This window comes from Oncorhynchus kisutch, linkage group LG12 (assembly GCF_002021735.2).
Source record: "Oncorhynchus kisutch isolate 150728-3 linkage group LG12, Okis_V2, whole genome shotgun sequence".
Lineage (NCBI taxonomy): Eukaryota > Metazoa > Chordata > Actinopteri > Salmoniformes > Salmonidae > Oncorhynchus > Oncorhynchus kisutch.
In genome coordinates, this window is record NC_034185.2 from 46,829,096 (window position 1) to 46,901,184 (window position 72,089).

General features: G+C 42.6%; 2 protein-coding genes across 2 annotated transcripts; one reads left to right on the forward strand and one right to left on the reverse strand.

Moving 5' to 3' along the window:
* Nucleotides 1-15,539: 15,539 nt before the first annotated feature.
* LOC109901067 (alpha-1D adrenergic receptor) lies at nt 15,540-46,124 on the forward strand. The gene is made up of 2 exons (XM_020497076.2): nt 15,540-16,998; nt 44,209-46,124. The coding sequence occupies exons 1-2, from the start codon at nt 16,047-16,049 to the stop codon at nt 44,817-44,819; spliced, it is 1,563 nt and encodes a 520-aa protein (XP_020352665.2). The 5' UTR covers nt 15,540-16,046; the 3' UTR covers nt 44,820-46,124.
* Nucleotides 46,125-62,774: 16,650 nt separating this feature from the next.
* Nucleotides 62,775-65,651, reverse strand: LOC109900415 (trace amine-associated receptor 3). The gene has a single exon (XM_031836669.1). It carries the CDS (start codon nt 64,744-64,746, stop codon nt 63,544-63,546), a length of 1,203 nt encoding a protein of 400 aa, XP_031692529.1. The 5' UTR covers nt 64,747-65,651; the 3' UTR covers nt 62,775-63,543.
* Nucleotides 65,652-72,089: the final 6,438 nt, after the last annotated feature.

The window sequence follows — 72,089 nt, forward strand, 5'->3', positions numbered from 1 at the left end:
TACTGTACCACTCTTCATATTTTCAAGCATGGTAATGGCTGCATCATGTTATGGGTATGCTTGTCATCGGCAAGGGAGGTTTTGGGGGATAAAAATAAATGGAATATAGCTAAGCACAGGCAAAATCCTAGAGAAAAACCTGCTTCAGTCTGCATTCCAACAGATACTAGGAGACAAATTCACCTTTCAGCAGGACAATAACCTAAAACACAAGGCCAAATGTACACTGTAGTTGCATACCAAGAAGACATCGAATGTTCTTGGTATTGTGTGTACATGCGTGAAAAAAATGTTTTAATCCATTTTGAATTCTGGCTGTAACACAACAAAATGTGGGAGGGAGGTAAGTCAAGGGGTATGATTTCTGAGTCATTTCTGAAGTTACTGTTACTGTCCAATATAGAAATGTGGAGGGAGTCTAATGTACATAATCTTTCCGGCTGATAATGTGTTTTCATATAGCTTTTAACCAATTTTGTCGGTTTTGTGCCCTCTGTGTGTTTATGTGTGATGAAACTTAATTAACAGGCGGGGGCTACACTTAGAGATAATATTCTCTGATGGGAGTTCTGCATATTCTGCATGTTAAGAATGTATTCAGTGGTTTATTCATCTCTCTAATGCACATGAGATGATTTGAATGAAGGTCGAGGTCACTCACTGCTGGTGTTTGGATGAATAAAAATCTTCTCTTTCCTTCCATTTCATCCTTAATTACAACGCAACCTCCAAGAGAAAGTATGGGACAGTTTCAGGTGAGATTTGAATAGAATATCTGAATAACAAAATGCTTGCTATTGTCTGGTTCAGCCACCTGGGTGTTTTAAGGGTTTGGTTAAACCAACAAAATCCTCAAACAAATAGACTCCCAGGCTTGACTTCCCAGGCCTGGGGGATCCAGAACATAGCGTTCACTCTGGATCCCCCAGGCTTCCCAAAACCATCTCTCGTAAGCAAACACAAGCTTTGTTCCCAATGTTGTGAGCCGATTAGCTCGTTGATATGGGTATCTGGTAGCGGTGGACTAATGAATTGTTGTTTTCGATGTTCACCATCTGCTGAGCGCTGCCCCCACACAGCTGCTTGGGACATAGCTGCAGTCTGTCAGACATATGAAGTGGGAGAATTAAGTGTGTGTAAATGTTGCGTCGAGGCCTTTATAGCCATCATGAGAGACGGAGACCAAGGAGGCCAAGGTAATTTACAGCTACTGGCGATGGCGAGTCATTTGCTGTAAAGTGGTCAGAAGGGGTAACATAATGCTCCTCGCTTTTATGCCCCCTCAGTGTTGCTGTTTGTTTGTGTGTGTGTGTGTGTGTGTGTGTGTGTATGTGTGTGTGTGTGTGTGTGTGTGTGTGTGTGTGTGTGTGTGTGTGTGTGTGTGTGTGTGTGTGTGTGTGTGTGTGTGTGTGTGTGTGTGTGTGTGTGTGTGTGTGCGTGGGATGTGTGTGTGTGTGTGTGCGTGCATGCACTAATAAAACCCCTCAGTGTTGCTGTAACCTTGGAGAAGAATTGCTTAATTTTTCCCTGGCCCTTCGTCATCACCTTGCAGGGGGTTTCCAAATACCCTGAGATGGGTTTTGCCGCCTATAGCGCGGCCCTGAAAAACAACTATTCTATTGGAAGTCAAACTCCACATTATAGTGCATTTTCTTCCGGCCTCTGACAGTGTAATTGAAGATCTTGAGTATGTCTAGTGAAGGAGGAGGGAGAGTCCGTGAGGGTGTTTTGGTGGGTGGATAATACTGCTTGAAGGATACACAAATAAAAGACCAAAGGACACCACATCTAGGAATATGAATCACTACATTCCAAGTCATTGTTGCTTTTGTTACACGTCTCTGTTTCCCTGCCGGTCATTAAGACGGTGGCGCTGAGGAGGGCGCGCGTCTTGCCGGTTCCTTACTGAGCCATTGACTTTCTGTTCGAGTTCTCATCTTTTATTATTTCCAATCGTTGTTGCATTGTTGAGAAGTAAGCATCTCGTTGGACGGTGTATACCATGTTTATCCTGTACATACCACCAATAAAACCTGAAACTGAAACTGAGACTTCAATATTTTCTAATCCACAGAACAACCTTAACAAATGTTGGTCCAAATGCATGTCTGCCAATTCTATGTTGTCAATAGCCTATGTTTGATGTTTGGTGTGCCTATGAATGCAAACTGTAGTTCGCTTGTGGTTTTTATTTAACCCCCCCACCCCCCATTCTGAGGACACATTTCTTGTTTGTTTTTAACAGTTTTTTGCTACATATACATTCATTTTACATAGGCATTTTACATATACATTTTGCCTAGACATTTTGCATACACATTCTACATACATGGTACTTTTATATAAAGCAGTCACATAACAATAACCACTCTCAACCCATCTCCCCTATCACCATAGACCACCCTCGTTTGGTTTCCATGTGCCGTATATTTTTCAATTGTGATGTGATGTTTTAAATCAATTGTTTTGCCTGTGTTTGCATGTAAGAGAAAGAGTGCAAAGCCCAACCTTAATCATTTCCTAATCCACCAACCTCAATCAACGTCGAGCCAAATGCCTCTGTGTGCCAATTCTCTTATTTAAACACTTAATTGTTGTTATAAGATGTGCTGCACTTTGTACACATTTCCTCCAACAAATGTCATCCCAAATGTCACTGTGTGCAAGGTCATATTTTGTAAACAACTTATTATTATTGTGCTGCAACCTTTCCTTTTTCCTCATCCATGTATGGCAGGTTAGCATTTGTTTTTGTCCATGTATGGCAGGTTAGCATTTTGTTTTTGTCCATGTATGGCAGGTTAGCATTTTGTTTTTGTCCATGTTTGGCAGGTTAGCATTTAGTTTTTGTCCATGTATGGCAGGTTAGCATTTAGTTTTTGCCACTGTATGGCAGGTTAGCATTTTGTTTTTGTCCATGTATGGCAGGTTAGCATTTCGTTTTTGTCCATGTATGGCAGGTTAGCATTTCGTTTTTGCCACTGTATGGCAGGTTAGCATTTTGTTTTTGTCCATGTATGGCAGGTTAGCATTTAGTTTTTGTCCATGTATGGCAGGTTAGCATTTCGTTTTTGCCACTGTATGGCAGGTTAGCATTTTGTTTTTGTCCATGTATGGCAGGTTAGCATTTTGTTTTTGTCCATGTATGGCAGGTTAGCATTTTGTTTTTGTCCATGTTTGGCAGGTTAGCATTTTGTTTTTGTCCATGTATGGCAGGTTAGCATTTCGTTTTTGCCACTGTATGGCAGGTTAGCATTTTGTTTTTGACCATGTAGGGCAGGTTAGCATTTCGTTTTTGTCCATGTATGGCAGGTTAGCATTTCGTTTTTGCCACTGTATGGCAGGTTAGCATTTTGTTTTTGTCCATGTATGGCAGGTTAGCATTTCGTTTTTGTTCATGTATGGCAGGTTAGCATTTAGTTTTTGCCACTGTATGGCAGGTTAGCATTTTGTTTTTGACCATGTAGGGCAGGTTAGCATTTTATTTTTGTCATGAGTCTTGTTCTGGAGGGAGCTCTGCGGTGTGGTCACTAGCTGGCACAGCCACAAAGTCATAGAATCTGATTTTAAACCTATCCTTAACCTTAATCACGCTGCCTAACTCTAACCGTAAATTTAGACCAAAAAGTCTAAATTTGACCGTAAATATCAACCTGCTTCCACCACACTCCCTCCTCAGAGTGTTGTTCTAGCAGGGGGAGTCTCTCTTTTTGTGGTAGTAGGAGGGCCCAGTAAATAGCCAGTGCTGCTGCCTGCTTAACTAACTAGCCCCTTTGGCATGTCTGCCTTTGCCACTGCCCAGACACAAGTCCCCTCTGTCTCTCTCCCTCCTTCTCTCCCACTCTCTCCCTCCTTCTCTCTGTCTTTGTCTCTCTCCCACTCTCTGTCTGTCTGTCTGTCTGTCTGTCTGTCTGTCTGTCTGTCTGTCTGTCTGTCTGTCTGTCTGTCTCTCTCTCTCTCTCTCTCTCTCTCTCTCTCTCTCTCTCTCGTTCTCTCTCTCTCTCGCTCCCTCCTCTCTGTCTTTGTCTCTCTCTCTCTCTCCCTCCTTCTCTCTGTCTTTGTCTCTCTCTCTCGCTCTCTCTCTCTCCCTCCTTCTCTCTGTCTGTCTGTCTCTGTCTCTCTCTCCCTCCTTCTCTCTGTCTTTGTCTCTCTCTCTCCCTCCTTCTCTCTGTCTTTGTCTCTCTCTCTCCCTCCTTCTCTCTGTCTTTGTCTCTCTCTCCCACTCTCTCCCTCCTTCTCTCTGTCTTTGTCTCTCTCTCCCACTCTCTTCCTTCTCTGTCTTTGTCTCTCTCTCTCTCTCTCTCTCTCTCTCTCCCTCCTTCTCTCTGTCTTTCTCTCCCTCCTTCTCTCTGTCTTTGTCTCTCTCTCTCTGTCTTTGTCTCTCTCTCTCTGTCTTTGTCTCTCTCTCTCTCTCTCTCCTCTCACTGTCTCTCTCGCTCTGTCTTTGTCTCTCTCTCTGTCTTTGTCTCTCTCTCTCTCTCTCTCTCCTCGCTCTGTCTCTCTCTCCCTCACTCCTGTCTCGGACTCTCTCTCTTTTTTGCTCTCTCTCAGTGGCTGCTGTGTGTGTGTCTGTGTGTGGGTATAGGCAGGCTCACAGCTGGCACTTCCTATCCACAACTGAAACTCTCATTCCAACTGAGGGCTATAGGAGTAGGGACTTATTTCATAAACGTTGTTGGTGGCCAGAGAAACAGTGAGTTTTCCGTAGCTGTCCACCTGCACCGTATCGCCCCTTAGGAATGTGGTGTATGTGTATTTTGGCAGGTCATTATCTGAGTGTAGTGTGTGTGAGAATGAGAGAGTCTCTGTGTGTGTGTGTGTGTGTGTGTGTGTGTGTGTGTGTGTGTGTGTGTGTGTGTGTGTGTGTGTGTGTGTGTGTGTGTGTGTGTGTGTGTGTGTGTGTGTGTGTGTGTGTGTGTGTGTGTGTGTGTGTGTGTGTGTGTGTGTGTGTGTGTGTGTGTGTGTGTGTGTGTGTGACAGTATGTGTGTGTGTGAGAGAGAGAGACAGTGTGTTCTAATAAATAGTGTGTTCTAATTACGATTTATAAACTGGGTGGTTCAAGCCCTGAATGCTGATGGACTGAAAGTCGTGGTATATTTCAGCAATAAAGCCCGAGGGGGTGTGGTATATGTCCAATATAACACGGCTAAGGGCTGTTCTTAAGGACGACGCATCGCGGAGCCGTGGTACATTGGCCATATACCTCAAACCCAGTAAAAATACATGTTTTGTCATACCCGTGGTATACGGTCTGATATACCATGGCTGTCAGCCAATCAGTTTATAACAGACTGTATACCAAGAGTATGACAAAACATTTATTTTTATTTCTCAAATTATGTTGGTAACCAATTCATAATAGAAATAAGGCACCTCGGGGTTTGTGATATATTGCCAATATACCACGGCTAAGGGCCGTGTCTTAGCACTCCGTGTTGTGTTGTGCATAAGAACAGCCCTTAGCCATAGTATATTGCCCATATACAACATCACCTCGGGCCTTATTGCTTAAGTATGTTCTAATAAACAGTGTGCTGTAATAAACCGTGTGCTGTAATAAAAACAGTGTGCTGTAATAAAAACAGTGTGCTGTAATAAACAGTGTGTTGTAATAAAAACAGTATGCTGTAATAAAATCAGTGTGCTGTATTAAACATTGTGCTGTAATAAAAACAGTGTGCTGTAATAAAATCAGTGTGATGTAATAAACAGTGTGTTGTAATAAAAACAGTGTGCTGTAATAAACAGTGTGCTGTAATAAACAGTGTGCTCCCAGTGTGCTCCCATAAACAGTGTGCTCCCATAAACAGTGTGCTCCCATAAACAGTGTGCTCCCATAAATAGTGTGCTTCCATAAACAGCGTGTTCTAATAAACCCTAACAAGCACACACTGATTCCCTGGCCACCTGTCTCCGTCAGAGATCCTCTACATCTCAATCCCTCAACAACAATCACCATCATCTCAGCCCTGTGTTGTCTCTGTGTGAAAAGGACATTTGCGCCAACATCCTCTTTCTCCTGTGTTCTCTCCTCTCTCTCCCCAAACCTTCTCTCTCCAAACTCCGCATCAACCTCCCAACACCTTATCTCTCAGCTCCCACCTGACTGTTACTGGTGGGCTCCTGGGGGGGAAAGGTACGTGTCTGTTCCTACCAGCCTCTGTAGCCATTTTGGCTCAAACATGACATGTGGCAGGGGCTGCCGTCTTATACATACCTCTTCTAATTCTCCACTGTGTGTTATCTATGCTGGTCACCCAGACAGACCTGGAATAAACTACTTCTGGCATGTCTCAAGCCAGCCCTAAACTCCTAAAGCTCCTTACACAAACACAATAATCTAGGAACGTGCCAATCCAGCTCAAACAACATCAACATGGTTTACATTCTTCAGGCGCCATTATGAGCAAATGCTTATTTTTTGGTTGCTGAGTTTCAAGCCTGCCATAACAAGGCACAAGATACCATAACAAAAAAACATCTGAACGCCATGCATAGAAGGTTTACAAGAAGGTTTACAACAATGGGCTACGTGATCATGCTAGTTACTCATGTCAGTTCATTATGCATGAAGATGTCCTATGCATTTATTAAATGTCGATATTCCAGGTTTGGACAAATACATTAGATGTACATTACAATGGGCCTGCATTATAATAGTTATGTACAAACAGTAATGATGTACTGTACACATACACACACCTTTGTTGTCCACTCCACCACTAGTTCACAGGCGTTAATGGCGCACCGGGGAAACGAGTGATATATGCATTCATTTACACATGTATAAAGCATGGCCAGGGCCGTTAATACAAACAGGTTTTCTCCCTTGATAAGACGGTACTTAGAGTGACGAGTGCTCTTAGAGGGAGAAGATGGCCGAGCCATAAATCAATGGGCGCGTCCCAAATGAAACCCTATTCCCTGTATATTGCACTACTTTTGGTTAAAGGTTGTCCACTATATAGGGAATTAGGTGCCATTTGTTTGTTTTTTTAAATGCTTTCACAGTGCTGATGATGCTGCCTCAAGCACCTTCTCTTAAGACTGATGTTCAAATAAACATTTGCGTTAAATAATCAACAAGCGTCATTTACTTTCCTCCATTTCTGCTTCCAAGCGAGCTAACCTTTCCTTAAAGGGGATGTGCTTTTCCTGCAGAAGAATCTGGAAAATATGCAAATCATATCAAGAATGGTACAGCATGTTTGAATAGGCATACAGTGGGGCAAAAATGTATTTAGTCAGCCACCAATTGTGCAAGTTCTCCCACTTAAAAAGATGAGAGAGGCCTATAATTGTCATCATAGGTACACTTCGACAGACAAAATGACAGACAAAATGACAGACAAAATGAGACAAAATGACAGACAAAACGACAGACAAAATGAGAAAAGAAAATCCAGAAAATCACATTGTAGGATTTTTAATGAATTTATTTGCAAATTATGGTGGAAAATAAGTATTTTGTCACCTACAAACAAGCAAGATTTCTGGCTCTCACAGACTCGTAATTTCTTCTTTAAGAGGCTCCTCTGTCCTCCACTCGTTACCTGTATTAATGGCACCTGTTTGTACTTGTTATCAATATTAAAGACACCTGTCCACAACCTCAAACAGTCACACTCCAAACTCCACTATGGCCATGACCAAAGAGCTGTCAAAGGACACCAGAAACAAAATTGTAGATCTGCACCAGGCTGGGAAGACTGAATCTGCAATAGGTAAGCAGCTTGGTTTGAAGAAATCAACTGTGGGAGCTATTATTAGGAAATGGAAGACATACAAGACTGATAATCTCCCTCGATCTGGGGCTCCACGCAAGATCTCACCCCGTGGGGTCAAAATGATCACAAGAACGGTGAGCAAAAATCCCAGAACCACACGGGGGGACCTAGTGAATGACCTGCAGAGAGCTGGGACCAAAGTAACAAAGCCTACCATCAGTAACACACTACGCCGCCAGGGACTCAAATCCTGCAGTGCCAGACGTGTCCCCCTGCTTAAGCCAGTACATGTCCAGGCCCGTCTGAAGTTTGCTAGAGAGCATTTGGATGATCCAGAAGAAGATTGGGAGAATGTCATATGGTCAGATGGACCAAAATGTAACTTTTTGGTAAACAAAAAAGTGTTTGGAGGACAAAGAATGCTGAGTTGCATCCAAAGAACACCATACCTACTGTGAAGCATGGGGGTGGAAACATCATACTTTGGGGCTGTTTTTCTGCAAAGGGACCAGGACGACTGATCCGTGTAAAGGAAAGAATGAATGGGGCCATGTATCGTGAGATTTTGAGTGAAAACCTCCTTTCCATCAGCAAGGTCATTGAAGATGAAACGTGGCTCAAAGTTCAAAGTCTTCAAAGCGTGTGCGTGTGTTTGTGCGTACAAGAGTGCACGTGTGCATGTGCATGCGTGCGTACTGTACATGCGTGTGTGCATGTCTGTATATTCGGATGCAGCTGAGAAAAGATTGTTTAAAATCCGTGTGAGTGTGTGTGTGTAACTGGTGTAAAATGGCTAGCTAGTTAGCGCTGCGCGCTAGTAGCGTTTGAACCAGTGACCCCAGTTGCTCTGAGGCCCCTGGTTGAGCGTGGCTTTTGTAGAGCGATAGGGAACGATGCTTCGAGGGTGACTGTTGTCGAAGTGTTCAGAGAGTCCCTGGTTTGAGCCCAGGTTGGGGCAGAGAGAGGGACGGAAGCAACAGTGGTATGTGTGTTTGTGTGTGATTTGAAGTGTGAAGCCCAACTCCGCCCCTAACTCGTGCACACAAACATGTTGCAGACCAGCGGATATGATAGGCCAGAGGCAGATCTGTGAAAAGCCTGACCCTGTGGACCACAACATTCTATGGAGAGCTTCCCCACCAACCCCCTGAGAGACAGGAGACAGCCAGCTGCACATCTGAAGAGAAGACGACAACCCTGCCGGGTGATGTCACCACAGCGCACACACACACACACACACACACGCACGCACGCACACACACACACATACACACACACACGCACACACGCAGGCACACACACACACACACACGTGATATGTGTCCAGCGGAAGCCCTAACCTGCACCCTGCAGAGAAGCTGATAAGACCAGAGATACTCAAACAGACCGGAGGCTGGAGCAGAGAAAGCCATGGTGAGAGACAGTCTGAGGGTGTGTGCAGTGATGTAAAGTACTAGTTTAGTCATTTTTGGGGTATCTGTACTTTACTTTACTATTTATATTTTTGACTACCTTTACTTCTACTTCACTACATTCCTAAAGAAAATGATGTACTTTTACTCCATACGTTTTCCCTGACATCCAAACGTACTTGTTACATTTCAAATGCTTAGCAGGACGGCAAAAGGGTCCAATTCACACACGTATCAAGAGAACATCCCTGGTCCCTCGTGTAATGCCTCTGATCTGGCAGAGTCACTAAACACACATGCTTCGTTTGTAAATGATGTCTGAGCATTGCCCTAAGTGTGCCCCCCCCCGGCCAGCCATACATTTTAAAAACACAAAAATCGTGCCATCTGGTTTACTAAATATACGGGATGTGAAACGATTTATACTTTCAATAGGCTACTTGCTTAGTCTTATTACGAATCACATGTGAGGTATTTATCATACATGATAAATATTATGCCCACTGCAACACTGTCGCTGTGAGATCACAACATACGACTGACTGTATGTAGAAGTGTCGTACTGTAGCAGGTGATGTCAAAGAGACTTGGCGGGTAAATCCACACGAGTGACAATATGTTTACTTGAAGAGTTATGTCTTTGTCTCATTTACAATCCCTCTCAGATGCCTCTGTTGCCATGACGTACACATGCCATTGTGCAGAAAGAAAGATTGTATTGTGTGTAAATGTTGTATTGCGCCACAGTCATTCGTATTGAGTGGCATGGGTTAAGTATAACCTAGTGATATGTGAGAATCAGACCTGGGTTCAAAAGGTATTTGGAATGTAAGCGTTAGATTGAGCCTGCCCGGAGTGCCAGATGTGGTGCTGGATTTGAAGATGTGGAACTATTCCCTTGGTTCCAAGGCGCCAGGCTCAATCAACCCCAGCTAAATGTGAACCCAGGTCTGATATGGAGTGTGGCGCTTTTTTAACCAGGCTATTGTTTCAGCTGAACAGTGGCACAGACAGGGCCGCTACAGATATCTTCATGGCAGGCAGACAAAATGTGTGTTTTCACACGAGGACAGGGTTGCGGTTAATGGACCACTTCGTCCCAAATGGCACCCTCTTCCCTATATAGTGCACTACTTTTGACAAGGGCCCAAAGGGGTGGAAATGGTTCCATTTGGGACGCAGCCCATGAGTGGGTCCTTTCCTCCCAACACCAGAGTTATGGTAACAGCATGGAAACCAGTTGCCAATTAAAGCATGCCGTTTCAATTGTCTTTGTAATAGCTGTGAGAAATAGGAAACATCAATCGTGGAGCGAGGTGCTTTGAAAAGGAAACAAAGAGCTTTCGATGTTCTTTATCTGCCTGCGCCAGTCCGCCCTGCAACACCTCTGTACCCCTGGTACAAAAAACAAAAAATAAAACAACCGCCATTTTTCAAATGACAATCAAAAGCATGACAACAAAAATATCTGTCAAGTGTTTCTGTTGTCTGACCGACATATATCAAACCACGAGGACACATTTTCTGTAATCGAATACAATGTCCAGAGCTCCACAGGGCAGGCAGGTAGAGGACTCTTCATACACAGAAATTAAATCCAAATTGCTGAGATTCTTATTTCCTTTGGTGTATGTCAAAGCAGGTTATCAAAGGAAATACCAGACATTTATTACAGAACACAAAGGGGACAGACCAGAGTACAATTTATGAAGAGCTGGTGAAACACAGCCAGCCAACACAGGAAATGACACGTGATGTTACACATTTTTTCTGTTATTTTACCAGGTAAGTTGACTGAGAACACATTCTCATTTGCAGCAACGACCTGGGGAATAGTTACAGGGGAGAGGAGGGGGATGAATGAGCCAATTGTAAACTGGGGATTATCAGGAGACAGTGATGGTTTGAGGGCCAGTTTGGGAACTTAGCCAGGACACTGTGGTTAACACCCCTACTCTTACGATAAGTGCCACGGGATCTTTAATGACCTCAGAGAATCAGGACACCCGTTTAACTTCCCTCCAGAAAGACAGCACCCTACACAGGACAGTGTCCTCGATCACTGCCCTGGGGAATTGGGATATTAGATCAGAGGAAAGAGTGCCTCCTACTAGCCCTCCAACACCACTTCCAGCAGCATCTGGTCTCTCATCCAGGAACTGACCAGGACCAACCCTGATTATCTTCTGAAGAAAGCCAGCAGTGGTATACAGGGTGGTATGCTGCTGGCCAATTTACATGTCAGTGAATAGCAAGGACACTTCATAACTTAATTCTACCCGCCATCCTATTTTCTGGTTATTATGATTCCGAAAATGACCAAACCAGATGCATCAAAGTCATTCCTATAGCAATTGTTCCCTGGTCTCTACAATACTATGTCTGGCAGTATGTTGTTATTGTAATGTAAACGTGACCCGAGAACCAGAGGTGGAAAAAGTATCGAATTGTCATACTTGACTAAAAGTATCGAATTGTCATACTTGACTAAAAGTGAAGATACCTTTAATAGAAAATGACTAATGTAAATGTGAAAGAAATCTCAGTAAAATACTACTTAAAAGTGTATAGGCATTTAGTTTTAAACGTACTTAAGTATCATAAGTAAATGTAATTGCTCAAATATACTTAAGTATCAAAAGTAAAAGTATAAATAATTTCACGTTCCTTAAAATAAGCAAACCAGACGGATAGCCAGAGGCACACTCCAACACTCAGACATCATTTACAAATGACGCATTTGTGTTTAGTGAATCGGCCAGATCAGAGGCAGTACTGTTGCAGACACCCTTGACCATACAAGGGACTTACAAAGTTCATATTTGACATATTATCCATTATTCAAGGAGGATAGAGACTAATGCTATTTAGGAGAACTCCTTGGCCCAAGGCCACAGTAGTACAGTCTATATCCAAATCCAATTATCGAGCCGACTCGCTTCGGTATATCTTAACACTGCAGTAAGTTTGAAACATGTAAAAGAGGAATGAAAAACAGATGAGGTACATTTCCCCTACATCTGTTTTCCTCCTGTCGCTAAATCAACTGTTATGACTTTTTAGATTTTAAATACACGCTGGATAGTGGATATCCCACCCTGTCCAAACTGGTAAGAGTGTCTGAAATTGAACCGTGAGTCCAGCACTTTCCAATGTAGCGTTGAGGACGCTCAGCCGTCACAGCCACTGCCTCGTTACAGTTCCCAGTCAGAAACCTGTATGTGCAACACGGGCTCCTTAAAACGTTCTGTCCCTTCCCATTCCTTCCCACTCAGACCTGGGTTGAAATAATATCACATGTCCAGGAACGTCAGTGGTAACAGCAGCTTCACGATATCGTTACCTAAACATGCACACGTCCATAGTGCTCTCGTTCACACAGCACACAAGTGCAACACTTTCTTAAGTAAAAAAATACTTTGAAGTACTGCTTAAGTCATTTTTGTTGGTATCTGTACTTACTTTACAATTCTTTTTTTTTTTACAACTTACATTCACTTACATTCCTAAAGAAAATAATGTACTTTTCACTCCATGCATTTTCCCCTACACCCAAAAGTACTCTTTGCATTTTGAATGCTTAACAGGACAGGGAAATTGTCCTATTCGCGCACTTATCAAGAGAACATCCCTGCTCATCCCTACTGCAAAAAGCAGAACAATGATGGAGGTTGGTTTCACCTAGACCTGTCAATTGCACTACACAGTCACAGTCACAGACCATGTTAATTCATATCCTTGTTTTAAAGCTGTTTGTCACCGAAGGAGACTAGACTTATTATTCCTTAAAGCACCTCACAGAAAAGGTACACATTTGTCCATATAAGTTCATACATTCATAAGGCAACAAGAAAATTACATGTCTGTTTGTGTCAGGTGTCCAAAAGTGGAATAATAAACTTGGGGGGGGGGGGGGGGGTGTATGTTTGGATTGGATAACAGTAGTGTTCTACTGACACAGTACACTAGTAAACACATTCCCTCATATGTTCTGTAGTGACTGACATTATGTCGTTAGTTACTGCATTATTCTGCATCAGCAGAAAATCATCCAGCATCCGGACCCCTGACAGGCATCATTGAGTCATCTGCTCACAAAAACAGGGGGCTGCACCCAATCAGAGGGTGCCCCAACTCTTGGTATATTTTGACTATTGATTGCTGGCGTATGGAAAAGGTTGATGAGGTGGCGTGGTTATGAGAGTTATTACTCAGTGAATAGTTACTAAACATGCAATTGTCATATGGGGGAGAAGGGGGGGTGGAATAACCATGCACATTGTAATTTGCACACACAAAATATCACACCCCCTTCTCACCCGTACGCCACAACGAATCAGAAAGGGAAATATTTTAGACTTGTTTTGAGGATTAACCCAGGATGTGCAGCCTATGGAGTGATTATTTTGAATCAGGTATTACTAAACCATGACAAGTGGTGATAAAAATGAGATGCAGGCCTGTGCTCATTCAGCTCCTCCTTAAACTGTCATACTTGTCATACGTCCCCATGTAATGTGCATAGAAATATATCATTCAATCCTCTTGTGAAGGCAATATCACGGCTAGCCTATACTCCTCTGCCAAGCATCCTGCTCTATGCTTTTGTGTGTTTTCTCCATTTAGGTATCTTTTGAAATGCAACCGCAAAAAAAAGAGGCAGTGCAGATTGAAGCGCAGCATGTGTGTTGCCCCTTGTGAGTCGGGCTACGACTCTGCATTCTGCCTCGCACCATTTTCCCAGAGCTTGTGTCCCACTCCGCTGCTCTCCCCCTGAGCTCCCTGGTGACTCGTAACGACAAATCGCCCCCTCCGCCCCTCCCTGGGGGACGGCAGCAGCTGCACAGAGTCACTGGGGACTTGGAACTTTACAGCTAGGACCCATGAGGCCATTTTCACTCAAACCAACAGCTCTGGGTTGGGGCCATGACTGACAGTGTTATTGTTGCAGTGGTCATTGCAACTCACTTGTGGTTTTGATTTTTGCTATGTTTCAAACATCTCTGACAACAACATTTAAATAATACAAACACATTTAGCATTATGTACCAGAGTCACAAAATGCACAATTAAGTATCGATTCCATTCTATTATATTGTGTATACTACAAGACCAAAAGAATGTGGACCCCCCTTCAAATTAGTGGATTCAAATATTTCAGCCACACCCGTTGCTGACAGGTGTATGAAAAAAGGGGACACAGCCATGCAATCTCCATAGACAAACATTGGCAGTAGAATGGCCCGTACTGAAGAGCTCAGTGACTTTCAGTGTGGCACCATCATAGGATGCTACCTTTCCAACAAGTCAGTTCGTCACATTTCTGCCCTGCTAGAGCTGCCCCGGTCTACTCGAAGTGCTGTTATTGTGAAGTGGAAACGTATAGTGTAGAAATTGTCTGTCCCCGGTTGCAACACTCACTCCTGAGTTCCAAACTGCCTCTGGAAGCAACGTCAGCCCAAGAACTGTTCGTCGGGAGCTTCATGAAATGGGTTTCCATGGCCGAGCAGCCTAAGATCATCATGCGCAATGCCAAGCGTTGGCTGGAGTGGTGTAAAGCCATTGGCCTCTGGAGCAGTGGAAACGTGTTCTCTGGAGTGATGAATCACGCTTCACCATCTGGCAGTCCAACGGATGAATCTGGGTTTGGCGGATGCCAGGAGAACGCTACCTGCCCCAATGTATAGTGCCAATTGTAAAGTTTGATGGAAGAGGAATGGTCTGGGGCTGTTTTTCAGGCTAGGCCTCTTAGTTCCAGTGAAGGGAACTCCTAACGCAACAGCATACAATGACATTCCAGACGATTATGTGCTTCTAACTTTGTGGCAACAGTTTGGGGAAGGCCCTTTCCTGTTTCAGCATGACAAAGACCCTGTGCACAAAGCAAGGTCCGTACAGAAATGGTTTGTTGAGATCATTGTGAAATAACTTGACTGGCCTGAACAGAGCCCTGTCTTCAACCCCATCGAACACCTTTGGGATGAATTGGAATGCCAACTGCGAGCCAGGCCTAATCTCCCAACATCAGTGCCCAACCTAGCTAATGCTCTTGTGCCTGAATGGAAGCAAGTCCCCGGAGAAGAGTGGAGGCTGTTATAGCAGCAAAGGGCAGACCAACTCCATATTAATGCCCATGTTTTTGAATGAGATGTAGTGTATTATATTCTACTGAAGGGTTTAGTTTGTATGTAGTCTGGCTTCGGGTTGTATATGTCAGTGATGTAATACTGAAGTAGTCTAAACATCAACTGAATATTAGGCTATGGGTCAAAACTATACACTATTGGCTACACTGGAATGCCTGTTGAGTGTGTAGATACGGGCGCGACTCCCTCTTGTGGCGTCGCAGTTATTATGCGACGCCTCACTTAATCCACTTGCTAGGGAGGAGCGCAGGGCTCAGATGCTGGGGTCCTAGTCAGGCTGCGACTCTGTGGTTTGGTTTGGACTTCTCACTAAAAGAATGTCGCCAGTGGAATAGAATCGGACCATCCGGTGCTATTGAGCTACAAAAATATATTTACTGATACTTCATTTGAGATTTTGTGACATTTTTGCTACCTCAAAGAACTCCAAAAATATCCTTGGCTGGAGCAGTCTTCAGTTTAAAAAAAGAAGGAATAGTTGATCCTGCATTTTCAGACAGAGGGAAGGTGATGTTATTGCGCATCAGTTTTATTTTGGTGTTGGGGAAAAAAATACGCATTTAATAGATGAAACAATCTAGATACCAATGGAGCTTTTCATAAATTGAAGACATTTCACATATGTGAGAAGAATGTTCCATTTCATCTCGTTTTCTTTTAATATCGGAAACAAACAACACTGAACAAAAAAAAACATTACGAATACCACTTTGTTTTGCCTTGGGATCCAACTATAAAGTTTTCTTTATGGAGTTTCAAAATGACATATTCTAATTTGATGAACGAAAGCAATGACGGAATATATTTTGAAAAAGCTCTCAACGAATCTTTCCTGGACCAAATCTTATTCACAGACAACAGCACCAACTCCACCAGCTGCAAGAACATCACACTGGACCCCCAGGTCATTGCGGTCGGGGTCTTTCTATCCGTGTTCATCTTGGTGGCTATCGTTGGGAACATTTTGGTTATCCTCTCGGTGCTATGCAATAGACACTTACAGACCGTTACGAACTTCTTTATAGTCAACCTGGCCATAGCAGACTTGCTATTGAGCATTATTGTGCTTCCTTTCTCCGCGTCTTTGGAAGTGCTAGGATGCTGGGTGTTCGGCCGGATCTTCTGCAACGTCTGGGCAGCGGTGGATGTTCTCTGCTGCACCGCGTCCATCCTCAGCCTCTGCATCATCTCCATAGACAGGTACATCGGGGTCAAACACTGCCTCAAATACCCCACCATCATGACGGAGAAGAAAGCCGCCGTCATTCTGGTGTTGGTCTGGGTCTCCTCCATGGTCATCTCCATAGGACCGCTGCTGGGATGGAAGGAACCGCCGCCGACCGACGAGAGCGTCTGCAGCATCACCGAAGAACCGGGCTATGCCCTCTTCTCGTCGCTCTTTTCCTTCTACCTCCCGCTTATGGTCATCCTAGTGATGTATTTCAGGGTCTACGTGGTGGCCCGGAGGACTACCAAGAGTTTAGAAGCGGGGGTCAAACGGGAAAGAAATAAGTCGATAGAAGTGGTGCTTAGGATACACTGTCGGAGCATGCTGGAGGATACTTCCAAGAGTAAAAACCACCCGTTCCGGAGTTCGCTGTCCGTGCGCTTGATGAAGTTCTCCCGGGAGAAGAAGGCTGCCAAAACCCTGGCGATTGTCGTCGGGATGTTCATCCTGTGTTGGCTACCGTTTTTCTTTGTTTTACCACTGGGTAAGTGTTGGATTGCTTATCAACATTTAAATTGCGATGTATTGAGGCTACAGTTGAATTGGTTCTGTGTTTTTTTTAACCGTATGTAAAATATGTGTCCCAGAATCTGCAAATATGTGTGCGCGCTCGCGTGTGTAATCAGTAGGATTCCCTGTAATGATTGACGAGTGTTCACTTCAATGCTGCCTGGATGGAGCCGATCCAACGTGTCCATATTACTCAAATACGATTAAATTACTTTGAAGTTATATCTTGTTCACTGTGCTTATGTTTACATATTGAAGTGCACTATTTAGAACATGAAACGTGAAACAAGGATGTTTAAAATTCCTCCAAGTGCATAATTATTATGAGAAGGTTGCGGGCAGCGTGCAAACTGCCAATACAATACAATCTTTTGATATCTGGAATTGTGACGTTTTGGGTTTTATTTTTTGCCCCTACTGTAAACGTACAGAGATGACCACTATTGTCTCTGGAATATCACAATTACTCACAATTACGCACGACATATGCTCTGTAATACTGTACTTAAACCAATCATGAATAGTTCTAATTGTGGCATCCGGCATCATCAAACATAACTTCAAGTCCGATATTGCATATACATGTGCAATTCATCGATTTATATTGTTCGCAGTCCATAGACATAAAATATCATTCAATGGCGTCATCAGTTGTGCTTAAAGCTGTCCTGACATAAAAGTACACTCAAGAAAAACTATGTTATTTATCATAGTGATTAAGGAGTCACATTCAAATATATAATATGCCCCACCAACATTAGACAACTATACAGAAAAACTAAAATGGCGTAAAGAAGTAAATGAAATCAATGATGAGAGAATAGTCAGATGAACTGACAGCTGACACAGACATGGTGGTGTAGCAGGAAGATGGGCATGTCATGAACCAAGCGGTTGTGAGGACATGTTGAATCATAATTACTATATAAATGAACATGCATCATTTAAATCAACTAAATTGAAAACATTTCATGTTATAAGCTGTGAGTAATCAGTTGCACACCCCTTTTTAGTTAAGATTCCCAAATAGTAGTTTCTAGTCGAATGAAGGTATGAGCTGAGCAAACGTCATTTTAAATTGACCGAATGTTTGACAAAGTTTTCCCAAGTTGAAGCTTGGTTTGGACCAACTAAATTATTTTTAGCGGAAAACTTGAGTAAACAGAAAAAAGCCTGTGCAACAAGTTACTTAATAATAATTCGTTGAAATAACTAGAGTTGTGTTGTTGTTTTTTTAACAGTGAATTTATCTACAACAACAGCTCAATAGAAAAAGGAGTCGAAAGGGAGTAGAAGGTGTAAAAACGCAACGCATAGATACACAACACTATATACTATACAGATAATCAAACAACAATACAAGCAATGTGTAAGAGTAAGTGCTAGAACCTTTGGCTGATGATGATTTGAGAAACAAACAGGTGACTTGTTCACAGAGCAGCAGACGGTCAATAAAATGCTAACGAATAGAAAGGTGCTTTAATGGTGAAATGGGGTCAGGTGTAGAGATGAGAGGCATAACAGGAGGAAATCAAATGACACTAATTATGTCAGGTAATAGGTTTTATTCGGAGCATCAATGGGAAAGACTGGGGAATAGCGGAGCCATTTAGGATAACATCCCACTGGGCAAAAAGTAGTAGAATCAACATTGTTTCCACGTCATTTCAACCCCACAAAATGATGTGATGACATTGAATCAACATGGAAAACTGATTGGATCAACTTAAAAGCATTTAATATTTTTTTCACCCAAATTTTTACCGAAATCCAATGACATGGTGACATTTTTTGTTGAATTCACGTTAGTTGAGAACTGAGTGGCGCAGTGGTATAAAGGCACTGCATCTCAATGCAAGGGGTGTCACTACAGTCCCTGGTTCAAATCCAGGCTGTATCACATCTGGCTGTTGTTGGGAGTCCCGTAGGGCTATACACAATTGGCCCAGCATCGACTGGGGTAGGCCGTCATTGTAAATACATATTTGTTCTTTAACTGACTTGCCTAATTAAATAAAGGTTAAATAAATGTTTAACTAGATGTTGATCTGGCGTCTCTGCCCAGTGTGATGTCAAGTAAGAAAGACACACATTGTACACACAAATGGCGGTCAGTGCCATTTAAGATGAGGGAGGACACACCTTTCTTTTCATGAGCATGGCCTTATTTCTCTTACAGCATATTGGATGGCTGTCATTCACATTCCGTTCACCCATTTCAATGTAACATTGATAGGTTTAGGTTTCTACATGATACTCACATTTTCCCTATACCCATCATGAGGTTGCTACAACCTAGCCTAGGAATGAAAGTTTACAACGTAGGTGCACACTGGTCGAGAGAACATTTTAAGGTGACAGAAAGTGACGCATTCAATACTGCCTTGCACACTAGCCTGCATCTAGCTCATCTAGCTCATCTAGGGTGTAATCATTAGTCCAACAGTTGCAAACAGAGTGTTTCTATTGGACAAATTCAGGAAAGTTTGTCCCCGTTTCGTTCTGTTTGCTTCTGTTTAAGAAAATTTTTTCAACTGAATTTTGCTAAATGAATACACCCCTGATCACATGTAAACACAGCTCCCTTTCATAGCAGCCATGTTGTATTCCTTCTCGCATCTATGTGCTCTCCTCTTCTTACCTTTTCACTTCGCTTGTGGACTCCAATCCACAACACACCGGCAAAATCTAAGACCTAAAATCTAAAATCTAATGCCTATTTACTCTGTTCCATCTGACTGCTTAATCCATTGTCTCATCAGCCCTGCCAGGGAATGTATGAATTTTATCTCCACTATAAAAAGCATGTAGACATTATCTCACATATCTTTTAGACTAACATTTAGTTTTCAATGTCGGAAATTTGTATGAACCTTGTTGTCTGTCTATGACATTTGCAACACTGCTTCAATATTCAAATTCGATCTCCAGCTGCCCCATAGTAATGAACGTGTCGGGAGTCGGGACGAGATAGACAGGCAGGCAGCATTTCTCAGCCAGTCAAAATCATGAATTAGCCAGCATAATTTTTATGGATATACAGTGCATTCGGAAAGTATTCAGACCACACTTTTTCCACATTTTGTAATGCTACAGCCTTATTTTAGAATGGATTTAATAGTTGTTCCCCCTCATCAATCTACACACAATACCCCATAATGACATAGCAAAAACAGGTTTTTAAACATTTTTGCAAATGTATCCCCACCAAAAAACATAAATATCACATTTACATAAGTATTCAGACCCTTTAGTCAGCACTTTGTGAAAGCACCTTTGGCAGCGATTACAGCCTCAAGTCTTCTTCGGTAGGACGCTACAAGCGTGGCACACCTGTATTTGGGGAGTTTCTCCCATTCTTCTCTGCAGATCCTCTCAAAATCTATCAGGTTGGATGGGGAACGTCACTGCCCAGCTATTTTCAAGTCTCTCCAGAGATGTTCGATCTGGTTTAAGTCCGGGTTCTGGCTGGGCCACTCAATGACATTTAGAGACTTTTCTCCAAAGTAAATTCCACGTTGTCTTGGCTGCGTGCTTAGGGTTGTTGTCCTGTTGGAAAGTAAACCACCCCAGTCTGAGGTCCTGAGCGCTCTGGAGCAGGTTTTCATCAAGTATCTCTTGATACTTTTCTCTATTCATCGTTCCCTCGATCCTGACTAGTTTCCCAGTCCCTGCCGCTGAAAAACCTCCTTGCAGCATGATGATGCCACCATCATGCTTCACCATAGGGGATGGTGCCAAGTTTCCTCCGAGTGCATAATTATTATGAGAAGGTTGCCGGTGTGCAAACTGCCAATACAAAACACTCTTTTTATATCTCGAATTTTGATTCTTTTTTTTTTTTTTTTGCCCCTACAGTAAACGTACGGAGATTACTACTATTGTCTCTGGAAGATAAACGTAGCAGACTGAGAAAATTCACAATTACTCACAATTACGCAAGACATATGCTAAACCTGTAGGTTGCTAGCAAGCAAGGGATAAGAACGTTGCCAGCCGGTATGGAAATGGAACATTTAGAACGAACGACTGGGTCTCGCCTCCATAGACACAGAACAAAAAGACTGAACGACTGGGTTGTGTCTCTGGCAACCGAACCGATAGAACGTACGACCAACCGGCTTGGGTAGCAATCTTAGATTTGTGTCGGGACTATATCTTGTGGAAGGATGAAATAGTATGAATAAATTCATCAAAATAAAAATTTTAAGAAAAATATGTCAATCATTAATTGAATATGTTGGTAACTTGTTGTATAAAAGTGATAATGCCCTTGAAGCCAGTTGTTGGACCTCGACTTTGTCTCTCTCGGGTCACCACACCGTGCCAATATATCCTCCAAACACTGGCTTCTCGGGCATTATCACTTAAATTAACTAAAGTAAAGTCATAGTAAACATAGTTATTAGAACTAACGCGTTTGTAAACCCGTTACAATCATGCAGTAACGTTACAGTGTATCGTCAGTCAGCAGTTCAGCACTTACACCTTCGGGCCCCGGAGGCATTATATTAGTAAAACCAAGCTTACTTTGACTTTGAAGAGTTCCAGTGTAACCAGATAGCTAATATAGCATCCCTCTGTTTGAGCAGGGTCTTTGAGTAGGTTAAACTAGCTAGCTGCATTAGCTTGCAAAGTAATTGAAATTGAAAATGAAAAATCAATTGAAAAGATTAAATCTCTCTCTGTCTCTTGCTTCTTCTTTATTTTGGAAGAAATGTAATGTATGTGTTCAAAACTGGTCAACTATTGTGTTTCTCTCTCTTTGAGTCAACTACTCACCACATGTTATGCACTGCAGTGCTAGCTAGCAGTACCTTATTCTTTCAGTACTAGATTCAAATCAAATCAAATCTTATTAGTCACATGCGCCGAATACAAAAGGTTCAGACCTTAAAGTGAAATGCTTACTTACAAGCCCCTAACCGTTAAAAAAATATGGATACGAATAAGAGGTAAAGGTAACAAGTAATTAAAGAGCAGCAGTAAAAAATAACTATAAATACAGGGGGGTGACGGTACAGAGTCGATGTGCGGGGGCACAGGTTAGTTGAGGTAGTATGTACATGTAGGTAGAGTTAAGTAAAGTGACTATGCATAGATGACAACAGAGCGGGGCAGTGTGAGGGGGGGGGGAGGCAATGCAAATAGTCTGGGTAGCCATTTGACTAGCGGTACAGAAGTCTTATGGCTTGGGGGTAGAAGCTGTTAGAAGCCTCTTGGACCTAGACCTGGCGCTACGTTACCGCTTGCCGTGTGGTAGCAGGGAGAACAGTCTATGACTAGGGTGGCTGGAGTCTTTGACAATGTTTTGGGCCTTCCTCTGACACGCCTGGTATAGAGGTCCTGGATGGCAGGAAGCTTGGCCCCAGTGATATACTGGGCTGTTCCCACTACCCTCTGTATTGCTTACGGTCGGAGGCCGAGCAGTTTTCCATACCAGGCAGTGATGCAACCAGTCAGAATGCTCTCGATGGTGCAGTTGTAGAAACGTTTTGAGGATCTGAGGACCCATGCCAAATCTTTTCCATCTCCTGAGGGGGAATAGGTTTTGTCGTGCCCGCTTCACGACCGTCAGGGTGTGCTTGGACCATGTTAATTTGTTGGTGATGTGGACACCAAGGATCTTGAAGCTCTCAACCTGCTCCCTTGCAGCCCCGTCGATGAGAATGGGGGCGTGCTCGGTCCTCTTTCTCCTGTAGTCCACAATCATCTCCTTTGTCTTGATCACGCTGAGAGAGAGGTTGTTGTCCTGGCTCCACACTGCCATGTCTCTGACCTCCTCCCTATAGGCTGTCTTGTTGTTGTCGGTGATCAGGCCTACCACTGTTGTGTAAACAGCAAACTTAATGACGGTGTTGGAGTTGTGCCTGTCCGTGCAGTCATGAGTGAACAGGGAGTACAGGAGGGGACTGAGCACGCACCCCTGAGGGGCCCACATGTTGAGGATCAGCATGGCGGATGTGTTGTTACCTACCCTTACCAACTGGGGGCGGCCCGTCAGGAAGTCCAGGATCCAGTTGCAGAGTGAGGTGTTTAGTCCCAGGGTCCTCGTCCTATTGATGAGCTTTGAGGGCACAATGGTGTTGAACGCTGAGCTGTAGTCAATGAATAGCATTCTCACATAGGTGTTCCTTTTGTCAGGGTGGGCAAGGGCAGTGTAGAGTGCAATACAATAGAGACTGCATCATCTGTGGATCTGTTGGGGCGGTATGCAGATTGTAGTGGGTCTAGGGTTTCTGGGATAATGGTGTTGATGTGAACCATGACCAGCCTTTCAAAGCACTTCATGGCTACAGACGTGAGTGCTGCGGGTCGGTAGTCATTTAGGCCGGTGGTCTGCTTAAAACATGTTGGTATTACAGACTCGGATAGAGGGAGCTTGCAAATATCAGTGAAGACACTTGCTAGTTGGTCAGCACATGCTCTGAGTTAACGTTCTGGTAATCCGTTTAGCTCGTCTGGTAGGCTCGTGTCACTCCGACGAGCGTCAGAGCCGGTGTAGTACGAGTCGATCTTAGTTCTGTATTGATGCTTTGCCTATTTGATGGTTCGTCGGAGGGCATAGCGGGATTTCTTTTAAGCTTCCGAGTCCCGCCCTTGATCCTTTGATTGGGTGGAAAACATGTCAGTTCATGCTGCAAGAGCTCTGATAGGTTGGAGGATATCCTTCGGAAGTTGTCATAATTACTGTGTAAGTCTATGGAAGGGGGTGAGAACCATGAGCCTCCTAGGTTTTGAATTTAAGTCAATATACCCAGAAGAGGAGTTGTGCAGTTGAGGCTACTGTAGACCTTCATTGCAAAGCAGTGTATTTTCATCAATTATTTGATGTGAATAACAGCTTCTATCTCAAGGCCATCAGACTGTTAAACAGCCACCACTAACATTGAGTGGCTGCTGCCAACACACTGACTCAACTCCAGCCACTTTAATAATGGGAATTGATGGGAAATGATGTAAAATATATCACTAGCCACTTTAAACAATGCTATCTAATATAATGTTTACATACCCTACATTATTCATCTCATATGTATATGTATATACTGTACTCTATATCATCTACTGCATCTTTATGTAATACATGTATCACTAGCCACTTTAACTATGCCACTTTGTTTACATACTCATCTCATATGTATATACTGCACTCAATACCATCTACTGTATCTTGCCTATGCCGCTCTGTACCATCACTCACTCATATATCTTTATGTACATATTCTTTATCCCCTTACACTTGTGTCTATAAGGTAGTAGTTTTGGAATTGTTAGCTAGATTACTTGTTGGTTATTACTGCATTGTTATTACTGCAATTAGAAGCACAAGCATTTCGCTACACTCGCATTAACATCTGCTAACCATGTGTATGTGACAAATAAAATTTGATTAGATTTTTTGATTTGAATATATTTCGTATAGTTTAACCTAAAAAGGAAAACTTAAAAAATGTTTTAACATATTCATTTTTATGAAATTCACTGAGGAGTATGGTCACACACACACACACACACACACACACACACACACACACACACACACACACACACACACACACACACACACACACACACACACACACACACACACACACTCTCTCTCTATATACATCATCCTTTCTCTTCCATTGTTTACAGTATGTATCAGGAAAATGATTCCAAGCACTTCATTAGAAAACCAGTTCCACCCAGCGCTCAACGTTTTGGCCTCAGTTCTAAACTATTAACAACAGAACAATAGAACAAATGGACTGTGCCCCCAAGACCAACAAAATATTTTAGAGATGGGCAATTCTAATAGCAATATTCTGGCAAGCATTGCTTTTGGAACAATGGGGGAGTTTAGTCAGGCACCATATAGTTTAGAGAGGGAGGCATCTTTTAGAGGACAGCTACTAACTTTGCAATAGGGCTTTCTTTTAATGGGAAATCCTTTTCGCACCACAGGTGTTAGGTTTAGCCAGAAAAGTGTGTTTAAAACCATTGGGGATTTCCGTGTCAATGGACCATTGTTTGTAACATTCTTCTCATATAGAGCAAGCCACCACAGCCTTGTTTTGTATAAGCCTACACATAACATGCTATGCCTACTAATCAACTTGAGTTCCTTAGATTTAATTTCCTACAATCCCCCGGAATGTTATTGTGCATACTTTGCTGTTGGTTGGCTGATAGCATCTGTTGGCTCAGATCCAACCAGCACACTCTGCTACTTGTGCCAGGCTAGCTGTGCCTCCCCCCAGCCCCCCAGCACCAGCCTTCCAACCTCCCAGCTTCTCAGTCCTCCAGCCCTCCAACATCCAGTCCCTCAGTCCCCAGCTCCCCAACCCTGATTCAATTACTTTTAAGTTACATATCTCTTTCACTGTGCTTATGTTTACGTATTCCAAGAGCACTATTTAGACAGTGAAATATTAAACAAGGATGTTTAAATTTCATCGGCACGAAAGAGAGTCTATTAAGAGAGATGGGTAACTCTAATTGTGGTATTCAGGCCGCTGACTCCAGGAACTTAACGGTCCACTGCCATTAGGACAGCTGTAATTGAACTTCATTAGAGTGGGGGGGTTTGCCCCCCCCCCTCTTCCTCACACGCCCAACAGCCAGGATGGGGGGAAGAAAAAGAATGGGGGGGAAGGGAGGAGGTAAAGATGGCACCATTCCACACGTACAATACCCCTCTCGTTTTGTTGTTCTCTCCCCCCTTCTCTCTCAAAACCTGCCTTTCCTCTCTGCCTTTCCTCTCCATGTCTCTGAGCTATCCTTTGCTTGCAATGGCTTGGTAGACTGAAGTGAGAAACATGGCTTGGTAACCTCTTGATAGTGCACAGAGTGAGGAAGGCAGCGACCAAGACAGGGCGCAACAATAAATCCACAATAAGCAACCACTGAAGGCATTGTCATTATCTTAGGCTAAAGAAATGTGACACTGATGATGCTCATAACTACGTTTCTGTGGCTCCAGTCCACATGACACATCTATTTGTGTTGGAACACAAGCTTCAGAATTTGTCCGAACACACAAACGCACACAAACACGCACACAAACACGCACACAAACACAAACACATATGGACACGCACACGCATATAGACACACACACACACACACACACACACACACACACACACACACACACACACACACACACACACACACACACACACACACACACACACACACACACACACACACACACACACAGCCTTAGTTACCAAAGTCTTTCAAATGTCATCACCTCACCACTCAAATGTTGAGTGACCCTCGAATTCTAGGAATAGAGAGCAGTTCAAAAGAGATCACGTTTTACACTTCATACACGAGCCTTATCGCTGTAGGAATGTCAGTGTTAATGTGGTGGAGACACTGCGACAGACTGACAGCAAGATAAAATAATGGAATACATTCAGCCCAACATTTGACTTCTTCCTATAAACCAAATGTCAGTGCTCTCCATAGGTCTAATCTAAAACTGAGAAAATATCAACTTCTGGGCCGTGTGCTGTTAAAGTCGAGGAACAAAACAAACAAGACATTTTGAGGCCAAATGTCTCTACCTTAAGGAGATAAACTAGTGATATACTGTATTCAGTATCCAATGTGTACAGTAATGTGACAGAAACCTTGATAAAGGATACACATTACAAACATTAGTATTACAACTCTAACCATATTCTGTAGATATCCAAACTCAATCATTTGACAAACTGAACAGACACGTTGTACGTAATCTGAAACTGTAGTTACGTATCGGTTCTGATTGTTACAAAGGCATCTGATGATGGCCTCAACACCACTATCAAAATGTTATCGAGGACACTGATGTTGTAAGGAAGGAGGCCTTTGACTCCAAGCAAAACGAGACTACTGTATAGATTTGTCCCAAATGACACCCCGTTTCCAACATAGTGCATTACTTTGTCCAGAGCCATATGGGTCAAACGTAGTACGCTATATAGGGTGCAATTTGGGACATACCCCATGACTAATATGTTGTTGTGCTTTTTTCCCATGATGCCACTGAGAATATCCCCATAACCGTGGTGGGGGAGAGGTGGGAGGGGGCAAGGGGAGCTCTGCTTTGCCAAAGGAAATAATTAGCTCAGGAAAAACAGGCCTGTCCGATATTATCTTTGAGGGGATTTTTTTAATTTCACATTCTTGATAGGTCTTGAGAAGACTTTGGCCAATAGCGAGAGGGGCTTTGCCATTTGTTTCTTTCATCATCTATTTGAAAGAACACAGATTGTGAGGGCTTGTCCAATTTAGCAGGTTGTGTCCACCAATAGACGACCTCTGTAAGCATAGTTTTACCCTTCCCCCTTGGCTATATATATAGTGATCAATGTTGGTCCAATTTTCAACCTGCTGTAGGCCTATCAGACGCAATAACAATGATTCTTACGTACATTTTTTTTGTACGGACACATTTTTTGTACGGTTACACTTAAGAGGATATCTGTCCGTTTGTACAGAGAAGGATGCTTCTTAGCACTTCTAAGCACTTTTGCAATCAACTCCTTTCTCCGTTGCACTGATCCATTCACTCCGATTCATAATGGGCCACTATTGCCAGAAACCATCAGAGTGAAAAGAGAATGTTGAATCAGAGTGTGTCCCACTATGTCCTCCTGTGCTTTTCTCAGCCACATCTCTATAGGACATCCAAAGTCATTAGTCTGGACCAATCATCTTATAACTCACCTTGAACACAACCTAAGGCAGACTTAAATGGATCCTTCATCCAAATTACGAAATGACACATTGGTTTCTGCGTCGGTGATTGATGTCACGCCCTGGTCGAAGTATTTTGTGTTTATCTTCATTTATTTGGTCAGGCCAGGGTGTGGCATGGGGTTTTTGTATTGTGGTGTGTTTTGTCTTGGGGTTTTGGTGTTGGTATTGGGATTGTAGCTTAGTGGGGTATCTAGCAAAGTCTATGGCTGTCTGGAGTGGTTCTCAATCAGAGGCAGGTGTTTATCGTTGTCTCTGATTGGGAACCATATTTAGGCAGCCATATTCTTTGAGTGTTTTGTGGGTGATTGTCCTTAGTGTCAGTTTGCACCAGTTTTAGGCTGTTTCGGTTTTCACATTACGTTTATTGTTTTGTAAGTTCGTGTTTCCTTATTATTAAATAAACATGGATTGCAATTGTCACGCTGCATTTTGGTCCGATCCTTGCTACACCTCCTTGTCCGAGGAGGAGATAGAAGAAAGCCGTTACAGTTGATCTATACCTGTAATGCTCTCTTGAAAACGCATACCCTATAAAGGCTTACAGAAGGTGTAAGTAAATACAGGAAGTTAGTGAGAAACACATGGCAGGAGGCTCAATCAAGGTAGTCGTCTTGACTTCTTTCTTATGTCATTCTCGTTGGCACAAAACGTTTTAAAAAAGTGTTGATAGGGGATAGAATGCGGTTGGACCATCAGATAATTGGCATATACATTACTCTTACTGAGTTTCCACGTGGGTGAGGATGTTGGAAATGTAACTAAAGCCTGTTGGATGCTAACTTTTAACTTTTAACTAGGACAGAGAAAGGTATACCTGAATTTTTTTGTGACTTGACATAGGTACAGCAAATCCGCTTTGACTTTGAAAAAGCTTTTGATAAAGTACGACTGAAGTTTAAATATACACTACCGTTCAAAAGTTTGGGGTCATTTTGACGTTTCCTTGTTTTTGAAAGAAAAGCAAATGTTTTGTCCAACAAAAATAATATAAAATTGAGCAGAAATACAGTGTAGACATTGTTAATGTTCTACATGACTATTGTAGCTGGAAATTTAAGATTTTTTATGGAATACCTACATAGGTGTACAAAGGCCCATTATCAGCAACCATCACTCCTGTGTTCCAATGGCACGTTGTGTTAGCTAATCCAAGTTTATAATTTAAAAATAGCACAGCTGAAAACTGTTGTCCTGATTAAAGAAGCAATAAAACTGGCCTTCTTTAGACTATTTGAGTATCTGGAGCATCAGCATTTGTGGGTTTGATTACAGGCTCAAAATGACCAGAAATAAATAACTTTCTTCTGAAACTCATCAGTCTATTATTTTTCTGAGAAATTAAAGGCTTTTCCATGAGAGAAATTTCCAAGAAACTGAAAATCTCGTACAACACTGTGTACTACTCCCTTCCCAGAACAGCGCAAACTGGCTCTAACCAGAATAGAAAGAGGAAAGGGAGGCCCCGGTGCACAACTGAGCAAGAAGACAAGTACATTAGTGTCTAGTTTGAGAAACAGATGCCTCACAAGTCCTCAACTGGCAGCTTCATTAAATAGTACCTGCAAAACACCAGTCACAACGTCAACAGTGAAGAGGCGACTTCGGGATGCTGGTCTTCTAGGCAGAGTTGCAAAGAAAAAGCCATATCTCAGACTGGCCAATAAAAAGAAAATGTTAAGATGGGCAAAAGAACACAGATACTGGACAGAGGAAGATAGGAAAAAAGTGTTATGGACAGACAAATCTAAGTTTGAGGTGTTCGGATCACACAGAAGAACATTCGTGAGACGCAGAAAAAAATAAGATGCTGAAGGAGTTTCTTGACACCATCTTTCAAGCATGGTGGAGGCAATGTGAAGTTCTGGGGATGCTTTGGTGGTGGTAGAGTGGGAGATTTGTACAGGGTAAAGGGGATCTTGAAGAAAGAAGGCTATCACTCCATTTTGCAACGCCATGCCATACCCTGTGGATGGTGCTTAATTGGAGCCAATTTCCACCTACAACAGGACAATGACCCAAAGCACAGCTCCAAACTATGCAATAACTATTTAGGGAAGATGCAGTCAGCTGGTATTCTGTCTATAATGGAGTGGCCAGCACAGTCACCGGATCTCAACCCTATTGAGCTGTTGTGGGAGCAGCTTGACCTTATGGTATGTAAGAAGTGCCCATCAAGCCAATCCAAATTGTGGGAGGTGCTTCAGGAAGCATGGGGTGAAATCACTTCAGAATCACTCAACAAATTTGAGCGGTTGAGCGGTTGAGCTAACGTAGGCTAATGTGATTAGCATGAGGTTGTAGATAACAAGAACATTTCCCAGGACATAGACCTATCTGATATGGGCAGAAAGCTTAAATTCTTGTTAATCTAACTGCACTGTCCAATTTACAGTAGCTATTACAGTGAAAGAAGATCATGCTATTGTTTGAGGAGAGTGCACAGTTATGAACTTGAAAATGTATTAAACAGGTCAACATTCACAAGGCCGCAGGGCCAGACGCATTAACAGGACGTGTACTCCCCGATCATGCGCTGACCAACTGGCAAGTGTCTTCACTGACATTTTCAACCTCTCCCTGTCTGAGTCTGTAATACCAACATGTTTCAAGCAGACCACCACAGTCCCTGTGCCAAAGAACACTAAGGTAACCTAGCTAAATGACTACCGACCCGTAGCACTCACATCTGTAGCCATGAAGTGCTTTGAAAGGCTGGCCATGGCCCACATCGACACCATTATCCCAGTAACCCTAGACCCACTCCAATTTGCATACCGCCCCAACAGATCCACAGATGAATCAATCTCTATTGCACTCCACACTGCCCTTTGCCACCTGGACAAAAGGAACACCTATGTGAGAATTCTCTGCATTGACTACATCTCAGCGTTCAGCACCATAGCTAAGGACCCTGGACTAAACATCTCCCTCTGGCACATGGTGTATGAACTGATATGCAAAACGACACCGGATTCAACTATTTAAACTCAATTTAAATTCTTGCAACCAATAGAATGTTATTTATATGGGGATACAACAGATTTTGCTGCGAAGAGGCAGAATCATTTGATCATTTGTTTTGGTACTGTCCATATGTAGCTTGTTTTTGGTCACAGGTCCAGGAATGGCTGAAGAATTGCAACATTTACCTGGAGCTAACTCTGCAGATAGCACTACTGGGCTTTCTGAAAAGTCATAGTCAATCGATCAATAATATAGGAATACTTTTAACAAAATAAAATATTTTCAATTTACATGAGAGTAGAAAGGTTCAGGACGTTTGCGAAACATCACAGCACAGTTGAAAAATATATGGCAAATAGAAATCCAATATGGATGGTGTTAAGAGATAGATGGGAGGGGTTGAATGAAGCTGAAGGTTGGGACAACGAATAACAACAAGATAACTAATATAAAACATACTGTGCTCGTAAAACGTATTTAGGTTCAGAACTTTTTTGAAAGAGCACAGTTTGAAAGATATGGCAAACAGAAATCAAACTGGATGGACATCAGAAATAGAATGGGAGAGGTTGAGGGTAGAGGAAGGAAAGGTGTGAAAAACAAACAAAGTAGAACTATTGTAAAATAGACTTTATCCATAAAATGTATATAGTATGTATAAGCTGGAAATGCATGTCTTAAGCATTGTTGTTCACTAGGGTTGGAGGGTAATAAAGGAAATATATATTTTTTAAAGATATGTAAATATATGTATGTACTGTATATGTATTTATATGTATGAATGTATGTGTAAAAGTATTTATTTATATATGTACGTATGTATGTATATGTATGTGTATGTATGTGTATGTATATTTGCAAAAAAATATATTGGGAATTGGAAGTGATGCAGACAATTATATTGATGGAAGCTACAGTCTATCTGCAATATTAAAGCTGATCAACCCCCTAAAAAAAAAAATGTTGTATTCAAAGTATCTAAGTATCATATGGCCCAGCCAGCTCCATCAGCCAGACCTGTATGTGACTCACCCCTAGTGAGTGGCGCCTGTCAAAGCTTGCACAACACTCACACAACACTGCACAGTCCTTTGTAGCCCTCTCCACTCAAGGTTTCAATTACAAAGCATGGATTCATAGAACAATGACCTTTACTTTGAGTGTCGTCTTCAATGAAGTAATCCTCTCCCCCAACACTACACCACAGTTGATTGACAGGCAGCTCATTTGCATATTAGAAATGGCTGACATGCAGAATAGTATCCGGTAACACTTAACTTAAAGCCTGCTGTTATAATGCTTTATAACTTTTTATACGCATGTACTGTATGAGCCATTATAAGTCTTACAATGCATGTATCATAACGCATTATATCTGCTGGCTCTAAGTGTTACAGAGATTCTCCTGGAAGTATGAATATTACCGCTAAGACGTCATCAGCTCCTCACAACCTGCATTTTTCAAAGCATTCAACTTGTCGCTTTAATTGATGTATACAGCGCCTTCAGAAAGTATTCACACCCTTGACTTTTTCTGCATTTTGCTGTTTTACTGCCTGAATTTAAAATGGATTCAACTGCGATTACTTTGGTCACTGTCCGACACATTTTACCCCATAATGTCCAGGTGGAATTATATTTTTAGAAATGTCTTGAGTCAGTAAGTATACAACCCCTTTGTTGTGGCAAGCTTAAATAAATTCAGTTGTAAACATTTGCTTAACAACTTAGATAAATTGCATGGACTCACTCTGTGTGCAATAACAGTGTTGAACATGATTTTTTGAATGACTACCTCATCTCTGTACCCCAACACATACAATTATCTGTAAGGTCCATCAGTTGAGCAGTGAATTTCATATACAGATTCAACCACAAAAACCAGGGAGGTTATCCAATGCCTAGCAAAGGAAGGCGCCTATTCGTAGATGGGTAAAAATAAATAAAAAGCAGACATTGAATACATCCCTTTGAACATAGTGAAGTTATTAAATACACTTTGGATGGTGTATCAATACACCCAGTCACTACAAAGATACAGGTATTCTTCCTATCTCTGTTGGAGGAAGGAAAACCGCTCAGGGATTTACAAAATTATTAGAAAACAGTTACAGTCTAATGGCTGTGATAAGAGAAAACGGAGGATAGATCAACAACATTGTCGTTACTCCACAATACTAACTGACAGATTGAAAAGAAGGAAGCCAGTACAGAATGAAAGTATTCCAAAACATGCATCCTGTTTGCAATAAGGCAATAAAGTACATTCAAATTCACCTTTCAGCAGGACAATAACCTAAAACACATGGCCAAATATACATTGGAGTTGCTTCCCAAGATGACTTTGAATGTTCCTGAGTGGCCTAGTTACAGTTTTGACTTAGACGGGCTTGAAAATCTATGTCAAAGCTTGAAAATGGCTGTCTAGCAATGATCAACAACCAACTTGACAGAGCTTGAAAAATCTTTGAAATAATTGACAAATGACGGAGTCATTTATGATTCACCAAACTATATTTTGAAAGAGGAAGCAACTTACTTTAAGCATATTTTTTATTTAAGTTCCTCCATCTCCACTAACTGAAGTTAATTGAAAGGATTTTTTTTTTTATGAATAGTGAAAAATTAACAGCTATACAGAAAGAATCACTGATGCCTCCTACAGAGGAGTAACTTCTAGATGCAATTAAAGCCTCCAAGTCCAGGGAAACTCCAGGGCTGGATGGCACACTGTACCAGTTGAGGTAAAATACCAGTCAAACGTTTGGACATACCTAGAGACCAGATTTTCTACAATCCAGGTGTGCAAAGCTCTGCCAAAGCGGATTCTAATATGTATTGACTCAGGGGTGTGAATACTTATGCAAATGAGATATTTCTGTATTTCATTTTCAATAAATGCGCTTTCACTTTGTCATTATGGAGTATTGTGTGTAGATGGGCAAAAAAATTATAATATTTAATAAATTTTGAATTCAGATTGAAAGACAAAATGTGCAATAAGTCAAGGAGTATGACTACTTTCTGAAGGCACTGTAGGGCTGGGACTCTGTGATTTCTTTTAAACGGTCACGATTGAACTTTTCAAAACCATATCCTCACAAAAGACTAAAACAAAACATCTTATCGACAGTGAAACTCCACATAAAAGAGACTCCACCATCTCCTAAAAGCAGCTAAAGTACTATAAAGTAGTTAATTATCTCCCGCTGCTGATGTGGTCATGGCAACAGCGGCGATGTGTCAAGGCAACAAGCCAATTCAACCCAGGCACTTCCTAAGCAGCATATGACTTGTGACTACAATCGGAAGTCATCGCTCACAGTTGTCATTTTGCCAATTAGAATCAATACACAACTACTTTTTCCATGATGCGTTGTGTCTGATAGTTCATTTTAATGCTGTGTTGTTGTGTTGAACTAGTTAGCAGTGAAGCCTTTGGGAAGAACAGGACCAAAAGGACATAAAGCTCTCCTTCTGGCAGATGTAAATTGGCGTGACTCATTCTTGAAACACGATTCCTAGCTCCACACCAGATGAAAGCCAATCTCAAACTGGGCAGTTGAGGGCAGACTAGGGGAAGGAGGGTATAGCGTTGTTTAGATGATACATACCCCCTGCGGCAAAGTTAATAGTGTGTGCATGCGAATGTGAATAATGCATCTGTGTGTACTGTATACACAACAGACCTGGGCCTGAAATCTTTTCAAATATGTTGAACGTTCTCTTGAATCTGCCTGGAGTGCCAGATGAGCACACTTTAGTTTTTTTTTTCATTGGTTCCATTGCACCAGGCAAGCTCAATAACAGCAAGTAATAGATTTGAAAGATTTGGAATAGTCTTCGAACTATTGTATATTTCCCCAAAACGGCAGAAAAGAGGATGTACTGTATACAACACACTGATAATTGTATCTTTGTTTCATCATCAGCCTTCTACATAAAGTACACAACACTAACAACGAGGAAAAACCCAGCACGCCTCAAACAATGAACCACCAGTTACTTTCACTATGTCTACATCACCCACCTAATGATACCGTGGCTTCCTGTGGGGCCCCTTGTAGGGCCCTCTCTAACAACAGTACAGTAGTAGCCTAATGGGCCTCATACATCCAACAACAGTACAGTAGTCTATAATGGTGTCATCAGTCAGATCCCACACAGGGGGTCACAGGGGGTCTTCTGGTTCTTTAAAGGAATATTTATGTTCAGTAATGCCCCAAACATCCTGCTTGGTGGTGGTGGATTCCTCAGAGCAACACTAGCTCACCAATTACCCATTACACACAAGCACATGCAAACACACCAATTACCCATTGCACACACACACACACACACACACACCCATCTTGTCCAAAGGAACGCGCTTTCATCTCAGAGGCCTGATTACCCACAAATTACCGCCATGCTGGCCAAGAGACGGTGCCTGTTGTGACCCTATGTCAGGTTGTTAAAGCTACTCCAGTGGAAGACGATGGGTGATAATAACCTCTCCTCTCCTCCCTCACTGTGCTACTTCCCTTCCTCTCCACTTGCAAGTGTCCCTCTCTTTCGTTATTTATAGCTTTGCTACTGATATTGTGCCTGTGAAGCCGGAGTAACTCTGACAATTTCTCACGTGTCTGAGGGTGTGTGTGTGTTTTCCTCATGAGGATAGTAAAACAAGTAACATTTGGACAACATTTCACCTGTCCCCACAAGTAATAAGGCTATTTTAGGCTTAGGGGTTAGATTTAGGGTTATATTTAGGGTTAGGGTCAGGGGTAAAAGTAAGGCGGTATGGTCCGGTACAGCATCCCAGCTAAATAAATAGTGTGGGTATGCTGTACCGGTAAAACACAATTTAACAACAGCGCCGTAGAGGAAGGCTGACGTCTTACATGTCCCCAACCGATTGTGTTTATTTGTTTGTTTATATGCGTTGTTTGTAACTTATTTTTTTACTTATTTTGTACATAATGTTGCTGCTACATATAACCGAAAAGAACGTCAGGACATCAGGATTGCGATAACTCACCATGGATTTGCAGAATCTTTTTTTGCCCTTTAACGAGTAGGAAGCAAATTATATACTGCTTTCTGGGGAACAGGCCCAGATCCCCATGATTTGCGTGAAGAGGAGGCAGAGAAAAAGGGGCCAGAGAGCGGGTGCCTTCTGAGAATTCGTAGGTGATCGAATAAACCCCCACTTCCTTCCATTCTGCTAGCAAATGCACAATCTTTGGAGAATAAAATCGATGACCTACACGGAATATTAAACTACCAACGGGACATTCAAAACTGTAATGTGTTATGCTTCACAGAGTCGTGGCTGAACGACGACAATATCAACATACAGTTTGCTGATTATATGCGGTACCGGCAAGATAGAACAGTGGCTTCTGATAAGACAAGGGGTGGCGGACTATGTATTTTTGTAAATAACAGCTGGTGCACGATATCTAAGGAAGTCTCGAGCTATTGCTTGCCTGAGGTAGAGTATCTCATGATAAGCTGTAGATCACACTATCTACCTAGAGAGTTTTCATCTGTATTTTTCGTAGCTTTTACATACCACCGCAGACTGAGGCTGGCATTTAAGACAGCATTGAATGAGCTGTATTCTGCCATAAGCAAATAGGAAAACGCCCACCCAGAGGCGGCACTCCTAGTAGCCAGGGACTTTAATGCAGGGAAATTGAAATCCATTTTACCAAATTTCTATCAACATGTTAAATGTGCAACCAGAGGGAAAAACACTCTGGACCACCTTTATTCCACACACAGAGATGCATACAAATCTTTCCCTCACCCTTCATTTGGCAAATCTGACTATAATTCTATCCTCCTGATTCCTGCTGTCGTGTCTTTGGCTATGCCGGATTAAGTGATATGACATGCTATTCTATAAAATAATTTATCCGTAATTAATATTACCTGATTGAGCTAATCATGTAAATGTAATTAACTAGAGAGTCGGGCACCACAAAATAATATTTATAGAGCTGTTATCTTCCGAATAAACTCTTAAAGACCTAGTAATATTTAACATCAATAGCAGTCAATATTAATCGTCATCTTAATTCAGTCTCATCTGAAAGTTGCAAATTCTTGGTTATCTGCACGAACCGTGGCTAACAATTTGAATCAGCAATACAAAATTGGGTTTAATCATTTATTTACTAAATACCTGACTAATCACACAGAATTACACATACGCATAATTTAATCATAACTTGATTACAAATAACATCATAAAGGAAAAAGTCTCTAGTGGGCGGAACAGATATGACAGCTGGTGACACAAAAGAAAAGGGTCTGGGTTTGAGTGAAAGAGCGGGAAGACTGAGGAATAAAAGGCGAAGCTGTGCTATCGTAAATACAGTTTCTTATGCATTATAAATTACCGCCCATTTGGAAAAGGAAAATGTAATAAATATTTACTCTGAGCTGCGCTTCGGTAGGTTGGTGGTAGATGGAAGGCCGTGTTGCCCAATCGAGTCCTTTGAAGAATGTCTCTGGTTGTCAATTGGATACGTTGTAACGTCGTTGTGTGGTAGACAGTATACTCTGTCTGTTCCTTCCTAAACTGCGTTTGCAGATGCTGTTGCTAACTCAACGGCTAGGAGGTATCACTTCTGTAGTGAATAAGAGTTCGAAGTTCATACCATTCGCAACCAAAGCTCACGCTGATGTTGGCTTCATTCTGTAGTTATTATCTCAGAACAGGAGGTTAAATTGTCATCAAGGCTTTATATAGGAAGGGAGAGGAGGGCGTGTTTGAACAGTTTTATAGCCCATGTCCCTTCACAGGGCCGGGCCACTGATTGAGCAGAGCCCTATCTTATGAAAACCCAAATCTCACATTTTAGAAGCTAAAATCACATTTCATCCCATCACGAATAATTTCATATTCAAACATTTAAATTGAACAACAATTCCATGTGAATCCGATAACTCTGATGTGTAGACTTTCCACTGTAGAGTTTGTCATCTTATCATTGATGAGAATGTCTCAGATAACAACCGAACTGACATCATATTCATTAAGTACCACCGCATATGTTCCGTTCGTCGGATTACCAGAATATAGTTCATTTCCCCCCACCTTCTAATGTTCACAGAATCTCTATGTTAACCAACGGTTTTGCAAATGTAACACCAGTAGGGTAGAGAGAGGAAAAATTGGGGAAGAGGTATTTATGACTGTCATAAACCTACCCCCAGGCCAACGTCATGACACTGCTTACAAGCAAAAATTTAAGCAGGAAGCACCAGTGACAAGATCAATTAAAAAAATGGTCAGATGAAGCAGATGCTAAGCTACAGACTGTTTTGATAGCACAGACTGGAATATGTTCCGGGATTCTTCCGATTGCATTGTGGAGTACACCACCTCAAGTCATTGGCTTCATCAATAAGTGCATTGATGACGTCGTCCCCACAGTGACCACACATACTGTACATATCCCAACCAGAAGCCATGGATTACAGGCAACATGTGCACTGAGCTAAAGGCTAGAGCTGTCACTTTAAAGGAGCGGGACTCTATCCCGGAAGCTTATAAGAAATCCCGCTATGCCCTCGGACAAAACATCAAACAGGCAAAGCTTCTATACAGGACTAAGATCGAAATGTACTACACCGGCTCTGACGCTCGTTGAATGTGGCAGGGCTTGCAAACCAGACCACAAAGGAATCACATCCGAGAGCTGTACAGTGACACAAGCCTACCAGACGAGCTAAACTACTTATATGCTCGCTTCGAGGCAAATAACACTGAAACATACATCAAAGCACCAGCTGTTGCGGAAGACTGTGTGATCACGCTCTTCGAAGCCAATATGAGTAAGACCTTTAAAACAGGTCAAAATTCACAAAGCCGCAGGACCAGATGGATTACCAGGATGTGTACTGCGAGCATGTGCTGATCAACTGGCAAGTGTCTCCACAGACATGTTCAGCCTCTCCCTGTCTGAGTCTGTAATACCAACATGTTTTCAAGCAGACTACCATAGTGCATGTGCCCAAGAACACTAAGGTAACCTGCGTAAATGACTACCGACCCGTAGCACTCACATCTGTAGCCATGAAGTGCTTTGAAAGGCTGGTCATGGCTCATATCAACACCATTATCCCAGAAACCCTAGACCCACTCCAATCTGCATACCGCCCCAACAGATCCACAGATGATGCAATCTCTATTCAACTCCAAACAACGAGACAGCCTATAGGGTGGAGGTCAGAGACATGGCCGTGTGGAGCCATGACAACAGCCTATTCCTCAGCATGATCAAGACAAAGGAGATGATTGTGGACTACAGGAAAAGGAGGACCGAACATGCCCCCATTCTCATTGACGGGGCTGCAGGGGAGCAGGTTGAGAGCTTCAAGTTCCTTGGTGTCCACATCACCAACAAACTAACATGGTCCAAGCACACCAAGACAGTCGTGAAGAGGGCACGACGAAACCTATTCCCCATCAGTAGACTGAAAAGATTTGGCATGGGTCTTCAGATGGTTGCATCACTGCCTGGTATGGCAACTGCTCGGCTTCCGACCCCAAGGCACTTACAGAGGGACGTGCGAACATCCCACTACATCACTGGGGCCAAGCTTCCTGCCATCCAGGTCCTATATACCAGGAGGTGTCAGAGGATGGCCCTAAAAATTGTCAAAGACTCAAGCCACCCTAGTCATAGACTGTTCTCTCTGCTACGGCACGGCAAGTGGTACCGGACCACCAAGTCTAGGTCCAAGAGGCTTCAAAACAGCATCTGCCCCCAAGCCATAAGTCTCCTGAACTTCTAATCAAATGGCCACCCAGACTACAAGAGGCTTCAAAACAGCATCTGCCCCCAAGCCATAAGACTCCTGAACTTCTAATCAAATGGCCACCCAGACTATTTGCATTGACTCCCCCCCTCTCTTTTACACCGCTGCTGCTCTCTGTTGTTATCATCTATGCAAAGTGACTTTAATAACTCTACCTACGTGTACATAGTACCTCAATTACCTCAACTGTTGACTAGGCCCACATAGATCCTTTTGAATTAATAGGGATTCTATATGAAATTATATGATTTGGTGTATAAAAAAGCATGCAAGAGTGTGCACATATAGACGGGCCCATTCCGCGAAAAAATTAATTCAACTTTCACCCCTGGTTAGGGTTAGAACTAGGGTTAGGGGTTAGGTTTAGAGTTTGGATTTAAGGTTAGGGGTTTGGTGTTAAGGTTTAAAGGACATTTTAACCCCCGCAACATCAACATATGTTAAAATGGGGCGTTTCTATGTTTTGTAGTAAAATAAGATCGAGGGAGACAAGTGTTTCGGTTTGTCTTATGTAATTTTAACCAATTATGAGTAGGCATTGCCTACTAATTAATTGCCTACTAATTGGTTGATGATGTCATTGTAAACACTTATCTTCCTCTATATTTGTTAGTACAAAACATAGAAAAGAGCCATTTTCACATATGTTGATGTTGGGGTGGTGCTGGAGATGACAAATATGAAATAAAATATTGTGAAATTTTCCGTTAAGGTTAAGCATTAGTGTTTGGTTCAGGGTTAGGGGTTAGGGAAAATTGGACTTTGAATGGGAATCAATTGTTTGTTCCCCACAAGGATAGTAAAAACAAACGTGTGTGTGTGTCCACGTGTGCCACGTCAGCTCCAATCTAAACTAAACTGCCCACAGGTCCCTAGGGAGAGGGCTCAAGCCAGGGCAAGGAGAGATGAGGGAAAGGAGGGCCGGTCAACACCGTGGCGGGGATGAGATGAGATTAGGGATGTGGGGGCTGTACAAAGCATTCCTCTCCACTGAAACATCACTTCCAAGAGAGTTTTCATTTATGTTCTTCGTAGCTGTCCATTTACCCCCACAAACCGATGCTGGCACCAAGACCGCAGTCAACAAGCTGTATAAGGCCAAAAGTAAACAAGAAAATGCGGTTCCAGAAGTGGCGTTCCTAGTAACCGGGGACTTTAATGAAGGAAAACTTAAATCTGTTTTACTTCATTTCTACCAGCATGTTACATGTGCAACCAGAGGAAAAAAATCTAGACCACCTTGACTCCACACACAGAGATGAGTACAAAGCTCCCCCACCCATTTGGCAAATCTGACCATAATTCTATCCTCCTGATTCATGCTTAGATTAGAAGGAAAAACTAAAGCAGGAAGTATCAGTGACTCGCCCAATACGGAAGTGGTCAGATGACACGGATCCTACAGGACTGTTTTGCTAGCACAGACTGGAATATGTTCCGGGATTTATCCCATGGTGGGATTTATCCGGCTTCATCAATAAGTGCATAGATAACGTCATCCCCACAGTGACAATATGCCAAGCAGAAGCCATGGATTACAGGCAACATCTGCACCGAGCTAAAGGCTAGAACTGCCACTTTCAAGGAGCAGGGCACTAATCCAGACGCCTATAAGAGATTTTGCTATGCTCTCTGACAAACCATCAAACAGGTAAAGCATCAATACAGGACTAAGATTGAATCCTACTAAACTGGCTTTGATGCATGTCGGATGTGGCAGGTCTTGCAAACTATTATGGATTACAAAGGGAAACCCGGAAGCTGCCCAGTGACACAGGCCGACCAGACGACCTTCTATGCTAGCTTCGAGGCAAGCAACATTGAAGCATGCATGACAGCACCAGCTGTTCCAGACAACTGTGTGGTCACGCTCTCTGTAGCCATTGTTAGTAAGACCTTTAAAGAGGTGATGGGGCGTGTATTCAGAGCATACCCGGACCAACTGGCAAGTGTCTTCACAGACATTTTCAACCTCTCCCTGACCTAGTCTGTAATACCTTCATGTTTCAAGCAGACCACCATAGTCCCTGTGCCCATGAACACTAAGGTAATCTGCCTAAATGACTACCGACCCGTAGCACTCACGTCTGTAGTCATGAACTGCATTGAGAGGCTGGTCATGCATCATATCAGCACCGTCATCCCAGAAACCCTAGACCCACTCCAATTTGCATACCGCCCCAACAGATCCACAGATGATCTCTATTCAACTCCACACTGCCCTTTCCAACCTGGACAAAAGAAACACCTATGTGAGAATGCTATTCATTGACTACAGCACGTACGGCCCAGTACATCACTGGGCCAAGCTTCCTGCCATCCAGGACCTCTTTACCAGGCGGTGTCAGAGGAAGGCCCCTCAAGTTTGTCAAAGACTCCAGCCACCCAAGTCATTAACTTTTTTCTCTACTACTTCATGGCAAGTGGTACTAGAACGCCAAGTCTAGGTCCAAAAGTCTCCTTAACAGCTTCTACTCCCAAGCCATAAGACTGCTGAACAATTAATCAAATGGCTACCCGGACTATTTGCATTGACCCCCTTTTTTCACTCTGCTGCTACTCGCTGTTTATTATCTATACCTAGCCACTGTACATATTACCTCAATTACATTGACTAACCTGTACCCCCACACATTGACTCGTTACTGGTACCCCCTGTAAATACTGTAACCTCGTTATTGTTATTTTATTGTGTTACTTTATTTTACTTGAGCTTATTTCGTAATTACTTTCTTAAAACTGCATTGTTGGTTAAGGGCTTGTAAGTAGGCATTTCACTGTACGGTCTAAACCTGTTGTTTCCGGGCTCATGTGACAAATACGATTTTATTTGATTATTCTTGACTGTGTTGGTGTGTGTGGAAACATGATAATTCCTTAGTGATGTGGACACCGAGGAACTTGAAGCTCATGATCCACTCCGCTACAGCCCTGTCGATGTGAATGGGGGCGTCCTCGGCCCGCCGTTTCCTGTGATTTTGAGGAAGACGTTTTTGTCACTGACCACCTCCATATAGACTGTCTCATCACTGCCGGTGATCATGCCAACCACCATTGTGTCGTCAGCAAACTCAATGATGGCGTTGGAGTCGTTCGCGGCCACGCATTTGTGGGTAAATAGGGAGTAAAGGGGGACTCTTTAGGCACTCCGGAGGGGCCCCCGTTTTTAGGGTCAGCGTGGTGGATGTGTTGTTGCTCACCTTCACCACCTGGGAGCGGCCCGTCGGGAAGTCTAGGATCAAGTTGCAGAGGGAGGTGTTCATTCCCAGTTTCCTGAGCTTAGCGATGAGCTTGGAGGGCAATACGCTGAGCTATAGTCAATGAACAGCTTTCTCATGTAGGTGTTCCTCTTGTCCAGGTTGGAAAGGGCAGTGAGGAGTGCAATAAAGATGGAGTCATCTTTGGATCTGTTGGGGCTGTATGCAAATTGGAGTAGGTCCATGGTGTCTGGGATGATGGTGGTGATGTGGGCCATGGCCAGGCTTTCAAAGCATTTCATGGCCACAGATGTGAGTGCTACAGGCCTTTAGTAATTTAGACAGGTTTCCTTGGCGTTCTTGGGCACAGGACTATGTTGGTCTGCTTGAAACATGTAGGCATTACAGACTGGGTCAGGGAGAGGTTGAAAATGTCAGTGATCAGCACATGCTCTGAGTATACTCCCGGTAATCTGTAGATAGTTTGCAACCCCTGCCACATCTGTCAAGCATCAGAACCGGATTCGATCTTAGTTCTGTATTGACATTGTGTCTCTTTGACAACTACAACCTCTGTCATTTTGTCAGAGGTTGTAGTGGGATTCCTTATAAGCATACGGATTAGCGTCCTGCTCCTTGAAAGTGGCAGCTCTAGCCTTTAGCTCAGTGTGGATTTTGCCTGTAAGCCATGGCTTCTGGTTGGGATATGTACGTACGTACGGTCACTATGGGGGACGACGTTGTCGATGCACTTATTAATGAAGTCAGTGATTTATGTGGTAAACTGTTTAATCCCGGAACATATTCCACTCTGTGCTAGCTAAACAGTCTTCCAGCTTAGCATCCACTTCATTGTAAGCAGAAATCAGGAGGATAGAGTTATGGTCAGATTTGCCAAATGGAGGACGATGGAGAGCTTTGTATGCATTTCTGTGTGTGGAATAAAGGTAATCTAGAGCATTTCCCCTCTAGTAGCACAGTTGACATGGCGGGGAAAATTAAGTTAAACAGTTTTTCAGATTCCCTGCATTAAAATCACTGGCCCTATACAGCTGTTTATGGCCCTATACAGCTTGTTGAGTGCAGTCCTAGTGCCAGTATCGGTTTGAGGTAGTAAATAGACAGCTACGAAAAATATAGATGAAAACTCAAAAGGTAAATCGTTTGGTCTGCAGCTTATTATGAGGTATTCTAACTCAAGTGAGCAAAACCTAGAGACTTTCTTAACATTAGAGATTGCGCACCAGCAGTTGTTAACAGAGAAACACACACCTCCCACTTAACCTTACCCGAAGAAGCTGCCGTTCGGTCTTGGCGATGCATAGAAAAACCAGCTAGATGTCTCATGTCAGGCCAATTCTTGTCTTACACACAAAAAGTCCAAGTTTATAAATGAAGAGAGATGAAAATGTTTATCTAAAACATTATCACAGATCCTAACGCCTTTCTCCCCTGTCCCCTCCCAGGCTCCTTCTTCCCGGCACTGAAGCCATCTGACATGGTCTTTAAGGTCATCTTCTGGCTGGGCTACTTCAACAGCTGCATTAACCCTGTCATCTACCCGTGCTCCAGCAAAGAGTTCCAGCGCGCCTTCACCCGCCTCCTCCGCTGCCAGTGCCACCGCCGCCGCCGGGTCCTGCGGCGCTTCTACAACCAGCGCTGGCGCACGGCCGTCAAGGGACCCCACCACCAGGGCATAGGTGGCAGGGAAATGGATATTATGGGTATCAGCAATGCCAGGGTGACAGACTGCCAACCGGAGTACACCCTCAACCACGAGTCGTGTGGGAGCTCGCACTACTACAAGGGATCTAAAGGACCTTCACTGAGTTTTAAAGGGTGGAGCCTGTTCCCGCCGCTACAAAAGTCATCGTTCCAGCTCAAAGAGAAGATGAACAATCTGTCAAATAAGATTAAGGGAGGTCCGGGCGGGAAGGGAGGCGTCGCGGCCCCCGCCCTGGCGAGGACTGAGATAGACACGGTTTCCATGGGGATTTACAACGATGTCGCCGAGCAGAGCTGCTATCAGATCTATGACCTCACAGAGTGCTACGGCCTGAAGGAGACAGACATCTAGATTCTTGAGGGACAGACAAAGGGAGTGGCTAATGTGGATGGCTACTGTCATTAAATTGCTTAACCTTCTTCAATGACATTTGCAGTGTCTCTGCAAGTGAAAGCGGTTGATGGTTGCCTTTGGGGTATCAACATGGGGAATAACCAATATAATTCCGCCTTAAATCACCTAGATGGGGTTTGCCGTTGCAAGCCAGAAAGAGGTAAAAGGAAAAGGAACGTGCTCTTTTCCACTTGCACCATGGAATGGAATGTGGAAATTCCACAAAACGTAAGATCGGAACATGGGGTTATCATGGGAACATTTGACCAGCAAACAAACAGGCCTAAAAAGAACATTTGTCTGCAGAGAGTTGTTTGGACATCGATCAAAGGGCCGAGTTCATTTTGTCTGGAAATGGCCCACTTTGATCCAAGCACAAATTGCTCCAAAATATGATATCAAACCTTTAATGATTGTGTCGTGTTTGTTTCATTTTATTGGATGGTAATTGAAGTGAAGTGGAATGGAACGTTATTTCTTGGAGCTGCGTTAAAAAGACAAAATGCAGAACAATGAGTGGATATGGAAAAGTCACTTTCTGGACAGGTGGCAAGATGTCAAACTGACTGCTCAATGATAGGCTGGGCTCTTCAGCAGCTGGTCACTGTGCCCTTTGAGCATTCTCACTCTCAACTCCAAGCAGCTCAACCCCTACAACCAGCAGCAACATGGAGACACTATGAACCTCAGTTTGACCATAACCTACAGACAAACACCCCTTTTCTAGGGTATCAGACCATCCAGCTCATCACAATGCAGCCGGGCACAGGTGTGTGTTGTCTTAACAGAGCAAACGCATATAACAAAGTGACAGCCACTGACTTGAATGACGAAACCATTGCACAGGACAATTTCGGGATGATATGGGTAAACATAGGGTAACGTATGGGTAATTATAATTGCATCTGATGATTTTGCTAAGTGAATGAGTGAAGTGAGCTGTGATGAACTGACATGAGCAGACCTCTGTGAAATTGCATTATAAAAGTGATAGGTCACGTTCAGACTGAAAACAATGTTTGGACCAGTTGAATAAGTATCGTGGTGTATTTACCTTAACTGCATTCAGAGCCAGAGAGAAGATAGGTCATTTATCTTTTGAATGGACAAGGGTTGACAGAATCAAAGCCTTGAACCCATTGATTACCGTAGTTGTCTGTTCTTTGCATTGCCAAAAAGACGCTTTCGTTTTGTTTGTATCTGCTGATGGTTCAATGACGTCTGTCAATGTCAAGCAAAATAAAATGGAAAAAAATACCACTTTAAAAAAAATGTTATGTCATTTCTGGAGGGTGGCCATGGTCGGTGCAGGCTTTTGTTCTAGCCTAACGATTCAACTGAGGAACTAGCGAAACCTTAACTGACTGTATCAGGTACTTTGTACAGTAGCTAGGTTTGGACAAACTACACAAGACCAGTAGTGGCGAATCTTGGTGGGGCAAAAAAAACAATGTGGGATGCATGCCAGCCAAGCCGCTAACAACAGATCACAACACTAAACAATACATGAATTGCCCTATAACAGTGACAAAGGGTGCCCACAAATTGTTATGGCCTACATAAAGCTGTCCCAAAAGCATTCCCAACACCTTACCACCCCTACACCTGGCTTTCAGCGGCGCCTTGTCTGGCAGTGAAACAGTTCATTCAGCCTCATTTACTGCCTTTTAAAAAGACATAGCTGATATGGCTGACTTGCTTAAACAAATGTGGTTTCCACTGACAATTGAGATGTGTAAACTATGGCATAAGGGGACGACAAGCAGATAAGAGGCAGTCCGTGATTTCCATTAAGACATTAATGAGCGAGCGACGACGGACGCAGTCAATATAACTATTTGTTCAGCACCTTTGAAATGTACAGCAACAGAATTCAGAAATATGGGCCGTTCTTACAGTGTACTCCCTGTACACCAGGTAAGAACCGTAGTATAAATCGATGGGAAATATAAACAGACAATGAAAGCTCTTACAATATTCAATGATACCTTTTCTCTAAAACAGGTTATAGGCTACATGTGTACCACCAAGTTAGAACAGTAGGTGACATTAAGAGGTGAAAATAGACCAAATTATTGGGGTGAGGCGCATTGAACACCGTTTGGGTCTTTGCGTGTCACAAAAGATACATGTCATAACACTATTTGACACATTAAATAAGCTTTCATTTGACACGTCAAACAACACAATTCTATTATAGAATGTTGTATGTGCTGAATTTGCACGTGCAAGCCAAGCGCCACCACTACTATCAGTAGCAGTGTCAAAGCTGTATAAAAAAAGTTGTCAAACAAGCAAAGACCGGACCAGGAACGATGTGTTTACAAATACAGCGTTGGTGACAATAGACCAAATTATTAGGATGAGGCACATGGGCTACTAACAGCTTACTACACATCATGCACTTCATATTACTTTCTTAGCTACAGTATATATATCTCCCTGGCATATTACATCATTCATGCAGCAGCATACAAGACATTTTTGGACTCACCTTGTGAAGGTCCTTTGTGGGCAAATTTTGTCATCAAAGTCTGGCATTCTCTGGATTAATGGTGGGAACCTGGGGAAAAAACCCACACAACTACTCCATTGAATAGCAGGCTAACGTTAGTGGTTGCTTTGCAATGCTTGCAGTTAGCCTCTGATTCCTTCCAAACGACCCATTGTTGAATTTGCGATTTCCAACTTGTAGGGTAATCTTTATGAACACCTTTTATCTATAATTTCTCTTCATTATTTCTCTTCATATGACAAGGATTAAAAAAGGATTTACCAGTAGATTGTGGTCTTGATTCATGATGATGACTGCTCACTAAGACATTAAAAGTAAGATGTTGACATGATCAGTACTATCAGAGCTATTGTACATATAACGTGAGTTGACATCATTGTATCTGTGGCCAATGACCTTGAGCCTTCTTGGAAGGACACTTGTAATGTAACTCTATGGCCGGACCCAAAGGGCTGATATGTCGGATGTCTACACTTACTAAGGACTTAAACTTGCCGATGACGTACTGTCCCTGTGAGTGACAGAACACTGCGACAATCACGGCGCAAAGCTCCTATTTTCTGCTGACATCCACCACCACCACCACCGACATCACCGAGCTAGACTGAAGCCCCTGCATTTTGGAGCTGCCTTACTCTAGAAAACAAAAAGGAGACCATGTGTGTATGCAGCTCTATTAGCTGAATGATATATATTTTAAATGATTTGCAAACTGATATGTGACACGTATGAATGCTAAAATAACATGCCTTAACAGGCAAGCCCCCAATTTTTTTGTTAATATATTAAATTTATTTTTGCTAAAAATGTGGGGCTCAAAACATGTGGGGCTCTACCCCACCTGTCCTGAATGACGGGTCGCCACTGCACACCAAATATGCATTTGAACTATTATTGTACTGTACCTGTCATTCCCAGCAGGTGTCACTATTGGCAGCTGCTATTTACCATTTACTGCAATGCCCTACCAGCTGCAATCCCTCACAATCACAATTCACTTCAAATTTCCACGATCACATCAAAGATGGCTTCTCTGACATCAATAGAGTAATAGTAGCACTACCGGAGTAGTATAACTACCACCGATGAGGGCAGAAAAGATGGTTCCTTGTCTCTGTGTGTTATACACTAATACTATACTAAGACACTATACACTATACACTAAGAACACCTTCCTAATATAGAGTTGGTTGTCTAGGTCTTAAAACCTGCAGACACTACGACCTCCATGGAATGAGTTTGACAGCCTTGATCTACACTGATCGAAGTAGATTTGATAAGTGACATCAATAAGGGATCATGTCTTTCACCTGTATTCACCTGGTCAGTCTCTGTCATGGATAGAGCAGGTGTTCATAATGTTTTGCACCCACCCCCCCCCCCCCCCATAAATATTAAGACAAAGGAAAGCACTAGACATAAATTATAGATTTGTGTCCCAAACGGCACCCTATTCCTTATATAGTGCACAACTTTTGACCAGAGCCCTACGGGGCTTATTGGGGACTAGGGTGCCTTAAGTACTGTATGAGTCAGCCGCTGAGTGAGGGGACCAGCCAAAATCTCTGCCGAGCTGACAATAACAAAATGGCCATACAAGCAATTACTCCAGACAATGACTTCAGCAAAGAGGATGTAGAGAGGGAGAAAGGGAGAGAGAGAGAGAAGAGAGCGAGAGAGAGTTTCAAGGTTCATTGTCATGTGCACTAGAATAGTGAAATGCCTTTCTTGCTTTCAAAACAATGAAGTAATCGATATCAGTAGTACTATATAAAAAAGTAAAGCAGGACAAAAACGAAGAACATGAGAAAGTAAAGTGAGCTATATAAAGGGTCAGTTCTAGGGTCAGTGCCAGGACCATATATACAATGTGCAGGAATACTGGAGTGGTAGGGCCAGATAAGTAGTGGTAGGGCCAGATGTGACTAGTCATCAGGATATAGTATATGATAAACAGAGTAGCAGCAGCATACAGTATATGATGATTGTATGTGTGTGTGTGTGTGTGTGTGTGTGTGTGTGTGTGTGTGTGTGTGTGTGTGTGTGTGTGTGTGTGTGTGTGTGTGTGTGTGTGTGTGTGTGTGTGTGTGTGTGTGTGTGTGTGTTGAAGTGTGAGTGAGTGAGTGAGTGAGTGAGTGAGTGAGTGAGTGAGTGAGTGAGTGAGTGAGTGAGTGAGTGAGTGAGTGAGTGAGTGAATGAGTGAATGAGTGAGTGAGTGAGTGAGTGAGTGAGTGAGTGAGTGAGTGAGTGAGTGAGTGAGTGAATGAGTGTGCATGGAGTAAGTGCAAAAATAAAATAGAAGGGTCAATGCAGATAGTCTGTGTAGCCATTTTGTCAGCCATTTAGTAGTTTTAAAACTTAGGGATAGAAGGAGCATTTGGTGTCAGACTTGTTACTCCGGTATCGCTCCGGTATCGCAATTCACTTTTTAATTTTTTTATTTGGGGGGGAGGGAACTCAATCGAGGTCTCGGCTTACTGTTGCGAGTTAGAAGAATAGAACAAGGTGCAATTTAGAAATGTGGTTGTGCAGTTTTTTTCTTGTTATGTCAGGCACCGATAGTCAGTCAATTAGCCCACGGCTATGGATGTGGGTACCCAGACCAGCAAGCAACTGCAGCCCCTCATGATGAGTTCCAATTTTTTGTGGCCCCCATCCCCATCAAAGTTCCCATCCCTGGTCTATGGCTTTGGTGGCTGGAGTCTTTAACAATTTCCCGGGTCTTCCTTTCACACCGCCTGGGATGGCAACCTGGTCTTAGATCATTTCGTATTATTATTTTTGTAAATCCGAGACACTGGTATTTATTAATTTTCAGATGTCCATCATCCATTTCATATGATATGTCACGATTTACAATTTGTGTGATATGTTACGAATTTGCAAAATGTACAATGTGTTACAAATGTGTTAAATTAATGATATGTTACAACTTCCAATTTGTTGTGGCTAACATTAGCTAGCTGGCTAATGTTAGCTAGGCTCGGGGTTAGGGGTTAAGATTAGGAGTAAGGTTAAAGGGTTAATTAAGTAACTTTCTGTCCATACCAAATGTAACATATCATAATCATTTGAGTGTCCCAGATTAACGTTAACTACGTTACGTCTAGTCTATGAGACCAGGTTGGATATTGAGGTCCTGGATTGCAGGAAATTCGGCCCCAGTGATGTACTGGGCCGCCCAAGGGTGGTGCAGTTGCCATACCAACCAGTGATGCAGCCATTCAAGATTCTCTCAATGTTGCAGAGAGAGAGGGGGGCAGAGAGCGAGTGTGTTTGTGCGTGTGTGCGTGTGTGCGTACAGCCTACTTGCTGTGAGGAGGGGGGGGGGGAGTCAGTCGGCATCTCAACTTACTGTTGTTATAGCATACTGTGGGTATCATAAGTATTCACCCCCCTTGGATTGTTTTACATTGTTGCATGACCAAGGTTGAAACAGATTTATCGTGATTTTCTTCATTGACACACACACAATACTCCTTAATGTGAAAGTGAAAAGATAATTCTACGATGTTAATAAATGAATACAAATTAAATAACTAAAATAGAGTTCTTGCAGAAATATTCTCCCCTTTTGTTTAGGCAAGCCTAAATTAGATCAGGAGTCAAATTTGGCTTAACAAATCACACAATAAGTCACATTGACTCGCTCTGTGTGAAATAATAGAGGTTGACATGAGTTTTGCATGATGACTACCCCTTCCTCTGTCCCCCATACATACATCATCTGTAAGGTCCCTCAGTCAGTATTGAATTTCAAGCACAGATTCAACTACAAAGACCAGGGACCTTTTCGAAAGCCTCAATAAGGGCAGTGATTGGTAGGTATATGGGTAACAATAACAAATCAGACATTGAATATCTCTTAAAGAATAGTCAAGTTAATAACTATGCTGTGGATGATGCATTAAACCACCCAGACACAATAAACAGCCATCCTTCTGAACCGAGTTGCAGGACAGGAGGGAAACTGCTCAGGGATGTCACCGTGAGGCCAATGGTGATGTTGAAACAGCTCCAGAGTTCAACGGCTGCGAAGGGAGAAAACTGAGGATGGATCAACAACATTGTAGTTAATACCACAAGAATGATCTAAGTGACAGAGTGAAAAGAACAATAAAAATACACGGAATATCAACATCCTATATGCAACAAGGCACTAAAGTAATACGGCAACAACAACAAAAACATGTCAAAGAAATAAACTGTTCAACCTAAATGTAAAGCCTTATGTTTGGGGCAGATTCATCACAACACATCACTGAGTAACTGCCTACAAGCATGGTGGTAGATGCATCACGGTACGGGTATTGTTGTGATATGGGGGGAAGGTTAGTGTGAGGACATAGACAAACACACTTCCACACTCCATTCCCCCAGGGGGCAGCAGCAATCTTGTCTAAATGCTGAGCCTGCTTGATAAGCACATCAGGTGTTTCCAATTAAAGTGATCTGTCAGAGTGTTTTTGTGTTTTGGCATACCTTTATTTATTTTTTGTACGTATTTATGTTTTGTCATCCTCTGAAAAAATAATCATAAGCCTGAACTGTCCGACAAAGACAGTGAATGTTTTTAGCGCGTAAATTGAACGTTATTCCCCTTTTTTTGCACTTTTCTCTATGTGTATCCTGACCTTGAACATACTGTAAGCATGAGAATAGCATGATATTCACCTGCTATTTGTTCTGGGTGGAGATGTAAGAAATGAAGGTGTGGTGGAGGTATGTCTACAGATATTCTGACCTTGACTTAATTCCATCATAATTCCACTACCTTTACGCGAGAGGAAACCATGAATAAGGTCTCATGAATCTACCGGTACCAAGTGGAAAAATCATCTACTTCAGTTTTTTTTATGATAGAAATAGCAGCATTCTCCATGCACTGTAATTTACAACTTGATGATAGCTATTGAGAAGAGCTAGTTAAATTAGTTATCCATTTGGATAAGGGAATTGCAAATATAAATGACACTTGTTTTAGATCTATTTTACCTAAATGATCTCTGGAGACAAATGTGAAACAAGTCACATGGCAGCAAAACGTTTCAACGTTTATGAAATGCTGTGCCATTAGGTAGAATTGAAATTGTACAGCCTTTTTCCCATTCCTGCATGTTAAGTCCCGAAAGTGTTAATTATAGGCTACCCCGACATTCTCTGTTTCCTATATCTATCATGTTAAATATATGCCACTATCAGTACTGACCGTCAGTAGGCCTAGTAATCACACGTATTCAACAGCCACTTTCCTGTTGATTCCCTTCAGTTGGTATAGCCTAGTTGGTATTATCATTCCATTTAATCTCATTGTTTCATTTACCTTCATTTTTTTCCCTCTGTATACACTGTCGCGGACATGTGGTTGTTGCTGAGGATCCTTAGGGACAGTTCTCAAAATAAAATAAAAAGAAATGTAGGCTAATTAAAATGTTATGGAGATGAGCACAGACTAAGCTGCAACAGTTTGAACCTGACACATGGCCCAATACTTGGCTGTGTCATCACACTGTTCCATGGTTAGTGCAGGCAATAGAGGAGAGTATAGCCTACTATTGTTCGCTATTCTCCATATTATAATTCTATGTACACTAATCGTCCTACATTACCATGGGTAATATATTTTCTGCGTAAAAAGCTTTCCATACATACTTCTCTAACCCCAAAATGTGCCTAAACTATCTACATCAGATTATTTTTAAAATCTACCTGTTGGTGTTGAAACGGAGATGAATATGCATATATTTAGATTCTTTCTTTCAATGAGCCCTATCGTCTGAGCCCGTTGTCTTGATGTATTCTAGTCTATCAACCACATTCAAATTAAAGGTACACTGTTTTTAAAGGGATGGCTTAAGATAAATGTACTGAAAACCCTGCTGAATGAGAAAATGAGTTGGCCAGCAAATGGGAGGGTTTTCAGTGGTTGAATTATATTTATTCAGAGCGAGCAATGGAACCACACCTGCAAAGCCCATTACGCACCTTCATAAGTTAAGTCTGAATACAAGGTTCTTCTATATGGAATTATTTTAAGGTCATACCAAGGATCATTTTGCTCTTTGATTTTGAAATGGAAGACCCCTTGAGGTATAAAATAAAATATCAACAAATTATTGGATGAAAAAGTATTTTTGTCCCTACTGCTATTAGCCCATACAAACGCATTGAATAACATATTCACTACATGGGACAACAGATAGTTCCAAAAAATTATCAAAAGGAAGTGTGTTCTGAAGTGCCTCTGTTTTTACTATTTTCTACATTGTGGAATAATTGTGAAGACATCAAAACAATGAAATAACCCATACGGAATCATGTAGTAACCAAAAAAGTGTTTAACAAATCAAAATATATTTTAGATTTGAGATTCTTCAAAGCAGCCACCCTTTGTCTTGATGACAGTTTTCCACTCTCTTGGCAGTCTCTCAACCATATTCATGATGGAATGCATTTCAATTTTAACAGGTGTGCCTTGCTAAAAGTTCATTTCTGGAATTTCTTTCCTTCTTAATGCCTTTAAGCCAATCAGTTGTGTTGTGTCAAGGTAGGGGTGGCATACAGAAGATAGCCCTATTTGGTAAAGGACCAAGTCTATATTATGGCAAGAACAGCTCAAATAAGCAAAGAGAAACGACAGTCCATCATTACTTTAAGACATGAAGATCAGTCAATCCAGAAAAAAATTACTTTGAAAGTGTCTTCAAGTACGGTCGCAAAAACCAAGGCGCTATGAGGCGCTATGATGAAAGTGGCTCTTATGAGGACTGCCACGGGAAAGGAAGACCCAGAGTTACCTCTGTTGCAGAGGATAAGTTCATTAGAGTTAACTGCACCTCAGATTTCAGGCCATGAGTCCAAATTGGTGATTTTTGGTTCCAACCGCCATGTCTTTGCAAGACGTAGAGGAGGTGAACGTATAATGTCTGCATGTGTGGTTCCCATCGTGAAGCATGGAGGAGGAGGTGTGATGTGTGGGGGTGCTTTTCTGGTGACAAAGTCAGTGATTTATTTAGAATTCAAGGCACACTTAACCAGCATGGCTAACACAGCAATCTGCAGCAATACACCGTCCCATCTGGTTTGGGCTTAGTGGGACTATCATTTGTTTTTCAACAGGACAATGACCCAACACACCTCCAGGCTGTGTAAGGGCTATTTGACCAAGAAGGAGAGTGATGGAGTATTGCATCAGATGACCTGGCCTCCACTATCACCCAACCTCAACCCAATTGAGATGGTTTGGTATGAGTTGGACAGAAAAGTGAAGGAAAAGCAGCCAACAAGTGCTAAGCATATGTGGGAACTTCTTCAAGACAGTTGGAAAAGCATTCTAGATGAAGCTGGTTGAGAGAATGCCAAGAGTGTGCAAAGCTGTCATCAAGGCAAAGGTGGCTACTTTGAAGACTCAAATCTAAAATGTATTTTGATTTGTTTAACGCCTTTTTGGTTACTACATGATTCCGTATGTGTTATTTCATAGTTTTGATGTATGAACAATTATTCTAACATGTAGAAATTTTTTAAAAATAAAGAAAGACCCTTGAATGAGCAGGTGTGTCCAATTTTATGACTGGTACCGTACATGTTCCTGACAGTCATACCTTTGCACAGAGGTGTCATATTAGTGTGTAGCCCAAGCGGTTTAGACACTACAAACAGAAGTTGGCGAGTCTTCTGACATTGTGGAAGTCGTAGAGCAAAACCATTGTGTTTGTGAGAGTCTTGTCTCTCCATAGAGGGGTTATAATAGTTTGTAAGCCAAACCGTTCAGAGACTACAGACGATTTTGTGAGAAGACCCATTTTCGGGATGTCTCATGGTCTGACAAACACAGCTTTAGCTCTGCCACCGCTTTGCTCTGTCAGCTCTATCACCGCATCCCTTAATTGCAGTCAGAGTGCAGTATAACTGCAGTACACTGCACTCTAACTGTAGTTGGAGTGCAGTATAACTGCAGTATGCTGCAATTACTGTGTCCAAAATACCACAGTCGACTGCAGTATTACTGCAGATTCAAAACTACAATCTTTTTTTTGTAAGGTGCCATGACATACTTCATATGTAGGTGAATATCTCTGCAGGAATGACGACAGGATTGCCAGTGTTACTTTGTATCCAAATCAGTGGCCTGTGACAGTGCAAGGGTTTTGCCACTGTCTGGTGGTCAAGCATAGGCAGGGGCTCCCAGGAAAGTAAGGGGATAAGCCACAGGAAAAAGGAGCGCGGTGCAAACAAGAAGACTTTTGAATAGAATTTGAACCCCCAGCTAAAACTTGGCCTTTCAAGGCAGTCTGCAGTTCTTTGGACCACTGCTTTGGAAAAAGTTGGACATCCACCTGAGTTAGCAAACGTTTTGAACAAAGCAAAACAAAACCTAGCTCTGTCGGAGCTCTACAGAGTTCCACTTTTAAACATCAAAACAAGAAGCGTATTAGTAGCAAGTAACATTAACAAAGCACAACAGTGAGAATCACGGACTTCCGCTCACCATAGACTGACCTGCCTAGCTAGTAGAGTGAGATCTGCACACCTGAAAGGTATTGACCGGCTAACAAGCTAACTGCCAGACCCTGATCCGTCTCAGCTGTGGCTTGTTTGTCTAGTGGGAGGTGTGGTACTGAAGCTGAGGGTGCAGCCTTTTGTTGCAGCCTTTCATATGCACACAGGCATGCACACAATAATGCACACACGCACACACACATTTTAGTTTGTCCCACACTGAATCACACACACACAGCCTTGAAAGAATGACATAATTCTGTTTTCAAACCATCTGTTCTCCAATTTTTTCCCTGACTGGTTATGAATGTCAGCTAGCTAGCTGAACTAGCTAACTAGATAGCTTGCTAGCTGCCTGGTAACCATGGTAATAGGAGTCTTCTTCTGATTACTGATTGGCTACGTTATTACAACGGCATACTATTTTTAGTAAACAATTGCCTACACTACTAACACTAACTACAACTAACACTAATAATACATTACTACTGTAGTTACGACATTGTGCATTGTGCATTCGGAAAGTATTCAGACCCCTTCCCTTTTCCCACATTTTGTTACATTACAGCCTTATTCTAAAATGGATTTAAAAAATAATAATCGTCATCAATCTACACACAATGCCCCATATTGGAAAAGCGAAAAAGGGGTGTTAGACATTTGTGCAAATTTATTACAAATAAAAACAGAAGTACCGTATTTACATAAGTATTCCATACCCTTTGCTATTGTTAGGTTCTAATTATCAGAGTAAGAACTCGATGGACACTGTGAAAGCTTAAACCAAGGTAATTCATCCCAGAGGATCTAACAGCTGTACCGACAAAGACATGGTTCCACCAGTGGTGGTATAAATACCCCACTTTGTGTGGAGTCTCCTCCTTCTCATTAAACGTTTCATCTTTTTTTGCTAGGCAGGAAACGAAGTGATACGGGCAATAAACTGTTCCTTCTCCCTTAATGTGACATGACCGGACCTCGACCCCTTCACCACTAATCCATGGATCTCTCCCGTTATCAATGACTGGCACCTTTGATCGTTTTCCCTACACTCGGTACATTCCAAGCTTCATTTCACCCACCATATACCTTCCTCCAACAGGTAACCACTAACTTCTGGTGGACACCCAACACTATGGCACCCCTCATGTCTCTAGCATAACTAATGATGAATAATATTCAAAGTTTAGAAATCCGAACCCATCACTATGAGACTCGAAATTGAGCTCAGGTGCATCCTGTTTACATTGATCATCCTTGAGATGTTTCTACAACTTGATTGGAGTCCACCTGTGGTAAATTCAATTGATTGGACATAATTTGGAAAGGCACACACCTGTCTATATAAGGTCACACAGTTGACATTGCATGTCAGAGCAAAAACCAAGCCATGAGGTCGAAGGAATTTTCCTCAGAGCGCAGAGACAGGATTATGTCGAGGCACAGATCTGGGGAAGGGTACCAAAACATTTCTGCACCATTTAAGGTCCCCAAGAACACAGCGCCCTCCATCATTCTTAAATGGATGAAGTTTGGATCCATCAAGTATCTTCCTTGAATTGGTCGCCCGGCCAAACTGAGCAATCGGGGGAGAAGGGCTTTGGTCAGGGAGGTGACCAAGAACCTGTTGGTCACTCTGATAGAGTTCCAGAGTTTCTGTGGAAATGGGAGAACCTTCCAGAAAGACAACCATCTCTGCAGCACTCCACCAATCAGGCCTTTATGGAGAGTGGCCAGACGGAAGCCACTCCTCAGTAAAAGGCACATGGAGTTTGCCAAAATGCACCTAAAGGACTCTCAGACCATGAGAAACACTAATCATTGGTCTGATGCAACCAAGATTGAACTCTTTGGACTGAACAGCGTCTGGAGGAAACCGGGCACCATCCCTACGGTGAAGCATGGTGGTGGCAGCATCATGCTGTGGGGATGTTTTTCAGTGGCAGGGTCTGGGAGACTAGTTAGAATTGAGGGAAAGATACACTGAATAAAGTACAGAGAAATCCTTGATGAAAACCTGCTCCGGAGCGCTCAAGACCTGAGCGTGGGGGTGATGGTTCACCTTCCAACAGGTCAATGACCCTAAGTGCACAGCCAAGACAACGCATGAGTGGCTTTGGACAAGTCTCTGAATGTCCTTGAGTGGCCCAGCTTGAGTGGCCCAGAGCTCAGACTTCAACCTGATCGAACATCGCTGGAGAGACCTGAAAATAGCTGTGCAGCAACACTCCCCATCCAACCTGACAGAGCTTGAGAGGATCTGCAGAGAAGAATGGGAGAAACTCCCCAAATACAGGTGTGCCAAGCTTTTAGCGTCATACCCAAGAAGACCCAAGACTGTAATCGCTGCCAAAGGTGATTCAACAAAGTACTGAGTAAGTAAAGGGTCTGAATACTTATGTAAATGTGATATATCCAGGCTGAATCACATCCAGCCGTGATTTGGAGTCGGCTAGGGATAGGCTGTCATTGTAAATGAGAATTTGTTCTTAACTGACTTGCCTAGTGAAATCAAATTAAATTTCAAATATATATGTATATATTTCTGTTTTTATTTGTTGTAAATTAGCAAACATTTCTAAAAAGCCGTTTTTGCGTTTTCGTTATGGGGCATTGTGTGTAGTCCAGGAGAACACGTGTTTTAACGCCTCTCAAAGGCTTCCCGCTGTGATGAAATAGGGTCGGGTCCTTTTTAGGGCAAGTTATAGGAAGAAACATTAGAATAATGGAACGGTTTGATCATTTTCTAGTGAGAAGGTAAACCATATGGAGTTACACGTCAGGTTCTGTATTGGTTAACATGGGAAATGTGTATTCCTATTCTTCTCGTCTCCCTCACACAAGCCAGATCTCAAGACTCTTTGCCACAGATGAAGGATTGAGAAGCAAATCTGAAATATGTGTGTGTGATGTGCCTGTGTGCATGTGTGTGTGTGCATGTGTGTGCATGGGTTCTTCCTGTTGCACCTCCAGATGACTAATCCACCTGAGGTGTGTGTGAGATGTGAATCTCTCTGGGCGTAAACAGAAAGCACTCAGCATGACAAAGCTATGCTTCAAGTCGCAATCTGTCTCTCCACTCCCCCTGGTTCTGCCATAAATATATATCTTGTAAAATTCAACTAAATGTTCCCAAAATTATATCACTCAGTATTCTGCTTGAAGGATATATTTTTTCTTGGCTGTTTCCAATGTTGGCCAGGATCTGATTTAGTTGTGGTTCATCTGGTCTCTAAAAGAAAGTGGAGACTCACTTTGTTAGAATAGAGAGAACGTTTGGGAGATGTGTTTTTGGACAAAGTGCATAGAAGTACACAGGTGGAATTTCCTTTCTCATCTCGTCCTATTCCCTCTTTTCATTCTTCACATTGTTATTCACTTACACCCTCTCCTTCTCTTACTTGTTCTCTCCTTTTCCCCTGTCCCCTCTCTCTCTCCTCTTCTCCCACTCTCCTTCTCTCTCCTTGGCATGGACCTGAAGTCCATCCTCTCCCTTATTATTCTTATTTGGCACGGCCAGACTGGCTGGTGCCAGTGCTTGACCCTGTCTATCCAGTCACAGGGAGTAATCATTTCATAAGCACCATTTAATCAAAACATAACCATATTTCAGATTCTATTTTCGCCCCGGCTATTTCCTCGAACAAATATATCCTGAGAGGCAATCTAAACCCAAGTGTTTATACCGTGTGTGTGTGCATGCGTGAGTGCATGTGTGTGTGTGTCTGTGCATACTGCTTTATTACAGCAATCAATTTGAAACTAGTTAGTAATGGGTCCACACTTGGCAGGGGACACATCGCACATTCATGGCCAAGTCATAGAGAGACTATCCTCTTATTATAAACTAGTTGCGCCAAATTACTTCTGTGTGCTTCTCTCTTCTCTAATCAACACGATAGTCGGTAGTGAGAAGAATTCTATGCAAACAGAGTGTGGACAGTATCCTCATTATAAGGTGACTATATAAGATTATTAAAACTTTCAACAGAGTTGTGTACAAGGTTATTATAGTAAACAAAAACTGAAACGAAAACCAATCATGAAAAAAATACTTAGTAAACTGAAATAAAATAATTAACAAACCTCTTTGAAAAACTAAAACTATACTAAACTATTATCTTTGACTCCAAAACATTTTTTTTTAACATATTTTTTATTTCACCTTCATTTTTAACCAGGTAGGCCAGTTGAGAACATGTTCTCATTTACAACTGCAACCTGCCCAAGATAAAGCAAAGCAGTGCGAGACAAACAAAAAAAACACAGAGTTACACATGGAATAAACAAATGTACAGTCAATAACACAATAGAAAAAAAGTCTATATACAGTGTGTGCAAATGGCGTGAGGAGGTAAGGCAATAAATAGGCCATAGTAGCGAAGTAATTACAATTTAGAAAATTAACACTGGAGTGATAGATGTGCAGATGATGATGTGCAAGTAGAAATACTGGTGTGCAAAAGAGTTAATAAAAACAATATGGGGATGAGGTAGATTGGATGGGCTATTTACAGATGGGCTGTGTACAGCTGCAGCGATCGGTTAGCTGCTCAGAGAGCTGATATTTAAAGTTAGTGAGGGAGATATAAGTCAACTTAAGCCATTTTTGCAATTAGTTCCAGTCATTGGCAGCAGAGAACTGAAAGGAAAGGTGGCCAAAGTGGGTATTGGCTTTGGGGATGACCAGTGAGATATACCTGCTGGAGCGCGTGCTACGGGTGGGTGTTGTTATGGTGACCAGTGAGCTAAGATAAGGCAGAGCTTTACCTAGCAAAGACTGAAAGATGACCAGGAGCCAGTGGGTCTGGCGACGAATATGTAGCGAGGGCCAGCCGACGAGAGCATACAGGTCGCAGTGGTGGGTGGTATATGGGGCAATGGTGACAAAATGGATGGCACTGTGATAGACTACATCCAGTTGTGTGTTGGAAGCTATTTTGTAAATTACATCGCCAAAGTCGAGGATCGGTAGGATAGTCAGTTTTACGAGGATATGTTTGGCGACATGAGTGAAGGAGGATTTTTTGTGGAATAGGAAGCCGATTCTAGATTTCATTTTGGATTGGAGATGTTAAATATGAGTCTGGAAGGAGAGTTTACAGTCTAGCCAGACACCTAGGTATTTGTAGTTCTCCACATATTCTAACTCAGAACCATCCAGAATAGTGATGCTAGAAGGGCGGACGGGTGCGGGTAGGTTGAAAAGCATGCATTTAGTTTTACTAGCGTTTAAGAGCAGTTGGAGGCCACGGAAGGAGTGTTGTATGGCATTGAAGCTCGTTGGAGGTTTGTTAACACAGTGTCCAAAGAAGGGCCAGATGTATACCGAATGTCGCCGTCTGCGTAGAGGTGGATCAGTGAATCACCCGCAGCAAGAGCGGCATTGTTTGTATTTTCAGAGAAAAGGGTTGGCCCGAGGATTGAACCCTGTGGTACCCCATAGAGACTGCCAGAGGTCCTACGGGGTACAACAGGCCCTCCGTATTGACACACTGAACTCTATTTGAGAAGTAGTTGGTGAACCAGGCGAAGCAGTAATTTGAGAAACCAAGGCTGTTGAGTCTGCCGATAAGAATACGGTGATTGACAGAGTCGAAAGCCTTGGCCAGGTCGATGAAGATGGCTGCACAGTACTGTCTTTTATCGATGGCGGTTATGCTATCGTTTAATACCTTGAGCGTGGCTGAGGTGCACCCGTGACCAGCTCAGAAACCGGATTGCACAGCAGAGGTGGGATTCGAAATTATCAGTGATCTGTTTATTAACTTGGCTTTCGAAGACTTTAGAAAGGCAGGGCAGGATGGATATAGGTCTGTAACAGTTTGCGTCTCGAGTGTCACCCCCTTTGAAGAGGGGGATGACCGCGGCAGATTTCCAATCTTAAGGGATGTCGGACGATACAAAAGAGAGGTTGAACAGACTGGTAATAGGGTTTGCAACAATGGATGCGGATAATTTTAGAAAGAGAGGGTCCAGATTGTCAAGCCCATTTGATTTAAAATAAAATCAAACCCAGCATGAATTATGTTTAGTTTTAGTTCAAATTTGGCCAAAACTCTAATGGGGTTTTCAAGCTTTTTTGATCATTTTCAATCAACTGAATCTGACGAGTTAATGTGGCCAGGAGATGGCGATGTTTCAAAAAGGCCTAGCTTGTGCATCACTTTCACTAGCGATCACCTACTAAAAGATCAAAAAACACCTAGGTGGCTAACTTGAATTATTCTTATATGAAAATCACCATATTCTTTTGCACCAGTCTCGGCGCTATTCCTTTCAAATCCAAGTCACATTAATTAAGATAAATCCCAAATGTGCTAAGAGACTGGTGAACCAACATGTCAAATTTGGCCTTCGTTAGCAACCAATCATCTCCCACAACACTTTCCCCCTAGCCCTCCCCGGTACACTAGCACAAGCACAAAGCCATGCCTCACAGTTGTGTGATTTGATGATGACAAATACTTTACTCAAGGTCAATCCCATAGAATTCTATGGTCAGCCCCACTAAGGGTAACTTTGAATCGTTATTGTACCAGGCTTATATGCGCTTTGAGCAATAGCCTGGGGACAAGGTTACATTAATATTGACTTTCTAAATTTAAACTTCACCTAACCTTAGCTCTCAAGAACCCAGGGATATACAGCCATAGGGTTTTAATTTGAACAATTGAACACAGAGGGGCCTACATGTACAACAGTACAGACGCTGTGCCTACAAGTTGATAATCACTGCGTTCAATATGGAAACTTCAGAAATTATACTTTCATATCAGCCCAAAAGTATTTTACAAATACATTTTAACACAGATTCCCACTGAGGTTTTTTGAGCTAATGGAAACTTGGGAGGGAACCAAAAAAAACTGGTCGGCCCAAAGCTGTGTTACACAAAAGAAACTACTGTGGAAATCTGTGGTAAAACTGTTAGGGTATCTTTTTAATTTGTAAAGTTATTTTTGGATGATAATCAAGTTGAGCATTCAGTCAAGGATCAATTGTTTCTAGATAGAGTATTTCACACTTGACCAAATCACCTCAGCTAACTGAAACTAAACTGAATTCAAAATCAAAATCAAAAAACGAATAGAAATACAAGAAAAATATCAAAAACTACAATAACCTTGGTTATGTACATCATAATATATTACAATGACGTCAATCATCATAGAAAACCCAAACACTTAATCGAGTAACCAATTCAGACAAGCAGACATGACAATATATTTTGGATTGCTGAGGTTTTCAGAAATACAAAAGAAGAGCCAGACATTGTATTTATTTACAAACTAGAACAACATTTGCTGAAGAGTAATTCACTTCTTTCTTTCTTAAACTGCTACCAAAATACAATGTTTATTTGCACCCTGTCATTTGAGTGTTTTGCAGTTCAATCTTGTGTTTATTTCAGTTTTGTCCCTCAGAAATGCTCAGATTGTTTTAAATGTCTATTCCTTCATCAGTCAGGGGCTTAATTCTCTCTAATATAACAATAACAACTTCATCCCTTAAATTGTCTTCTACCTATACACAATTAGCCGGTATTGAAGCATTTTAAAAGTCTCCAATCTCCTATTGGTTGTCTGTGTGTCCCATTGCCCTCTTTCTTGGCGTGTGATAGGTCGATGCCACGTCCAGGTGTGGAGTGTTACAATTCTAGTCTCCTATTGGTTGACCTTGCGTTCGTCGCTCTCTTTTGATAAGTCCATACCCGGTGAGGAGCTCGACAGACATATCCGACATCCCATAATCATCATAAACGCCCTACGGAAGGATCTATTGAAGAACCCATACAAGAACGGGTTAAGCGACGAGTTAACGTACCCCAGCCACAGGAAAAACTCCCACACCTCCACCGCTGTGCTGTAGTCGATGAAGGGATCCACGATGTTGACAGTGAAGAAGGGAAGCCAGAAGAGTAGAAAGACCCCCATGATGATCCCCAGGGTCTTAGCTGCCTTCCTCTCCCTCCTCATGGCGTTGCGGTGCCTCTGCTTCTTGCTGGAGTCCTTGCCCACCCCGGCTGAAAACTGGCTCTCCATGGCGCTGATCTGCATGGCCTGCCGCTTGGCCGCCTTGTAGATCTTCCAGTAGGCCGCCAGCATGACACCCATGGGCAGGTAGAAGGCCACCAGGGAGGCCATGACGGCGTAGACGCGGTTGACCAGGAAGACGCAGGCGTCCTCGGGCGGCATGGGCACCATGTTCACCCCGGCCTTGTGGAGGCCCAGCATGATGGGACCGAAGGAGATGAGTAACGGGACGGCCCAACAGACCATGATCAGGAAGGCTACCCGGCCCTGGGACATTTTCAGGTGGTAGACCAAGGGGTTACACACGGCATAGTAGCGGTCGAAGGCAATGCAGCTGAGGTGGAAGATGGATGCGGTGCACAGCATGACATCCAGGCTGGAGTGGACCCGGCAGAAGAGGGCGCCGAAGAGCCAGCAGCCCTCCACGGTACGCACCATGCTGTAGGGCATGACCACCAACCCCACCAGGCAGTCGGCCACCGCCAAGGACATGACGAACGAGTTGGTGGGCGACTGCAGCTGCTTGTAGTAAGCGATGGCCAAGACCACCAGGAAGTTGCCCACCACCGTGCACAAGATGCCTGCCGTAAAGAAGGCATACAGGATTACCCGGGATGCCTGGTGCCTCGACGACGTAGCGCAGAAGTTCTTCAGGTTGCCATGGAGAGAAGAAAGGTTGGCATCACCATCCAGATCCTCGGGCCATCCCAAACTGGTATTATCCATGGCTTGGTCTTGTTCTGTCAAAATACACACAACATCCATGATGTGAACGTTTTGGCATGATTTAGCAGTATGGTCAGACAAAACAGAAAATACTGCCCCTGTGAGCATTCCGTATGCTCAAACAATCTTATCAACACAAACAAACCACCCAGAATTATGTTGGTTCTGCTTAATCCATCCCTCTCCGAGGCACTTCATCGATAGTTAAACCTTAAATTGTGTGTTTTTAGCCTGGCAGAAGAAGCTAATAGTTCTGGTGCCGGGTTCGGGTTCCTATCTGGACGGCAATCTCCCTGGTGATCTATCTGAGGAAAACCAGACTGACACACACTCTCTCTCTCTCTCTCTCTCTCTCTCTCTCTCTCTCTCATTTATCTACAAGCCTCCCCAGCACAAATGAAATGACAAAAGAATGATGTTGGCAAATCTTATTAGAAACAATCAAACAGCGAGACACATCCCAGTAAACATGCTCACACTTGGATGATGTAATGCGCCTTTGCTATTTAATAGGAATTATTCATTCTTTTTTTTATACAACTTAATTAAATGCATCAATTCAGTGGGTCATTTTCCGCAACAACTAAGAGTGTCAAAGCGCGAGGCACAACTTCTCTTCTGTTTTGGTGCCATGGCTACCACGGTATGAACAGCATGAAGCAAGCCCATGCACATGGACAGATACACGCACAGAGAGCGAAGTCTTGAATCTCACTCATCTCAATATCTGCAGTGCTGCTTGTGGCAAAGTCATTTTGCTGAGTCTACCTACCTTATTGACGGCCTAGGAACAGTGGGTTAACTGCCTGTTCAGGACAGAACGACAGATTTGTACCTTGTCAGCTCAGGGATTTGAACTTGCAACCTCTCGGTTGCTAGTCCTCCACTCTAACCATATGCACTTAAGTTTTTTTAAAGTAAGATGACTTCATCATGGGCAGTGTACAAGAATTGTACAAATTTATCTGTCACACAACAGAACACTTAAACTGGAACGACACTCTCAAAAAGAACTGTGTTCAAACCACCCCCCCAAATATTCTAAAGAGTCCCCGCCTTTAGCTGGGCTTGGTGTGGGCTAGCCCCTGTTGGGCTGGTGTGGGCTAGCCCCTGTTGGGCTGGTGTGGGCTAGCCCCTGTTGGGCTGGTGTGGGCTAGCCCCTGTTGGGCTGGTGTGGGCTAGCACTGTTGGGCTGGTGTGGGCTAGCCCTATTGGGCTGGTGTGGGCTAGCCCGTTGGGCTGGTGTTGGATTGCAGGGGGCTAGCTCGAGCTGGGCTGGTGTGGGCTTGGTGTGTGCTAGCCCGTGCTCACCTTGCTCATCTACCCACATGGGGCCAATGGGGTCATGTTTGCTGGGATGATGCCTATGTGAGACTCAGAGGCGGCCATTTTGGAAAACTGTCAAGCACAAATGCAAATGGGAGCACTTTGTTTGACCTTCCCTGGGCTCCCTTTTCCCCAGTGGAACCTGCAAGAATATTCCCCTGTAGATACAGCTGTCATCAGTTCTGTTGGAATGGAACTGTCCAGCAGGAAACATAATCACACACTGTGACAGATAGACAGGCATAACATTTTACACCTTTCAACTGAACCCTTTGGGTGACCCATTTAACCATGGCACAAAGCAGTATACTCCTTTCTCTCCTGAACATAACTGATGCTTGCAGGGTGTTCTGGAGATTTCCTATCTGGCAGGTTGGTAGAGTAGCTTGTTAGTGGTCAAAGTATGGTGTCCATATTAGAATAGCATCTGTCCACAAACTGTTCTAATGTGTCCACTATACTCCTGAAAGGGGCTGATTGAAAGCAGGGTGAGCACTGCTTTGCTGTTGCAGTGATAATGTCTAATCTGCTAGGCATTATCATGCACAGTGAACGTAATATTACTCAGATGGGCGTTTGGTACGCAACTCATCGAGTGACTGCGGTAGGAAAGCAGCAGCTGGAGGTGTTCATTGTTTGGGAGACTAAAGCAGAGGAAGCATAGAGAAACGGTTCTGGTTCAGTAAGAATAGCTTTTTAATTAACACCAAAGGGACTGTAAGTGCTGTAATGAGGGGAAAGGGAAGGGGGCCGAGTGAAGCAATATCCCCTGCTCCTGTCAGTCACACTGACATGTCAAAACAAAAGGCCTTCGTCATCCTCATCATCTTTATCACGGTCACGATACTTGTGAATATTCTTGCCACTACTACCATCATTATCATCAACACTGTCATTCATATTCTGGTCATCTTAGTCGTCATCGTTGTCATCATTCTCATGGGCAGAATTCACGCTTTTACGAGAGAGCAAATAGCAGGAAGGAACACCATTCCTCTCATCTTATGACAGTTGACCTGATTCTATAAGATAGTTCTCACCTTTCCTTATTTATCCATAAAAACAAGCAACTCCACATAACCTACTTATATCGGCTCTGCAATGAAACAGAATCTAATCAAAGTTCTCGGCCTGACACAGAATGTCTCGTCTCAAATGTCAACATATTCCCTATATAGTGCACACATTTAACTAGGGCCCCTCACCACTATAAAGAGTATAGGGTGCCATTTACTATGCAGACAGACAATGTCTGTGGGACAATTAATGGGACAAGCAGTTCGATTTGGATTGTCCCAGACTCCACATTTACAGAGAGTTTAATCTCCACTAAACTCGATGTGTTGGCTCTTTCCAGTGCATGATGGGTTTTTGGGAGTTTTGGACATTGGTTCAATGGATCAAGGGCCACGATGGATCTCGGTCGATGTGATTACAGAAAAATGTTATGTCCTCCCAACTTCACAGACAGACAGACTCCACACAGTGCGCACACACACACACACACCAACCCACACACAAACACCTTCAACACACAGTATGAGTACAAGCTAAAATAATAACTCTACCCAGTGCACATAGGGTTGCTTGTTGCTTCTGGTCTTCTAAGAAGGGGGCGTGTGAACAGACACAGACAGACAGAACACGGCGCCCACTACTGAGTGGTCAAGAGAGGAGGGCAGAACACATCAGAACACAGGAGCAGGGAATGTGTGTGGGTGTTTGTGTGTGTCTTTCTGTGAGGTTGGAAGAACGTGTGTGTGAGAGAGAGAGAGAGAGAGAGAGAAAGAGAGAGAGAGAGAGAGCCTGTCTTCCTCAACAGGATCTCATACGTTCGATGTAATATGGATGAACATCTATTTTTGACTCGTTCATTTTGTGTGGTTACAGGATAAGATCCTGAGATCCTCACTGAACTTCTGGAGAGAGTTTGCTGCACTGAAAGTAAAGGGGCTGAATAATTTTGCACGCCCAATTTTTCAGTTTTTGATTTGTTAAAAAAGTTTGAAATATCCAATAAATGTCGTTCCACTTCATGATTGTGTCCCACTTGTTGTTGATTCTTCACAAAAAAATACAGTTTTATATCTTTATGTTTGAAGCCTGAAATGTGGCAAAAGGTCGCAAAGTTCAAGGGGGCCGAATACTTTCGCAAGGCACTGTATCTGCATCATTTGAGAATCACTGCAGAGAGGATTTGATGCGACGTTGCTAACAACCACCAACTTTAAACATTTACTTTCCATGACCAGAGGAGTGCAACACAGTTAGTCTATATAAAACCCATAATAGCATGAAGCTCATTAAAATCCATTGGAGTGGACAGCACATAGCTCCCCACTCTAATCGATTTTGGATGTCCTCTATTTGTTTAGCTTCTACCTCTTATCTAATCATTACTAATGACTGACACTAATCGTTTCCTTCTCATCCCTTTTAATCTATCCACACATTCAAAAGCAGAGGGATTGTATGTTGGGATTGTTCATTAGGGTGCACTATTTCAAAAGATTGTGCAACGGAAGACGTATCTTCCCATTTCAGCCGAGTTTCTTCTGTTTTGTGCCTTGTGAAAAAGACCTTGGAGTGGAGTTAGCCTATTGCACTTTTGAATCATGTTATTTTTGGACGAGCCCTCCTATGGCATTATCTAAAGTAAGCAGTTTCACTTCACTTTCTATTGGAAGTGAGGGGTTGTTCCAAATTGTCTAGCAGTATATTTATCATTACTGTAAATCCATAATTTATAATTTTGAGAGTATCACTTGATATCTTTGTCAGAAGGGTAGCATGTGAGTTTAGTAATAATTGCAAATTATTCATTCAAATGAATCCTAATTTGACTCCTGGCCGGTTATATGAGTTTTATTACATTCAGTGCTGACAGATTTATCCCAGATTAAAAATGCTAGATGTTCACCAGGGGTCAATTCACATGTATGGCTGTGGATTGTGTATTTAATTGTGGAAATGTGGAAACTGACACGGATATAAACTGGGACTAGACTAAAATGACAATATAGAAAATAATATCAAATAGTATCAAAAACGGCATGTTATGCCACAGTGAGAAAAAGACAGTGAACCTAAGCAAGACCATGGCAAAGCACACATAACACAACATGTCTAACCAATGTGACATGGTTTAACCGATGTGATATTGTTATCAAACGTATAATAAAGCTGTAAACTGTAACTTTGCACATTCATCCACATTTATTTGAATTTGCCGGATTTAACCAGCCGGCTAATTTTCATCCGCACTTATAATTGAGTCAAATTATTCAAGATACCATCTGTAGTCAATAGAGAGATGAATTCCAATTCATCCATCTCTTGATTTGAAATGGTTTTTTTTATCTACAAAAGAATGCCTGGCACAAACACCTTTTTTAGAAAACAGGAAAAGCGTGAAAGCACATTAAGGAACGATAGTACTCACCTGTGATTGAGACGGTTGGTCGTCCGTCCTCATTTCACATCACAGGACAACGAGTCTGGTTCCTTTCTTATCTCTCATCTCTCATCATGATGAAGGGATGAGGAGATGCGGAGGTGTGTATCGCTCTAATGAAAGGCACTAATCAAGGTAAACTAAGACAGTCCCCTGTCATCATACACAAAAGGGTGGATGGGTAACAAAAAGGGAGGTGGTCTAGGGGAAAGGCAGGGTTGGGCATTGTGATGCTAATACTGACACTTGTCTCTCACTTTCATCCCTCTGTTAAAGACACCTTTGCTACATCCATGACTCTATCAGCTTGATTCTACCAGAGGATAGGAACGACTCACATACTGTGCAAGACTACTACCCACAAGACTATATTAGCCGCAGAGATAAAGCCAAGGCATTAACTCTGGGAGCCAATGCAAGTCTTCAGGTCTCAGGCAAGGTTACTCTTCACTTGAGTGTGGTTCCAAACCACCCTGTTACATGAGCATAAGTGCATAGTGGGTGACTACCTGAGCATCTGATAGGTACCTACCATCCCTACTGTCCTCCAACCACTAGACAAGGGCTGTGTTCCAAATAGCACCCTAATATCTATATAGTGCACTACCTTTGACTACGGCCCGGGTCAAAAGCAGTGCACTATTTAGGGAATAGGGTGCCTTTGGTACGCACCCTGGCTCTCACGCTCTTCTTTCATCTCCCCAGTAATGCATTAAAGTGGAGCCAATTTCCCCACCCCTATTCTACATACCTGGGTTCTCTAGCTCAGCCAGGGATGGGGACCACTTTCTGTCTCAAGTGTAGCATGGCGGATGCATTTGAATTAATTAACCATGCTGGGAGTTTTTTAATTAAGCAGGGATAAAAAGGCCTTGTTCGCTTGCCCAACTAGTGTTTTTTCAGACCAGTCATTCATATGTGTAATGTGAGTGTTTCCCTCCGCAGCGGAGAGGAAAGGTGAGGAAGAGAGGAGCGACGGTCGGCGGGCACATCTGTTGCTTTTGAAAAGGAAGGACGTGGTTGGATTCTTGGGCGATTTGTTATGCTCACTCAAGGGGGTTTAATTGGCCTGGCTGTTTAATCGAGAACATGATCACGCATACTATTATAGGAAGAGGCAGCATGAGGGTTATGGTGGGGCAGAATTTTTAATGTTGTCAATGTGCAACTGATGTAACAGAGGCGAGTCGGTGGAGTAAACCATGCTCAAGTAACCTTATCTTGCTTTGGCTAAAAGACTTATATGCTCTATTGTTTATTTGTGTCCCTCAAGATGGGTCCTTTCTCACAACAATGGCACCTAATTGTTTCTGTGAGTCCCAGAAAAAACACTCACAGCCAATTACAAAATCCTCTCAACCCTTATCCCCAAAAAACTGCCCCAAAAGTACCTCTAATGTTAAAGGGCTATCAGTTGTCTGCCACAAGAGATTGATGGCTTACAGTGGAGTCGGATGGCTCGCTCCAGACCTGCGATCAAATAGTATCTGTTTTCTTCCAAACACTTTGAATATTTGATTGAAACTGCCTAGAGTGCAGGATGGGAAGGGACTTTCAATCAAACTCTCATGAAAGAAAACAAGTACGATTTGAATCCAGGTCTAATTGTCTCTGTTACTCTGGGCAGGGCCAGGGCACTGTGACCCAGACTAACACATGGGATTGTTTTTAGACGGTCATACCAAGGATCATTTAGATATTTGAATTTGAATTAAGGTATCAAAAATATATATATAAAAAAAAAATGGATGAAAAATGTAATTTGGCATTACTGTTATTCGCCAATAGAAACACATTGAATAACAGATTCACTATGTCATGACTCTCGCTCCTGGGTGAGGATCAAAGATAGCCCCCTCCCTCTCACTCTCCCACCAGAGAGGAAGAGGGGGAGTGGGGCCGGTTCTTTGACTTCAACGACCGGCTTTCTCTCTCTTGCACTGCAGTATGAATAAGTCAAAAATCCTTTGTATGTAGAGAGAGACTATTGCCAAAATCTCAAACCTCAAAAGATTGGACATGGGGGCATTAGTTTTCAAATCCAAACATCTGTATCCCCATCAACCATTCCAAAAAATAAATCCTTGTTTTGTGATATCATTACGACGGTATAACTAAATAACTGTAACTCTACAACTGTATACGTCCCAGATATCTGATTTACATCTAAATGTTGTAAAACTTGTGATTAAATATTAAATTTGTGTGAACATTAAATGTGATTTTAGCCTTCTAGAGCATAATTGTTTTTCATGTAAGCCTTTGCCCAGTCAGTGACCATGCCCACGTGAGGCATTGTGACAACGTGATGGAACCGTCTTTCAAGGTGAGTGCATAAAATGACTGCTAACAAAATTTTCATTAGAACAGAAAGCATGGAGTGGTGGCTACACGTTGAAATGGTTTAAAACTACGAGACCAGAAAGTGTGGAGTGGTGGCTACACGTTAAAATTGTTTAAAACATCAAGACCAGTATATGTGCAGTGTGAGCTGAATACGTTGAAATGCGTTTAAAACTACCAGACCAGAAAATGGTAAGACTCAAACTCTCGAGTGAAGAAGATAAAGACTACATCGGAACCTTCAGTCTGCAGCTGTTTACCGCGTGTGTACCTTTGAAGGATCTAGGGATAATGAACTACTACAACTGAGAATATTGTGACCTCTGGT

What these genes read in the sequence shown, in the direction of transcription:
- LOC109901067 (XM_020497076.2), top strand. Translation starts at nt 16,047, where the DNA reads ATGACATATTCTAATTTGATGAACGAAAGCAATGACGGAATATATTTT. An exon ending in TTTCTTTGTTTTACCACTGG is followed by an intron (nt 16,999 to 44,208) that starts GTAAGTGTTGGA and finishes GTCCCCTCCCAG; the next exon opens with GCTCCTTCTTCCCGGCACTG.
- LOC109900415 (XM_031836669.1), bottom strand. Translation starts at nt 64,746, where the DNA reads ATGCTCACAGGGGCAGTATTTTCTGTTTTGTCTGACCATACTGCTAAA.